The 67,576-nt window shown below is 60.7% G+C and overlaps 3 protein-coding genes and 1 long non-coding RNA gene across 7 annotated transcripts in view; 3 read left to right on the forward strand and 1 right to left on the reverse strand.

Annotated features, from left to right (window-relative positions):
• The first annotated feature begins 14,513 nt into the window (after positions 1–14,513).
• Positions 14,514–31,520, forward strand: CNDP2 (carnosine dipeptidase 2). Of its 2 annotated transcripts, none has more exons than XM_045850346.1 (12): positions 14,514–14,649; positions 17,218–17,306; positions 18,401–18,544; positions 21,888–22,050; positions 24,146–24,234; positions 24,999–25,199; positions 26,368–26,452; positions 27,202–27,362; positions 28,378–28,542; positions 29,639–29,780; positions 30,038–30,185; positions 31,006–31,520. In XM_045850346.1, the coding sequence occupies exons 2-12, from the start codon at positions 17,247–17,249 to the stop codon at positions 31,073–31,075; spliced, it is 1,428 nt and encodes a 475-aa protein (XP_045706302.1). In that variant the 5' UTR covers positions 14,514–14,649; positions 17,218–17,246; the 3' UTR covers positions 31,076–31,520. The 2 variants fall into 2 exon arrangements, with proteins under 2 accessions (XP_045706302.1, XP_045706303.1); XM_045850347.1 differs by lacking the exon at positions 14,514–14,649 and adding an exon at positions 15,062–15,085.
• A 2,059-nt stretch (positions 31,521–33,579) lies between these two features.
• Positions 33,580–50,309, forward strand: CNDP1 (carnosine dipeptidase 1). Of its 2 annotated transcripts, XM_045850325.1 has the most exons (12): positions 33,580–33,734; positions 37,756–37,888; positions 38,336–38,485; positions 39,156–39,318; positions 40,201–40,289; positions 41,439–41,636; positions 42,836–42,920; positions 44,038–44,198; positions 45,208–45,372; positions 46,644–46,785; positions 48,703–48,850; positions 49,034–50,309. In XM_045850325.1, exons 2-12 carry the CDS (start codon positions 37,805–37,807, stop codon positions 49,104–49,106), a joined length of 1,458 nt encoding a protein of 485 aa, XP_045706281.1. In that variant the 5' UTR covers positions 33,580–33,734; positions 37,756–37,804; the 3' UTR covers positions 49,107–50,309. The 2 variants fall into 2 exon arrangements, with proteins under 2 accessions (XP_045706281.1, XP_045706282.1); XM_045850326.1 differs by lacking the exon at positions 38,336–38,485.
• A 2,900-nt stretch (positions 50,310–53,209) lies between these two features.
• On the reverse strand, positions 53,210–61,815 carry LOC123825963. Its single transcript, XR_006786983.1, has 2 exons — positions 59,142–61,815; positions 53,210–53,446 (listed from the first exon to the last, which is right to left on the reverse strand). It is a non-coding gene; the product is annotated as an uncharacterized LOC123825963 (long non-coding RNA).
• ZNF407 (zinc finger protein 407) overlaps positions 57,186–67,576 on the forward strand; it is a 266,873-nt gene continuing 256,482 nt past the window's right edge. Inside the window, exons 1-2 of one of the 2 annotated variants that reach the window (XM_045849615.1) lie at positions 57,186–58,115; positions 58,607–58,762. The gene's annotated coding sequence lies outside the window, so the exon portion shown is untranslated. Of the gene's footprint in view, positions 58,763–67,576 lie in introns of both variants that reach the window. The other variant, XM_045849613.1, reaches the window with a different exon arrangement.

Consider the following 67,576-nt stretch of genomic DNA (forward strand, 5'->3'; position numbering starts at 1 on the left):
CGAAGGTGCTTCCTAGACCAGCTGGTACTGGAGGTATTTCCCTAGAGCAGCAACACGATACGCAAGTGAGTCCTTATGTTAACCCCCCGATGTGGAGCTTCGGCTTCATGAACGAGGAGGGAAGCAGGGGCTGGGTCTCATCTCCCTGGAGCCAACGGCAGCCCGCTGGGGCCTGGCAGGGGCTGCGGGTATGGGAGAGGGGTCTGGCCAGCCTCGAATCGGGTTGATTTTAATTGGCTTTGGCTCCTTAAAAATACCATGAAATCCGGGAGCTATACCCTGACCCAGACGTCAAAACCTGAAGTCACGCTCCCGGGAATGGCTGAGTGCCACGGTCCCTCCCGTCATGCTCAGGGTGCACAGAAACTCCCAAGGCAGCTCCCCTCTGTTTGGAAGGGGACAGAAGCCCGGGCAGATGTCCTGTGAGCAGGCGAGGGCACCCTGGGTCCGAGCCTGGGACCCACGCCCCACGCCCGGGTCTCAGGCCCCCACCCTCCTGACGGCAGAGCGGAGCCCTCACACCATGTAGCTGGGGTTCGCCTGCTTTAATTCAGCACGCAGCCCGAACTGTGTCGTCCTGGTCCCAGCATCCGACCTGCTGTCCGCTCCGGAGGACGCCCCTCAACACCCGCTGATGCAGTGAGAGGAAGAGGTGGTCTGGCCTTCCCCCCGAAAGATCAGAGAGCTTGGAGCACCCCCCGGGATTTTTCTCGAGCATTTTTCTTTTAACGCATAAATATTTCCCTCTGATTTCTCGAGGCTAAATCGCACAACGCAGACACATCACAGGGTGCCGAATACGTTGGAACAGACCCTTTGGGTTCTGAACTCCCGGATTGACAGTTGGACTTGTCTGTGAGAACAGAATATGAATGTTTGGCTTCCAGGCCATTACTGGAAGAAAAAGTGCAATTCTGGGGTTCTCTGATTCTACCAAACAAACAGCTTTATCGGTGCTCGCTTCTGCTACACTTCTGTGTCCTTGGAGCTCATAAAAACATTTGTCTTCCTACAAAGACTTGGACAACAGCAAACACACCTGTGCTTGTATGTACTTAATATGTTCACATGCATGAGCTCACTCAGTGTTCTCAGCACCCGGAGGGGCGACTGGGGGCATGTCATTATCTAATCACAGAGAAGGACACAACCTTTTGTACATGAGCTCTTAGTAGGAGGGATGGCACAGAAGCCTCTCTCCTGCTTCTCGGTTTGATGCTGTAACTCCTGTCTCGTGGTTGGGACCGCCCGCCCCAGGAGTGAGATCAGGGTCGTGACCTGCCGCACGCGCGCCACCATCCCTGATGGGAGTGATCTGCCACGGGCGGGAGAGCGTGTTGGCGCTGCCCACCGTTTGCAAAGGTCTCGGGAGCATGGGTTTCGCTCCGGCTTAGCTTTCCTGCCGCGGTCTCTGTCGCCCACCCCAGCGGCGGCGGCTGCACTTGGGGGACCATGGCAGGGCAGGAAAGGGGGGACCACCTTTCGGAGGGAGGTGTGTTTCTGTGTGCCCCCCCCAGAGTTATGGGGTGGGGGGCCGAGGGGGGGTAAGCCTGGAGAAAAGGAGGGAGGGCCAGACTTGCTGCCCCACTCCAAAAACAAAACAAAACAACAACAACAACGACAAAAACAGTCTCCCCGAAACTCAGGGCACACCTCAGAGAGGCTGGTCACATAGTCACTCGGGTTCCACTTCACCCAGGTGCTGGCCTCGCCCCCGCCGCCTCACCCGGGATCCGCCCTGCGGATGAAGGGAATGTGGTGGGGAGAGGAGGAAGTTGTTTCCTGGCCCGGGGCCAGCCCGGGGTGGGGGGGGTTGGCAGGTGTCCGAGGGCAGGTGCCTCTGGGAGCCCTTTGCCACCCCAGGCCCGGGTGTTCAAACCAAGAGCGCAGGAGATGGGAGTGTAGAGTGGTTCTCACACACACACACACACACACACACACACACACACACAAATAGACAAATAAATTAAGCCTGGCTTCCCCTGCAACCTTGCATCGAGGGCCCAAGTCCCCCGCGTGTGGAGTGCTGTCAGCAGCCCGCCCTGGTTTAGAGGAATTAAGCATCCCTGAAGGCCGTGGGTAGAGCTGAAGGTCAGGGTGTCTTCACAGCACGACCGATCGCAGCAACCAGCCGGATGGAAGCGACCTAAATGTGTGTGACCACGGAGACGGATCTGCTGCAGGAGGGGTCCTCGCCCCATCTCCTCGCTGCCGCCTCCTCTGAGTGTTCAGGTTGGCCAGACACCTTCGCACAAGAGGCACCACCGTGCTCCTCCAGGATTGGCCCCCAGACGCAACCCCCCCCCGGGGTCCCCGGGCCCTCCCCAGCCGCACGACGACTGCAGGAAAGGTCTGACCTCGTTGGGCCTCCCGGCTGGGGTTTTCGTTTCACCTCCAGACACAGCTGCCTGCCGGGCTGTCCCCCAGCGCCCTGGAGAGGTGGGCCCCCCACCCCATGCCGGTCAGTCCTGGTCCCTCTGCCCTGCGCCCTCTTTGTCCGGCGCCCACTCGACGCTCGCCAGCTCCATGCGCGCAGAGGTGAGGATGCCTCCTGAGCCCTTGCTGTTCCCAGGGAAACCCCTCGCAGGGGAACAGCGTATCATGAAAACATAGCAGCCCTTCGGAGAGGGTGACATTCCAGAATTTATTTCCCTTTTGGCGAATGTCGTAAAGAGTGCCTGAAACCGCCCACGGCCCCAGCTGCTCCCTCAGCGTGGCGCTCGGTCCGACCGTGGGGGCCTCTCCACCAACCGAGGGAGGAGGGGGCTCTCAGGGCCCCCCGTGGGTGTAGCCGGGCTGTAGGGTCCCAGAAGCCTCCGTGCCCCGGGCAGGGCCGCTGTGCCCAAAGACAGTCCTGAAACTACTCACAGCCCTGGAAGTAGGTTCTCGTAACCGAGGGTCATTAAATGTTGGCTCATGAGAAGAGGCCCCAGTGTCCAAGCCCCCCAGGCCCCCTCACCCCGTTAATCCTGGTCTCCAGCTGCTGGGGACACAGCAGGGGCCTGGCAAGTGGGAAGACTGAGCTGACATTGCACAGAAGAGGCCGCGCTGCCAGAGCCCTGCCCCTCCAGGGCGTCTCCCACGTCCCCAACCGCAGCTCACCCCCGGGAGCCCTTCACCACCCCCCAGGGCACCATCATCCACCGAGTGACCTCCTGGTCCAGAAGCCGGGGCCCGGCCCCGCGCCTGCCCCTCTCACAGCCCACACTGGATTTTTAGTTTTTTTGAAACTAGGCTTTATTTTTTTTTTTACAGCAATTTTAGATTCACAGCAACATTGGGGGGAAAGCACATCTATTTCCTGCACGTACCTCCGCCCACACAGGGACAGCCTCCCACACCCCAGACGCCCCCCACCGGCGTGCACGAAGGTCGTCACCGTGGTCACCCGAAGTCCGGGCGTGCCTCTGGCCGCACTCCCTGCCGGTGCTGTGCGTGGCGCGGGCTCGAACCCACGGACCCCCCTCAGAGCACAGGCAGCCCCAGGGCCCCGGACACCACTGTGCACCGTCCGACCGTCCGTCCATCCGTCCCTCGGTTCCCAAGCACTCGCACCCCGGCCCTTCCCAGGGTCACCCCAGTTCTGTCTCTCTCTGCGCGCGACGTTGGAGTGTGGCAGCCTGCGGCCTTTCAGACGGGCCGCTCTCACCGAGGCCCGTGGGTCCAGGTTCCCCCACGGCTCCCCGGGGGCCGGAGGGCTCGTCTCTTTCCGGTGCCGGCCGAGGTTCCGCCGTCTGGGGCGCCGCAGTTGACGCGCACATCGCCCCCTGGTGGCTCCTGAGTGTCAGCGATGATGAGCAAAGCTGACATCGACGTCCACGTGCAGAGTTTTGTGTGGATGGAACCCCTCTGGGCAGATACCAAGGGATGCGGTGACGGCATCACAGGGTCCGAGAATAGGTAGTTTGCAAGAAACCGCCTGGCAAAGCGGCTGCTCCGCGCTGCGTCCCCGCCGGCCGTGACCGAGAGCCCTCAGGTCATCACAGCCTCGCCGGCACTGGGTGTGGTCGGTGTTCTGGGCTTGGGCCATTGGAACAGGTGTGCAGTGACCCCTCGTCCTTGCTGTAATCTGCGGCCCCCCGACGACCGGCGATGTGGAGTGGCTTTCTCTCCGGGCATTGTCAGGACGCCTGGATGGCATGAAAACGGAAACTACGTGTCGGAAGTACTGAAAATCACTCTATTCTGGATATTCCACGGAAAGCAGTCACACATCGTCAGGTGGCGCAAACGGAATTTGCTGGGCCAGCGCGCAGTCAGTCTCTGCTTGGGGACCACTCCTGTGCTGACTCAGTCTGGGGGCAGCGCCCCCGTTCTGTTTGTGCTTTGGGCACCGAGGGTCTGGCCGCAGGCACTGTTAGCCAGTCCTGCCTGGGGCCGTGGGATGCCGTCCCTTCCTGCCCCCGAGGGCTGCCTCTGGTCCCGCCTCTCTGCAGCCTAGAGTTACTTTCTTTCTTTCTTTTTTATCTTTTTATGTATTTATTTTTAGAGAGAGAGGAAGGGAGGGAGAAAGAGAGGGAAAGAAACATCCATGTGTGGTTGCCTCTCACAGGGCTCCCACTGGGGACCTGGCCTGCAACCCAGGCCTGTGCCCTGACTGGGAATTGAACCTGCGACCCTTTGGTTTGCAGCCCGCGCTCAGTCCACTGAGCCACACCAGCCAGGGCTGAGTTGCTTTCTTAGACCAGGAAGCGGACGGATGTGCCCCAGCTCCGGGGCCATTTGGTGGCTCTGTGACGTGCTCCCTGCTGGTGTGACTCCCACCGTCTCCTGCCGGAGCAGGAGCCACCCATCTGCCCCTCGGTGCCTGTCCCCAGGAGCCCCTGAGTCCTCCTTCGTTCCTGGGGGCCCCGCTCCAGTGCCGCTCCTCGGGGGTCTCACCTGACCGCCTCCCTCGCCCTGCCCCCCACCATCTCGACACCCGCCCCCGGAGCTGACCCCGGCGTCTCTGTTTCACAAGTCGGGTCTCCCACCAGACTGGGGACTTCCTGAGGCACCAGCAGGGGCCCCCGCCTCCTGAATTTCGCGTCATTGACATGAGACCACCCTGAGCAGGTCTCATGTCACGGGAAGCGGGTCCTGCCAGCAACTCCACTCGCGCCAGCCTCGAGCTACACCCGCACAGAGCGCTGCCCGGGGCGGCCCTGCAGACGACGAGCCCGGGGAAGGCAGCGCCCCCACAGCGGGCGAGGGAAGGGGAGCCCGGCGGGAGCAGCGGGGGACAGAACCCCGGCCCTGCTCCTCCAGGGTCCCCACGCATCCCCCCGCTGCGCACAGGACAGAGACGCGAGGGGCCCGCCGCTCGGCACGACTTTCACGGAGAGAAACAGGGTGGTGCCAAGGGCGGGGAGGAGCCGCAGGACGGCTTCCAGAGCTGTTCGCGCTTTGGCACGTTTTCTGGGTCATTTTGCCCCTGGAACCGAGCAAAGGGAGAAAAGGAGATAAGGATAAACTATGAGAGCGGCTCGTAAAGAGATGGATGCGGCTCATGCCTCTTTTCTCTGTCATATTCCTTTTCAATGACCAAGTAAATGCCCGAAAGCTGTAGGACTCCCCATGCGACGACATTTTTATTGGGGTGAAACATGTATCGCATAGAATTTACTGTCTTACCCGTTTTAGGTGTATCGCTTAGTGGTGTTCACACTCGCGTTGCGTGCGACCATCACCACGCCCACCCGCAGAAGGACCTCCTTCCTGACCCGCCCTCTGTGCCCGTCCACCACACACGCTGCGCCCCCCATTCCCCAGACCCGGGCGCCCGCCCCTCTGCGCTCTGTGTCTGGGGGTTTGGCTCCTCCAGGCACCTCCTGTCAGCGAACCACGCAGCACGAAGCCCTCTGTCCACACCACCAAGCCTTCGTCCTCCAGGGTCGTCCCCGTTGTAGTGCACGTCAGCACGTCCCTCCTTTTTGAGGCTGAGCACCGCTCTGCCGCGCGTGCGGACCACAGAGTCCCCTGCCGGTGGGCGCCCGGGTCGGCCCAGGTCCTGGCTGCTGTGCACCGCGCTGCTGTGAACACAGAGGCACAAATACCTGCGCCGCTGCCTGAACACCTGACCACGAGAGAAACTCCGAAGCGACGAGGCCAGGCAGCCTTCTGACAAAGCGGGGCAGCCTCCGTGTCATCAGAAAGGGCGTTTTCTGCGACGCGGGGACAGTGGCTGTCCCGGTGGCAGCTAACACCTACCGGCGGCAGCGTCCTCTCAAAGTTACAGAAAGCGTGTCCCACCGGCGTGCCAAGGCGCAGGGTGACTCGGGGAGAAAACCTCACACCACCGATGCCAGCCAGCACGAGATACCGAGTAACTCTAGCCCAAACAAGACATTTAAAAACGTTGCCGTCCACCCCGCAGACCTGTACACTCAGCACCCTGGTCGCCAACTTCCCCCACCGCTACCTCCAGCCCCGGGTCCGCCTCTCCAGCCTCGCGGCCAAGTTCTCCCACTCGGTCGTTTCTCCCCCGTCCGCTCAGCCCTCCTGCCAAACGCACTTGGCCCCTTGCTTTCACGGGCTGCACTTCTGACGGGAAGAGGTGGCTCGGCCGTGCACAAGCCCGGCGTGCACCTGGGCGTCCCTGGGGGCGAGTTGCTCAGGGGGCCGGGCAGGCCCTGCCCCCTTCCCTTTGCCTCTGGAGCGTGCCCGCCCTTCCTGTCTCACTGGTGGAGGTGGGCGTGAGGCTGGCAGCAGGCGCCCCCCAGACCAGCACGGGCTCTGCGGCTGCTGTCCCACCAGAGGGCGAGCACCTCGTCGGCGAAGCGAGCTGGTCCTGTTGCAGCGCTGCCACCAGGAAGCAGATCTCGGGTGCGCTCCCCGCCCCTCCCCCAACAAGTAGCGTTTTCGGGACTCCTGGCTCCCTGCGTGATTCTGGCCGTGGTCGGGGCTCTGCCGCTCCCAGCGCTGAACAGCAGCCTCTCTTCCCGGTGGGACGGCGTCCAGCCCTGCTTCGCCTTCGGGCTCCAGGGTTCACTCACAAGTTCCCTGTGTCTTGGCTCGGGCCTGCGTCCGCCCGGAACATCTGCGCTGGGGCGGGGGTGCGGCCGCTTTCTCTCCGTTTCCTAGTCCCCTGCTTCCCTTCCTTGCACGTGCTGATGGATGGTTTCCCTCCCTCGCTCCCAGCCCCACGTCTTTGACTTTTCCAACCTCCCGTCAATACCGTTCGGAAGTCGGAGCAGCCAGCACCTCGTCCGGATGACTCCTCCCGGCACGACTCCCGTTTCCTGCGGCAGAAGCGGGCGTTCCCACCGTGACCCGAAGACGAGAGCGACTGGCGTTGGGAGCGCCAAGCAATCCCGCCCTCTCGAGGGCTTTGCTGACTGACAGCTGCCCATCACAGGGCAGGGCAACCGTCCACAAGCTTCTAACTGGTATTAGCTTCTGCAGTTTCACTTTTTAACGAGCGAGCAGTGGGATCGACTTCCGTGTGAGCCCGGGTGCTGTTCTATGAATGTTAACCCATGTGCCGGTTCACGGGACCATATCCACAGGATCGTTCTGTCACCCCAAAAACCCCCCCTCCTGCTGACCCTTCATGCTGGCTTTGCTCTACCCCCCGTCCCCCGACTCTCGCTGAGTTTAGTCCTTCCGAGGATCACCGAACCTAGCAATACAGATTCCTCCTGAGGCCTCCGCCCCCTTGAGAATGTCACAGACGTGGACTCACAGAATTCTGAGACCAGCCTCTTTCCCTCCACACGATGCCCTTGAGAGTCACGCAAGTCATTGCTGTGGTAGCATCACCTCTATTATTGAGTCCCACGGTTTGCGAATGCGGTGTGTGTTTCTCATTCGCCTGCTGAAGACACACTGGCGCTGTTTCCAGCCGGGGAGAACCTGAACAGAGCTGCTCTGAATGTTCCCGCCGGGTGTTTGAGTGCACGCACACTTTCCCCACCCCCCCAGGAATGCCCTACGTAGGAATGGGACTGTTTAACTTCACGAGGAAGTGCCAAGCCGTCTCCCAAAGTGGCCGGGCCGTGGCCACCCCCACCAGCAGCAGTGTCGGGAGTTCCGGTCTCTCTGCACCGGCTCCAGCAGCCGCTGTTTTAAACAGTCTGTTACTGTAGCCATTCCGTCGGCGAGCACGTTCCCTGACCTCCTGGAGCCCACAGCCTGAGCTAACCTCCACGCGAAGGGGCACCTACGGCTTATGGGCCACACGCTGAGGTTTAATTTGCATTTTCCTAACATCTAATGATGTTGAACACTTTTTTATGCTCTCACTGGCCCTCCATACGTCCTCTGTAGCCAAGTGTCTGTTCCAGGCGTTTGCCTATTTTTTAGACTGTTTTCTTATTGTTGAAGCTGAGAATTCTGGATAGAAGTCCCTTTTGGGTGTGTGGTGTGCAGACACTTGCTCCCAGCGAGGAGCTCGTCCTTGCATTCTCTTCTCCCGGTGGATGGTTTCACCTGGGAGTGGACTTTTAAACAAAGACTGAAGATGAGGGTCCCCTTTCTGCATGTGGGACATCCAGTCGCGCTAACCCCATTCGTTAAAGAAGACAGTCCTATCCTCCCTGAATCGCTTTTCTGCCCTTGTCAGAAACTCACTTGGCATATCTACGTGGGTCGGTTTCTAGACTCTGTTCTGTTCCGTTTCTACACACTTATTCCTTCGCCGGTATATGCTGTTGTGATTGCTGTTGTTTTATAATAAATGATAAAACAGGATACGTGATTCCTCCAACTTTAACCTTCTTTTTCACAATGGTCTTTTAAAAAATATTTTATTTATTTATTTTTAGAGAGGGAAGGGAGGGAGAAAGAGAGAGAGAGAGAGAGAGAGAGAGAAACATCAATGTGCGGTTGCTGGGGGGCGTGGCCTGCAACCCAGGCATGTGCCCTGACTGGGAATCGAACCTGCGATGCTTGGGTTCGCACACTGGTCTGGACTATTCCCACTCACTTGTCTTTCCATAAAGTGTTTGGTTAGATTGCCTGTGTCTGGAAAAGAGTCCTGCTGGGATCTGGTTTGCAACTGCATTAAGCCTGCAGGCCACTTGGGGAAGAACTGACCCCTTCACTGTGTCCAACAGCGATTATAATCCACGAACACGATCTAGTATTTTGGACGTTATCCGGGCGTTCTTTGACTTCTCGCTCACATTTTTAGTGTGCGCATGACAGCCTGCATTTCTGGCGGGTGAGCGGTAGGTGCCCTCCTGCACACACATTCTGTACAGGATGTTCCTTTGCATGGAAATCACTGGAAAACTCCACCTGCGGCGCTTTTCATCCTCGCAGGTGCTCCGGACCCGCTGATGGGCAGGGTGCGTCGATTCTTGCTCTCACCGCCAGGGGGCGGCGTTGCGCTGAGAGCCAGGCCGACGACCGTGGACTAGACTGTGCTCCCCTGGCCTCAGGGTCTCCCCTCCACCGGGTACTTCTTTTCCCCTCCTTCCCCCTATTTTTCTTCTTCTTTCTATTTCCCTTCTTCCTTGTGGAAGTACGGTAGACGCCTTAAACTGCTCCGGACCGTGGTTATTAGTGAGTGGCTCCCACGGTGGTGGGTGGTGTGACCGGCCGCAGAGACGGGAGCCCTGGGGCGTTTTCGGGCCCGGCGGGCTGGAGCGCCCGGCGGCAGGTGTGCGGTTCTGCGCGCGCCCGCCTCAGGTCGCTGTGAAATGCATGCTCACTGGGCCGAGTGGTGCGGCTCCTAACTCCGTCCGCCTGGATTCTCTGAGTGGCGCCTCATCTGCAGATGTAATTAACGAAGGTGAGGTCTTACTGAATTGGGGGCGGACCCAAGTTCACTGAGCAGAACAGGGGACACAGGGACCAGGCCACCTGGAGACAGAGGCAGAGGCTGGAGTGACACAGCTTTAAGCCAGGGCAGGAAAGGCACGCAGGGGATCGCCTGGAGTCCCCAGAAGCTGCAGGAGACAGGGGGTCAGCCCTGTCCCCCCTTCTCCTCCCCCCACCCCGTCAGCCTCCAGGACTCACAGTCCTAGGAGTCTAATGCACATGTCAATACGTTACTTACAAAAACGCAAACCCACAACAGTCTCAAGTGTGCATGAGTGTATATATGGTAGGGAGAGAAAAAACTTGTATTTGATGCCTGAAGTTTTTCAACACGGCCTTTGTTTCACAGTTGGATCTAAGACGTCGCAGTAAATGGGTCCAGCGGAGGTAACACACAGGTTCAACGCAGACTAACTGAAAACGGCACCGCGGAGCCCACCACCGCTTGCAGACCTCACTCGGGTCACGGAGGTGCCAGCCGTCTGAATGCAAACAGACAGCCCTGCCGCGTGAGTGGCCATTTCCCTGGGCATGGGGTTGTGTCGCCACCCCCAGAGGGGACACTGGGGGTTTCGGGGTGCGTTTGCAGATTCTGTGCGGGGAGTGCACAGCCCGCAGGCATCTGCGGTGCGCTTAGCCCGGTTCTCCTGGTCCCCCAGTTTTTTGGGTCAGATCACTGTCGCCTCCGACGCTTGGGCCTCTGACAATCGCTGGAACGTGAGACGGTTTCGGTTTCCCTTTGCTGAGCTGAGGGTTTGCGAGCCGTTCATGCTCTGAAGCAAGATACATGTTCTTCTTTGTTTCCTCTCGCAAGAAAAACAAGCTGGGAAAATAGTTTCAAACTGCCAGTGAAAGGTAAACAAACGATGAATTTTTCAGAATCTCCGCATATAGACTTCCCTTCTCAAATAAGAACATGAAAATAGCTAGGAAGTCCATCACAAAAGGAAAACTGACCCCTTGTTTTGTAACCATCCCAAAGTGTGTACCAATAAACTACACTGGTTCAGACAGAGGTGAAGATGCAAAAACCACAGACACTGAACACCACCGAGGGTTGTCAGGGCAGACATCCACCGTGAGCCACTGGGAGTGGGCATGCTTTGTGGTGAGCACACATCGTTTTGTTATATTTTGTACCCTTTCTTTTAAACCGGAGGTAGCCTGCCACAAGTGTAGCCCTTCCGTTCCTTTCCGAATAATCAGTGCAAGGGGCGGGGGGGACTGAAACATTATCAGGTTTTTTTCTTAATTCATTAATCCATACAATCCTTAAATATTTGGATATTTTTACACATGTTGAGAAACAAGTATTCTCCCAGGAAAAAGAGACGATCTAGACCCAGATCGCTGACGGCCAAGTCCTGCCACCCTGCCACCTTGTAGAAGATGACAAACCCCAATTAGCCTGACTGGGGGCAGAGCCCCGAGATCGGTTTGAAATTCTTACACCAGTGTGGAAGTTCACACAGGCCGTGACAGTGGACTAGATGCAAAAGCCTAATATGAAAGTTGAATCATTTTTACCCCAGTTACTGTGATAATAAAGGAAGGCATGCAAGTGAACTTGGTAGCCCATCCGCCCAGTCCCCTGTCCCAGCCTGGAGCCTGGGGTCCTCAGCGCCCCCTCCTGGGCTGGTGCTGGGCTAGACGGGCGCGGCTTAGCCCCTCGCCTGCGTCCCTGCGTGCTCTCGGAAGCTTGCTCCCACAGGCTGGGCCCCGCACGACTCCAAAGCTCTTGCTTTCTCAGATGCTGCTGCGCGTCCACAGGAGGCGCCACAGCTTCTGTCTCTTGAATAAGGAGCCCACGTTTTTCTCTGACATACCAAGAATGAAGGACTTCGTGACAGCTGTGCTTAAAAATACCAAGCCACCATGAAAATACCTTTGGGATTCTTTCCATACCTTGGCTGGTGGGTACCGGGCGGGGAGGGGAGGGGCGGATGTGGGCGGATGGTGTCAAGTTCCGGTTCTGCTAGCTGACCAGGGCCCTGAGCACTGCAGTGCCCCACCGGGCCCGCGGGTCACACCGAGGTCCTGCGTGGGGATGGGGGGGCGACTGGACGTCACAGGCCACTAGGGGCCGAAGACACAGGAGGCCGCCTGCCCTCGTTCCCTCCCAGCCAGATCTCTGCTTTCTTCCTGCTCGGCAGGCGCCGTCTCATCAGTCCCCTGGCCCGAGTCCCCCGTCCCATCTCTGCGCCTGGATCCCGGAGAGCTCTCCAAAGCGGCCGCTGTGCCCGGGGAAATCCTGTTTTCCGGGCTGACCGGGGCGCCCGTGGTGTGTGTGCCGAGTTAAGCTTGGTTAAACGGAACTGAGTCGGATTCTGGAGACCACACGCTCCGTGACTCCTGCGGGGGCTGAAAACGACGGGAGTTGGAGGCATGATCTAATGGTTTATGAGTGGAACGGTAATCAGTAGTAACTTCCCTGGTGCTTGCATTTCTTAAATCCTCAGCATAAGTCACATCACTTCTGTTTCTGAAGCAACCAACCTCAGATCAGCCAGTGTCGTGCCGCTTCCCCCTTTTTCTCTCAGAGCGCCCCTGTTCCCCAAATGTCCAGCAGGGAGGAAGAGAAACCTGTCGACTTAGCTCCTTAAAGCAAGATCAGATTGGCCGCTAGGGAGCGGAGGTCATTGTCCCTTACCCAAGAAAACGCGGATCGCAGCGCCACCTGCTGGACACCCTGAGCTGTGCACCGTCAGGGTTAAGCAGGAGCTCTTGGACTTAAGATCCGAGTGAGAAAAAAGCCTTGGGGGCGGGGGAAGACTTTCAGGGGTGGGCACCCTTTTGCAGCTGCTGAGGTTCCCTGGGTATTCTCTCCAGAGCCGAGAGGCCTGGGAGCATGCGGGCCGCCGAGCTACCTGCTGCCTTCCTTCCTGCCGTCCTTTCCAAGACCCACCCACCCCACCCCCGGTGCTGCGGAATGAAGGTTTGTTTCCCCCAAATTCCCGGGTGATCCCCCAAGATGATGATGGCACTCAGAGGTGAAGCCTTTGGGAGGTGATCAGGTCCCAGGGGTGGAGCCCACGGAATGGGATCGGCACCCTAATGGAACAGGCCCCAGCACAGCAGGGACCAGTGGTCGCCGGGGTCTGGTGTGTCCTGTTTCACAAGGTCCTGGCGCCTCGGCGCCTCCAGGGCGCTTCCAACAACTTTCTAGTCCTGAGGATGAAGTCTCACAAAACAATCGGGGTCAGTCCGGTTCTATGGGGTCCAGCCAGCTCTGGGAGAGAGGGCCTGAGAAAGTGGCCCTTGTCCTTTCAAACAGAACTGAGGCTTTTCCCTATCCAATTGGAGCTGTACAAGCATATCCTTATTAGCACCAATCAGAGCAGCTCCATTTTGACCAATCAGGAGAGTGGACTTTGGACCAACCAAAGTGCAAGGATTTGGAATCCTCATTTACATGAGAGCAGACCAATCAGGAAGTGGGGTGGGGACTTCTCTGCATATAAGTTAGTTCCGGAGGCTACAGGAGACGCTGTTCTGTCTGGGGGAGTAACTCTGGGTAGAGGGGAAATGGGCCGAGTGGAGTTATCTCCTCGCAGAAAAAAAAAAAACCCATGGGGCACTTCACAGCCTTGTTCTCCGGGCTGGGCTGTATTACAGTTGTCAACGCAAGAAACACCCAAACCTGTAACAATTTTTACCAGTTTGTTTGAGCCAAACTGACAACAATTGCTTGGAAACAAAATCTCAACGCACTTAGAAAATGCTCCAGAAAATGGCAGTTTTGCACCTTATTTCATACATTACAATCAAAAGGAAAGACATAGGCGGTTACGTAAAATCCATTGGTAATAGATTAGGAAGGTGGGAGAAAGCAAAGCGGTGGAGGGTAGGGATGGGGGCACCCCTGGGTTGGATAAAAAGTAAGCTGATAGACACATACTTCTTTTATGTGGGTGGGTCCAGGGTCATTAACAGTCAACAATTAACACAATGACGGTAACAATGGCAGACTTTGTGGTCTCTGCTCTGATCCGTTGCCTGTCCTTTGAGGGGTCCAGAAAAAAAGGGAAATTACTTTGTTGCTTTTGCAGGTATGCCATCCTGGATGCACAAAGACGACAGGCTCAGTTAAGGTAAAGATTGACCTTTGTTAGGGAAAAAAAAACAACACTGCCCTAGGACGTGGCTACCGGCCAGGAACCACTTGTAGTTGGAAAGCTTGTATTTCAGACCATGCTGCGTGGTTACTTTCCGTCTCTGAGTTTGCAGGCTCCGGAGCAGGCCTCCCCTGAGCTTGTCAGGGTCAGTGCGGGGCCCCTTTTCACGCACACGGTGGAGCTGTGGGCACTGAATAGCTTCCTGAAGCTTCCTTCCTCACTGCACCCCTACGCAGGGGTTTCTGTGGGCATGGAACTGGCCATCACGACCCTTGGTTGACAGTCTGCCTTCCTCCTTAACTTCCAGGATTATTGAGTCTAAATACTAAAACATTGGTGATGGTGCTGATTAAAGTTTTGTGAAAACAGTGCCAAAGCTACGTGAGATGGAAATGTGTGTGACTAGCAAGACGTGCACTGCTCAGGAGCTTTTTGGGGATGGGACATTCCCAAAGCTGGAGGGTCCAGGGGGTAAGGCGTGGGCGCCCCGACTTGGGACGCGGAACGTCATTAAAACCCAACAACCCTCAGGCGCCAAAACGGACGAGCGAGTCGGAGCCAGCACGGTGCACGAGGGCGACCACGCCCAGCCTTGCCCCTGACCCTCAGCCTCTCTGGGTCCTCCGCCCGGGGTCCGCGCCCTGGAGGGGCGGGGCCAGGGAGGCGCGGGGCGGGGCCAGCGAGGTCCCCGGAAGAGGCCGGGGTCGGAGGGCTGGGCAGGGCTCAGTGTGCACAGTGCGCTGCGGTGACCCAGACGCATCAGGCGGCCTCAGTGCAGCGGCTGTGGGAGGTGAGCGGCCTTCGCTGGCCCGGCAGGGGGCCCGGGCCGGAGTCGCGCCAGGCTCGGAGTGCGGAAGGGGCCGAGGCAGGGCGGAGGGCTGCAGCCTCAGCGGGGCTGGAGCCGCGGGGGCCCTGAGTGCGCGGCGCGCCGGCCGCCACGGGGTCGGCTGTAGAGTGGCCGCGCCCACCTCTGGGTCTCTCCCTCTCTCCGCCCGCGGTGACGGGAGAGCGGGTGTCTCGTTCAAACGGGGCCGGCGCGGAATCCGCGGCTCCGCAGGTCCAGGGCCGCAGCGCACAGACGCTTTTGTCCCGCGGAGGCTTTGCGGAGGCTCAGGTCGTGGCTGGGCGGCCCGGCCGGGGTCAGAGGGCCCGGGGTCAGGGGTTGCTAGCTTCCGGGGACATTCCAGGCCGGGGGTCTGAGCAGGCTGGTGGTCGCATCAGCTCCGGTAATTCTCACCTGTGCAATAGACGCGAGCCCTGGCCCCGGGTCGCGGCACCCACGCCCTCGTGCCCGTGGGCCCCGCGGACGGGGCCGCCAGCCCGCCCCTGCTGCTGCGATGGGGTCCGGGGCGTCATCCTGGAGCCGAGCCGGGGTGCGGGCGGGCGGGCGGGCGAACCTGCCCCAGCGGGCACCTTCCGTGCACCCCTTGGACGTCCCTGGTGTGGGCGCGGAGGAATGGGGACAGGGTTCGTGGGACCGTGTGTTCGGGAGCTCTGGACGGGGCTAATTGGGAGCCCCTGCCCCTGGTGCAGTGGCTTTTTGCAGAGACGCAGCCACGATTCAGGATTTACTTACTGTAACATACGCCGTTGAGTGCATGCGGACTGAGAAGCATTTGCAGGTGTTGTAGGCGGTCCCAGGAGCTCCATCCCTGTCCCCCCCACCCCGCCCCACTAGGTTCCCTGTTGAAGCCTTGTTGCTCCCCAGGAACCTCAGGGGTCAAGAGGGGCAGCGAGGGCGGGACCCATTTCCAGAGGATATGTACTCGTGTTCACACCAGTACCGCGCTTTTGCTTTAAAACATTGGTGGCAGGAGGCCCCAGGTAATGGGGGGCGAGAGAGGACCCCACAGCCCTGAAGCCCTGGTAGGAAGGAGGAGACCCGGGCGGGCTGCCCTACCGAGGAGCCAGAGTTGCTGTGCTTGGTCCGGCAGGCCGCCGGGGTCTGGTCCGTGGACTCTGCTCTGGGGGGCGGGGGGGGGGGCGGGAGGTGCGACGTTAGTGCTTCCGCCTGTGAGGGGCTCTGCGGGAGGCCGGGGCCTACACACCCCAGTGAGTCTGGGGTTTGTGGCTCTCAATGACCAGGAACCCAAATAAAGGTACCAGCCTAGCATACTGTTATAGACGCTTCCTGTTCACAGTTTTGCTGGTGGGCGGATGGATATTTGACTTGCTAACCATGAAGTCTGTAGTGTTTGTGGACTATGTGTGTGGGGGTGGGGGGGGTGGAGGTGCTCTTTCAGGGCTCAGCCCCCACAGGCACCACCTGTTGGCTGGTGGGTTGGTACTGGTGAGTAGGTCAGGCTCCGAGGCTGCTGTTTGCAGAGGAGGAAGGAGGCGCTGGGAATATGCAGTTTGACCTACGACCTTACTGACCTCTCACTGACCTCACACTGCGCTGCGCAGAGGTGACACCTCAGCCCCTGTGCAGCCGTCCCGCTTCTTGTCGCTGCGGGTGCAGTCACTTCTCCGTTCAAACACTACTTTGAGGTCCGACACCGAGCAAAACTTGTGCCTGTGCCCAGGCGTGAGCACCGCCGGACGTGGCCGGACCCGGCCGGACCCGGCCGGACCCGGGAGTCTGCCACCGCAGGCCTGAAACTCGGCGTGTCAGCGGGGTGTGGCCCAGCCCTTCCCACCACTGGAGGGGACCCGAGTTGTCGGCCGAAGCAGTTGTGAAAGTGGAAGCACCCGGATGGGTTTTGTCTCACGTGCACCTCGAATTGTAAAGGCGATCCGTCGGTCAAAGGACTTCTCTCCCTGTGCCTGTGGGGTGGAGCTGGGGGCGCTGGGTCGCGCGCACGGGAACCGGAGTGGGGCGCAGAGCGGTGGAGTCGCTTTCCCCCTAAGGTCTGTGTGCAGGTCGCACCTGGTGCTTTTGGCAGGCCCTGGACTCGGACTGTCCACTTCCTTGCGGAGTTCAGGGGCCTGGCCTTGGGCTTTTTGCATGTGTTGTGACGTTTTTGCTTAGGTTGGGGGGAGGGGTGATGATCGCCCCCGGTCACAGCAGGTGGGAAGTTCTCTGTGTGCCTCACGGGACTGAAGTCACACGTGTGCAGTGCTCTACGTCCGTGTCACTGGGAAGCACCTGCTTTCAATTTTCATCGGAATGTCTTCCACCAGGCCCTTCCTTCGTTACCTGCCGCTTTGACATGCTTTGGTCGCAGTTCCCTCTGTGGGGGGGGGGACCAAGCTAAGCCTCTAGCCAAAGCTTTCGTTTCTTGGGAACCCGGTCCCTTCCTGGAACCCACGTGGCTGGGAGGGCGGGGTCCGAGTCCGTGGCCCTGATCCAGACCCTGCCCTGAGTCAGCTGGGCATTGTCTACCGACAGGACTGACCAACCGCTTTTCCTCCCCAGAACCTCCAAGGGCTGCCCTCGGTGGAAAGATGTCGGCCCTCGCCGCCCTGTTCAAGTATGTGGACGACAATCAGGACCGCTACATCAAGGTGAGGGGACGGTCATTTACGCTGCTCACCCTGCAGTCCGGCTTGCTTCGGGGGGGCTTGGGGGGGGCGGGGGGAGAGTGTGAGGGACGCTGTTCCGGGGAAGTGTGACAGACAGACAGACAGACAGCGCCGGTTCTCTCCTGTGGGCCCCCTGAACGCGGCTGGGGAAGCAGAGTGGTGGCTGTGGCGGGGGGGGGAGGTGCTGGGCAAAGGGCGCTCACTCGGTTTTCGGGTGACTGAGTTCCGGAGGTTCGTGTGCAGCGTGGGGGCTGTGTGTCTGCTTGGAATTGGCCGCGAGAGTGGTTCTGAAGTGCTTGCACGTGAAAACAATGGCCACTAAAAATGTGTGTACGTGTGTGTGTGTGTGTGTATGTGTGTGTGTACAGTCTAGAGGTTTTTCTCCTTTATCTCCTCTGTGCCTTCAAATGTACGGAAGGTAACATTTCTTGGCTTTTGACAGAAAACCTTACGAGATTGTTACTCTCCATCTGTAACTCCTCGTGGTTGGTCTGGGTCAGAGACCTATTTTGCCCTTGGGGTGCTGTGAATGGTTCAGTAAGGTCACAGCGGGACCCGCTTCCGGAGGGTCACAAGGAGCACCATGCTCTGAGGTCGCTGCCGGGGACGCAGTTCAGGCGAGCGCTGCGGAGGAGTTCTCGCTCTGAGGGGCGCACCTTGGGGGGCTCAGCCCCTGTCGGGGTGGGAGCTGGGCTGGGCTGGGCTGGACTGAACGTCCTGGGTGTTTTCTCCGTCCCGCGGCTGCAGCTTTGTCAGATTCAGGTGTAAAGGTATTTACAGAACACGCAGGGCCTTCCACCTTCCCCTCCCGCTCCGTGGTTAAGAAAACACATCCTGACGTGCTCCTGTCGTGCTGCACTTCCCAGTACACGGTCAGTAAAGACACGATTTAAAACCTCAGGCGCAGCGGAGGCCTGGCGGATCTGTCCCCTACACCTGGTCAACAAGGTCAGAGTGCAGCGGCCGCAGGTCGCGCGGGCCAGTGCTGGGTGCCCAGAACACGGCCGGTGTGTGGGTGCCTTCCTGCCCAAGGAGCACCTCGTGAGAGTCCCCCTTTCCTTGCTGTCCATGAACAGAAGCTCGCGGAATGGGTGGCCATCCAGAGCGTGTCTGCCTGGCCCGAGAAGCGGGGGGAGATCAGGAAGATGCTGGAAGTAGCCGCGGCGGACATCAAGCAGCTGGGCGGCTCCGTGGAGCTGGTGGACATTGGAAAGCAGAAGGTACGGTGTGGGGGCCTGGTTCGCATACCGATCCCTGCGCGGTTCCTGCAGGTGGGTGGGCGGGGCAAAGGGTTCCTCATCCTCCTGGGCATCTCCGTCTCAGAGGGAGCGTTATGGGGGCTCACTGGAGCAGAGGTGAGCCTGGGGGCCGGTCTCAGAAAAGAGCTGAGACTTCCCAGAAATCAGCTGCCTTTCCAGCAGGGCGGGGCCATTCTGTCCACGAAGATGTCAACACACTCTGTCCCCAGGCCCTGATGACTAGGACGAGCACTTACCCTTGACGAAGGGGAAGTTTGTTGGGGGTGCACGCTGACAGATGGCCGTGGTCTGTTTCTTCGTGACCGACGTGAACAGCCCCTTTTTGCTAACCAGCCCCCCCTTAGTGTCGGACGAGGCCCAGCCCGCCTGGACCACACGTTTCCTGCCGCGTGTTTTTGGGGTGGCCGTGTGGTTTTACATTGCATGGTGTGGCACGGTTTGGTTTCTCTCCGGTCTCTTGCCCAGTGGTATAGGGGTCAGCGGAGGTCATTGTCCCCAGATTTTGCATGTGGATGTTCAGCCCAGTCTGCTCCTTTTTACCGCAGCTGGAAGCACCCAGAGGCCCAGCAGGGCTGGGTCTCCCCTGGCAGCCACTGCAGTTCGCGGCACCAGAGGGGGACCCGGCCTCCTAGCTCCAGGCCAGCCCTGTACATGTGTGTGTGTGTGTGTGTGTGTGTGTGTGTGTGTGTGCTTTCTCCCGACTGCACGGTTCATCGCTGCCTTAAGATTGTGCAATAGAATTTGCAGCTTCCCGGCACCACCCTCCGTTCATGAGAAAATAAACCAAGATTCTTTGTATCATCTTCTCTTGGGAGCGTGCCTAATGGGCTCCCACTTCCTGTTTTTTCCTGGTGTATTCAAAACAAACCTGGGGGGCAGGTTTGCTTCCTGCAGTTCTCGCTTTCCAGAGTTGGTTTACTGCCCTGAGCACAGACAGACAGCGCAATTTCTAAGAAAAGGCCCCCCACAGGGACTAGAATGACCGCCACAGCACCCTGAACTGCGCAGCGCCCACTTTCACCTGGGAGTCGACAGGTTTCACCGCTGTCCGCACGACCCAGGGCTGCCTGTGCGGCGAGGGTATGGAGTATCAGAGCCCCATCGGGGCACTGGGCAGCGGTGCTCTGGTCATCGGGGGGGCCAGGGCGACCTCGGACAGGTGTGGAGGGACAGTGGGTGTTGTTATCGGATGCATACACACACAGGCTTACGGGGGAAAGATGGCGTCACAGGGGTTCTGAGTCCTGGTGGCAGGCCCCAGGGTGCGGGGCCTAGTGGGTGAGGCCCCGGGGGCCGATGTGGGCTGTTTGACACCGGGCCTGCCTGCCCAGGCCCGTGCAGCGCAGGTCAGGTGGGGCCTGTCCGCCGCCACCGCCCCAGCTGGGACAGACAACGGCTGCCTGGCCGGCAGGTGCAGGACCCCTGCTCACCCTGGGCCCGGTCCCAGGCGGAGGGGCTCAGGGAACGGGGCAGCCCTGGCCCCGGGGCCCAGAAGGGGCGCGAGGGAAGCAGCTGACGATGCGCAGGACGGAGCGGGGCTCCCCGGGCGCTGCGTCCCCTTTGGGGCGTGGCCATGGGGATGGGACGGGGAGGAGGACAGAGGGGAGGAGGGCGAACACAGCCTGGTCCCCGGCTCCGCGCTGGCGGAGGACTGTCGGGCCAGAGCAGTCAGGGACGCCCGGGGAGGGGTGTGCGGTTTGCAGACTTGCCTGTGGGCCTGGACGGCTCCTTAGAAAATTCTAAAGGATGGCAGGGGAGCTGTTTTGAGCGGAAGTTTATTTAGAGAAAATGTGTTGTCGTTTGAACATCCTCCCCCCACCCCACACCCTGAGGCAAGAGGAGGACCTGCGGTGGCCCCAGTGCCGGTGACCTGTGAGATCAGGGCAGTGGGCACCAGGAGCGGTTCTTGGCCCCTGGTGGCTCTCGGAGGCCGTCCCCGTGGGGGCCGCACATGGGCACCTGTGGGGCTACCGAGAGCCACGCACGCCGAGGGTTTATGAGCAGCACTTGCGGGAGGCACACCCGCACTCCGCATGAGTCCTGGCGGCCTGGCGCGCTCCGGGGGGACGTGCACACCCAGCTGCGCCCAGGCCCCGGCGCCGTCACTGTCACCGGCCGCATGCCGATGGCTGGTGTCTCTCACCGGCGGCTCGCCTGCCTCTCGCTGGTGAATCGCAGCCTCTCGCTGGTGAATCGCAGCTTCAGCTTCGTCCCAGTTTAGCGGTGAGCAGTGTGTTTGTGAACGTGTTTCCACGGGGACTGCTTTCTGGTAACTGGACAGACACACGCGTGCGTGATGGTTCTGGCACGGGTGATCCTCGCCCAGCAGCCGGCACGCACGAAGGGGGAGTGTTTGCCCTCTGGCCCCCGCCCCCGCCCCCAGCGGTTTGCCGGTGGTACTCTGTGGTGGTGACAGGTGTCCCTGTTGGGATGCAGGAGCTGGGGGTGCAGGGCATCCAACGTGACAGCTGGAGGGTCCAGCCGACGTGCGTGTGGGAGGAGCCCCGGGCTTGCCGCTGCGTCCCCGCACCCTGTCCTAGATCACAAGCATGCTGTGGTTAACGCACTGACCCCGTTCCCACGGGACTCGGGGGGACCCGGCAGGCCCTCGGGGGGAGCCCAGGACCAGCTGCCAGTGCGTGAGCACACGGCTCCCTCTGCCCGGTCGCTGCACCCCGGGCTGTGGCCCCGTGTGTGCGGGACTGGGGTCCACGGGCAGGATTCCGGGCACCGGCCCTCTGCTTCAAGGTTGCAGTGGTTTCTGTCCATCATTGTAGGAAGCACTGGAATAAGTTGCATCCCAAACTCACCTTTCATGATGTGTTTTGTTACATAAAAGTTAAAAAAACACCGACTGGCGACTGGCATAGCTCAGTGGATTGAGTGCAGGCTGCGAACCAAAGCATCACAGGTTCGATTCCCAGTCAGGGCACATGCCTGGGTTGCAGGCCACGGCCCCCAGCAACCGCACATGGATGTTTCTCTCTCTCTCTCTTTCTCCCTCCCTTCCCTCTCTAAAAATAAATAAATAAATCTTTAAAAAAAAAAAGTTAAAAAAACAACCTGCCTTAAAAAACTCACCAAAGGGCCTGCGGTTGGTGCACACAACTGTGTCTTTGTTCTCTGGATTATAGGAAAGTAAATTCTCGTTAATTAACGATCCGGTCGAGCAATCTGACCTTAACTCTGCAACGAGGGTGATCGACGGGAAGGGCAAGAACGCTCCAGGTGTTTTAGTGATGTCGGCCGTGCATGGCAGGTTTCTAAACAAAGGCCGTGCTCACTCGCCCCTCTCCCCGCCCAGCTCCCCGACGGCTCGGAGATACCGCTGCCCCCCATTCTCCTCGGCACGCTGGGCTCCGACCCCCAGAAGAAGACCGTGTGTATCTACGGCCACCTGGACGTGCAGCCGGCGGCCCTGGAGGACGGCTGGGACAGCGAGCCCTTCACCTTGGTGGAGCGGGACGGTGAGGACCCTCTCCACGGGGGGGGCGGGGGGCTCCCAAGGCTGCTGCCTCGTCCAGGCAGGGTCCCCAGCGTGCCCTTGGCCATCTGCCCAGGACAAGCTGTTTCCCATGATGTAGATGTCACCTTCGGGAAGGAAGTCTCACGCGTGTGCAGTCACAGACCCCCCAGAGTGCCCCCGTCCCGTGGGACTGGGGTGTTGTGTCTGGGGTTCAGCTGGGCTCCCCCGGTTCTGGGTAGAGGCAGCGCAGCCCTCAGACACGGGTCCCCCAGGGACAGCCGGTTTCTAAATGCTTCCGGGGCACATCCCAGCAGCTCCCTCCGCCTGGGGACGGGAGGGGAGCCTTTGTCTTCCCCACCGCTGGCCGCCCTGGGCAGGGACGGTGATGGCTCGGTCAGTCACGGATGCCACTCGCCGGGCGGGCACAGGCAGAGGCGTTATCCTGGACCCCCTGCCCCCGGCCACTAGGCTGAGCTCTCCTTCTGCCCCAGCAGTAGAGCTCCGGCCTTGGCCTTGGCCCGAGGAGGAGCCTGGCCCCTCGCACCTCGCTCCCCCCGGGGCCACGTCTGGGCTGTGTTTACTGACGGTCCGTCCTCAGACGTGCTGATGCTGCGCACAGTCTGGTCTCTGTCCTCGGGTGGCGTCTTTGAGGAAGGTCGGCCCCATGCCGCGGGGTCACCGCGGTGCGGGGAGCTGGGGCACGGACCTCGCTGCAGGACAGGCTCCTCCCCCGCCGCTGTCGGGACCCGCGCTTCGCTCTCCAGCCTGTCCGCCCCTCCTCCCGTCCCCTCCCACCATGTCCCCCGCCCTGCCTGCAGGCCCTCCGGTGGCTGTGGAAGCCTTGAGCCCCCTCCGTCCCGCCCACAGTGACAGGACCTGCTGGGTCTCCGCCTGCCGCCTCTGCAGCCTCAGTCCCACTGGCTACCCCCCCCCCCCGGCCCCCACCTGTGCCTTGTGCACACCTGGAGGCGCAGCCCCTCACCGATCACACCGGGCAGACAGCTCCCTCGGTGGCTCGGCGTCCACCCCGGGACAGGGGAGGGGTGCACCCCCGCCCTGCCGCACACCCCTGTGCAGCGTGGTCCGCACACTTCGGCCACCTCGTCAGCGCTCGTCCCGGGAGCTGGGGTGCTTTTCGGGAGAGCTCTTCAGCTTTCGTGAGAAGCCGGGTTTGACGTGAAAAGAAACGCCCGGAAAGGACGGCGTCCAGCCCCCGGCCACCTCGGGCTGGGCCCTGCCACAGCCGCCAGGCGTAGGAAAGCGGCCTTGGGGGTGGGGACGCCGGAGGGCCGGGCTGGCCTGGGCCGCGGTGCGGTGCCGTGGCCGCCCTCGGGTGCCCCGCACCCCGTGACAGAGGGCCAGGAGGAGGGCCTGGCCTTGCTCCCCCCTGCCCAGACACCTGGTCTCGGGGGGCCCAGAGGCCAGTGTGGGGGGACAGACTGCGACCCCGTCCCCATCCACTGGGGAGCAGCAGGACCGTGCCGGCCGTTCTCAGAGGCGGCCCAGAGACTCGATGACAACCCTCCGTCCCGTCCCCTGAGCACACGGGATGGGGGGCTGGAGGTGCGGCTGGGGCTCGCGGCTGTCTCGGGAAGGGCACTCCGGCTCCGTGCCTCCTGCCCGTGCCAGCGCAGCTTCCTCGCCCTGATCTCCGCCAGCTGGTCGCGGCACGAGATTGTAGCACGCTCCCCGCTGATACCATGTTCCCGGGCGGGGGCCAGGCGGGGGCCGGGCGGGGGGCCGGGCGGGGGGCCGGGCGGGGGGCCGGGCCGGGGGCTGGGCCGGGGCCAGGGCCGGAGTTTGCGCCCTGAGTCAGCAGGAACCCAGCCAGCGCTGGCTAATCGCTGTGTCCTCGGGGTGGGGGGGGGCCTGGGAGCACCCACGTGGCGGCAGCCTCTGGGGATTCTCGCCGCAGTGCCACGAGCGGGCTCCGGCTCCGGCAGCCTGAGCACGGGCTCCTGCCGTGCAGAGGGGCTCAGGCCCTCAGGACGCGAGTGGTTCTGCCGAGACGTTAGCAGACGCTCTCGGCGGGGGGGCTCTCTCCTGTGTGTCTCCCCACTGCCCTAACGTGAGGACTTTGGTCGCTGCTCTTCCAGGCAAACTGTACGGGAGAGGCGCCACCGATGACAAGGGGCCCGTGGCCGGCTGGCTGAACGCCCTGGAAGCCTTCCAGAAGACGGGTCAGGTGCGCCTGGCTCACGCGGTTCCGACTCGGGGACAGGGCGGGGCCGGTCCTGATCAAAGGTCAGGTCAAAGGTCACCGGGACAGGAGGCAGCAAGCTCCCCCCAGGGCGTCAGCCAGCGACTCAGCTTAGAGGACCGGTGGAGTTCCGGCTCAGGAAGCCTGCAGGTGTAATCGCTTTACGGTGTTCCAGGTGCTCCCCCCTACACACCTGCTGGCTCAGCAGGCCCCAGGCCGGCGGGGGAGGGCAGGCCTCACGCCTGAGGGCCGTGTCTGTGAGCAGACCCTCCCTTTCTCTGCAGGCCTCACGGCCTCTGAAGATGCACTTGGTGGTTAAAGTCTGTCCCTTAACTGTGTGCACTCCGCATTGCAAGTTTGCAAAGTACTGAGAAGTAGAGAGAGAAGGTAGCCTAGAAGCTCAGCCCTAAGAGACCCAGGGTTTCGTTGAGAGACCCCCACCCGCTCTGGGCCAGCGTGGGGACCCCTGTGACGAGGAGCCGCGTCGCACTGAGCCGTGGCTAGTGAGGTGCACTCAGTGAGGACGTGACCGTGGCTGGAGCCAGGCTCGTCCCTGACGGCCTGGGGCCCGGGGCCAAGGGCGCCCCTTGGGGATGGGCACAGCCAGCCCAGCCCCAGTGCTCAGCCCGGGTTGGGGGGAGCTGGGTCCTGGAAACTGGAGGCTTGAAAATGCTTGGTGGCTTCCCGTGGGCCGTCTCTGAGACGGACCACCGAGTGCCTGCCGACACCCTCCCCATCCCCCACCGCAGGAGATCCCCGTCAACCTCCGGTTCTGCCTGGAGGGCATGGAGGAGTCGGGCTCCGAGGGCCTGGACGAGCTGATCTTCTCCCGGAAGGACACCTTCTTCAAGGGCGTGGACTTCGTCTGCATTTCCGACAACTACTGGCTGGGCAAGAGCAAGCCCTGCATCACCTACGGCCTGCGGGGCATCTGCTACTTCTACATCGAGGTGCGTGCTGCACTCACTCCCCGAGGTCCGCGCCGGTCCCCCGACCCACGGCCAGCTGGCCCCGAGATCGCGGTAGCAGGGAGTGGGCCTCAGGCTCGGGGTGCCCCCTCCTCTGTGGCAGGGACCACGCTGGTGCTCCAGGCCCGGTGCGGTCAGAACCGGCGCCGTCACCTGTAAGCCGGGTGCATTCCTCGCCGCGGGGTCGCACAGCAGAAGTCAGATGCTGGTCCACCAGGGAGGCCGAGCCTCAGGGCATTTTAGACAGACTTCCTTTGAACAGGGAGATGTTCCGCCCTGACTGGTGAGGCTCGGTTGGTTGGGGCGTCGTCCCCTGACTGAAAGGTTGCAGGTTCAATTCCCAGCCAGGGATGTTTCTCTCTCGCATTGCTGTTCCTCTCCCTCTCTTCCCCCTTCTGAAAACAGCAGTGGAAAAACGTCCTCGGGTGAGGATGGTAAAAAGTGGAAGTGTTGGTGTTTCAGCCCTGGGCTCTTACCCCTGACCAAGTGACCTTGAGGAGCCTGGGACCAGGGAGGACGGACCTGCCACTCACTGTGTGGCAGCCTGAGCCCCCGCTCCCGCTCTGCAGAGAGGGTGGTGGGGTTCCTCCGGCCCAGGTGATGACGATGACGTTAGCTCCTGCCCGCGAGGGTGGTTTGTAGGTGCACGAGTGCCGGGAGTGGTCCCAGCTGCCACCCTGCACTCTCGGCGTGCGCAAGGCCCCTGTCTGCCCGCCGCGGAGGAGACGGGGCCCAGAGCCGTCGCTGCCCTACCCTGGTCACGCCGCGAGGCAGCCGAGGGTGGGATCCGACCCCAGGTCCTCGGGCTCCAGGCGCCGGCTGGCTCTCGGCACTCCTCGCTCACCTGTGCTCAGCACGCCTCCCTCACCTGTGCGCAGTGCTCCTGCTTTCCCTCTGGCCAGCACTCCTAATTTACCTGTGGTCAGTGTTCCCGGTTCACCTGTGGCTAGCATTTCCAAATTTATTTCTTGTTGTTGCTTCCAAGTTTTATAATTTAGGAAACGCCTTGCTTAGCTCATCGAGGGAGCAAATTTTGAGTTTTTAAAACTGCTTGTCGGGACTTGTGGGTGTCCTTGGTTGCAACTGCTGTCGCATGAGGACAGCAAGCTCCCCCCGAGCAGCCCGGCAGCGCAGCCTTTGTCCCCTGCAGGTGGAGAGCAGCGACAGGGACCTGCACTCCGGCGTGTACGGGGGCTCGGTGCACGAGGCCATGACCGACCTCATCGCGCTGATGGGTAGGCACGCGCGTCCGCCAGCACCTGGGGATTGGGAGGAGGGGGCGGGCGTTTCCCAGCTGTCACCAGCGCCCAGTGCATTGGGCTTTCTGCGCGACCCATGTCCGTGTCACTCTGAGGCTCCCTGCCTCCCTCCCTCCGCTCACCGTCCCCTTTAAAGGACGGGGGAACCAAGCCTTCATTTCTGCCTCCGCCCCCTGCCTCCCCAGGCCCCTGGGCCCTGCCTTGCCTCCGGGAGGCCGCTTTGCACCCCTGCCCAGCCTGTGCCCTAGAACCACACGACCGCCCTTCCTGTGGACACACTGTGTGCCACGTCTCTCAGAGAGCACCTGCTTGGGTCTCTTTACACTGTATCTGGCCACAGCGAGGCTGCAGGCCCCGCCCACCCTTCCTGGCACCTGCTTCCTCCCCCGGCGGACGCCGGCTGCGGGCTGTGCAGCCGGCACTGTTCCTGGGACTGCAGTCTCCTCTGCGCCCCTCGCCAGTGCCCGCAGCTCGGGAAGGCGCTCTGCTCGGGGTGACCCGGTCTGTGACTGGGGACAGCTCACCTACCCTTTCGAGTGTCAGTCTCTGCCCTAACCTAGGGCGCTGGCGCCACTCGCTCGCCTGCCCGGGGTGTTGCGGGCCCGAGTGCGCCCGTGTGCCCAGGAAGGGTCTCCTCAGGGCCCTCGTGCCCACACTCCCGGCCCCGCTCGGCCTCGGGCTCCCTGCTGCCTGCCTGCTGAGCGCGCCCCCCTGCCCCCCTGCAGGCTCCCTGATGGACAGGAAGGGGAAGATCCTGGTGCCCGGCATCCACGAGGCTGTGGCCCCTGTGACGGAGGAGGAGCTGGAGCTCTACGACAAGATCGACTTTGAGCTGACGGAGCACGCCAAGGACGCAGGGGTGCAGACTTTGCGGCACAGCTGCAAGGTGCGACCCCGGCTGTGCCCGCCACTGCCGGACCCTGCGGGGAGGGGCGGGGGGCTGGCACGGTCGGCCGTGGCCGTGGGCCCCCGGGCCAGCAGGTGGTGCAGCCCCCACAAGGAGGCAGGCCCCTCCCAGCTGGGTGCCCAGAGGTGGCTGGAAAGGTCACTTGGTGCCCGGTGCCACTGGAGGGCCCGAGCAGAGCAGACCAAGATGGGGGCAGGAGGCTGTCGCCTGCTTGCGTGTGTGGGATGCCCCCCCGGCCCCACCCTGGGCAGAGGTGGCGTGAGGCCCCTCGCGGGGCCCGGGTTCAGTTGCCAACCGCACAGGACGTCCCTTCAGCCGGGGTGGGGGAAGCTGTGTTGTCCCTAGTAGTTAGTTTAGCTCCTGGTCTAGGAGGAGGACGCAGGCTCACGTTCCATCCACGCAGCGATCACTGAGCCCAGTGACAGGCCTGGGGTCTGGGGGGGCAGCAGGGCCGGGCCCTGGCTTTCATCTCTTCAGAGACGGGCGGGCCAAGGCATGTAAAACCACCTGCAGAGGGCACTCGGGGCCTGGGGTGCAGCGGGCAGTCCTGGTTTCCCTGCCCCTGCGGGGACAACACCCACGCTCTGTGCCCCGTGGGTCTCAGGGGTTAGCACACGGCCCGAGCTGTGCCCCCTCTCTCTCCCGGTGCCTGCGGCCCTGCCGGGGCTCCGCTGTCCGCGGGCCCGTGACCTCCCCTGCGTTCCACTGAGCCGGCGGGAGCCCGTGGCTCTGGTCGTCCGTTTTGTTAAACCGAGCGGTCCAGAGCCGCACTGAGGCACGGACGGGGCACACCCGGGGCCGCTGGGAGTGCAGAGCCCCCTTTCTGGGGCCGCCCCTCTGCCAGCCCCGGCGGGGTCCGCCCCTCCTTCCCGTGCCGGTGCCGGCCGGCGCTGGGCCGGCGGTGACTAGGAAGGACCTGCCGGACAACACTGCCGGCTCCTGGAAGGCGGACAGCGTGGCCCCTGACCCCCCCCCCCCCCACTGCTCTCCGCAGAAAGACGTCCTGATGCACAGGTGGCGGTTCCCGTCGCTGTCCCTCCACGGCATCGAGGGCGCCTTCTCCGGCTCCGGGGCCAAGACCGTGATTCCCAGGAAAGTGGTCGGCAAGTTCTCCATCAGGCTCGTGCCCAACATGACCCCCGAGGCCGTCGGCAAGCAGGCACGTGGGGTGCCGGGAGGGCTGCCGCATGGCGGCTCGGGTCGGGGGAGGACAGGAGAGCTCCCGCAGGGCCCGCCCGCCTGGGGACCCACACCCACGCCCACAGGGCCGCGGGGCCCCGGCCAGCTGGGTCACTGCTGGAAGCCGCAGTTCAAGGGCTGGTCAGAGATAAAGGCCATATAAAAAAGCATCCCAGGGAAGAAGTGGCCTTTGTCACTGCTGAGGCATGCCAAAACCTGCCCTCTGACCTCAACCTAAGACTTCAGCTCTGACAGTCACTTTGGGTGGAGTGCGTTACAGTGAGCCCCCTCCGGGCCGTGGTGAGGGACGGAGGGCAGGACCCAGGAAGGGAAGGCTTGGGTAGGGGGGGTGAGTTCCTGCAGCTGCAGGCCCGGCGGGCTTCCCGGGAGCGGTCGCCCTGGATGGGAAGGTTTGCGGGGTGGAGGCGAGGGCCTCCCTGTTGGGAGAGGACCCCGCGGACTGGCCTGCGTCATCTGGAGGTGTCCCTGGGCCGGCACCTGGCTCCGCTTTTGGCCTGGATGCGATCGTTTTTATGAAGACGCAGATCAAAAAACATTTTTAAAAATGTGACTTAGAGATTATAGTTATATGGAGACGTCTGCATAAAGGGTGAATTGCTTGTTAGTAAAACATTACCTCTCACCTTCAAGTAGCCGGGTTTTGATTCCCGACACAATCCCTTCTTCTGTCGCCACGGCCGTGCAGACCGGAGGTGGGCAGCAGGAAACGGGGCCACCGGAGACTCGAGGCAGACTCGCAGCAGACGGGTCAGAGAGCCCCGCGCTCTCACTGTGCGCTCGCTGCGGACCCGCCGCAGCCTCTGTAGCCCTACTGTGGACGCTTGGTCGACGCGGGCAGACTGCCTGCGGGCCAGGCGTGAGCCCTGTGCTCTCACTGCAGACTCAGCGCAGACCCACTGTAGACCTACTGTGGGCGCTCAGTCAACACGGACAGACACTCTGTGGGCCAGGCTGAGCCCTGTGCGCGCACTCAGACTAGCCATGGGATGGACCACTGGCAGCGGAGGCCGTGCCCAGCTCTCTGACACGCTGTGTCTCTTCTGCCCGTGGCTCAGGTTACAAAGTACTTGACGGAGAAGTTTGCTGAACTGCACAGCCCCAACAAGTTCAAGGTGTACCTGAACCATGGTGGGAAGCCCTGGGTGTCCGACTTCAACCACCCTCACTACATGGCTGGGAGAAGAGCCCTGAAAACAGGTCAGACTCCCCCCCTGGGGACGATGCCCAGGCCCTCGGCGCGCCTGTGCGGCTGTGTGCACCATGTGGGTGCACAGCTGCGTGGGGAGGCGCTGGGGAGCGGCGGTGCCCAGGCCGGGCTGCACCGTCGGCTGCGGGGAGGGGGGCCGCCGTCCCAGGCCTCACGCGGGGTCTGGTCTTGGGGGTGGGGGGGCAGGAAGTAGGCCTGCAGGGGCCCGGCCCCAAGGCTCACCGTGTCTTCTGTGTCATCCCCCCAGTTTTTGGTGTGGAGCCGGACTTGACCAGGGAAGGTGGCAGCATTCCCGTGACTCTGACTTTTCAGGAGGCCACGGGCAAGAATGTCATGCTGCTGCCCATGGGGTCGGCTGATGACGGCGCCCACTCCCAGAACGAGAAGCTCAACAGGTGGGACTCCAGTCCTCGTCCTGGCGGCCTGGGCCTGTCTCCTCAGGGGGCTGGGGGGGGTGCCCGTGGGGGAGATACCACCATGGGAGCCAGGCCCCCCCCTGCCCTGCCACCAAGGGGCTGTTTCTGGGCCCCTCCCCCGAGCTCTGCCCCGTCTGCCCTTGGGGGGGGGGAGGGGGGGGAGGGGGTTGGCGCTCCTGGTGGGCGGCAGGGAAGGAGGCCTGTGGGCCAGTCTCCAGGGTTCGCCCGGTGGTCTGTGTCTCCGTGCTTCCCCTTTGGCCGGGACGCCGGTGGGGGCTTCTCAGGCTGCCTTTGTGCGGCCCTGGCTCCCACAGGTGCCGCGGGGCTCTGCTGGGCAGCGGGGACGGAGCTGGCCTCTGAGCTGGCAGTGAGGGAGGGGCCCGCACAGGTAGGGAGCACCTGAGGCTGTGAGGAAGGGCTGAGGAGGACAGGAAGCAGGGCCACCTTGGGGTCGGGGACTGAGCCGGCTGAGACCCTGCCTGGAGGGCAGCGGGGGCGGGGGGACAGAGACCTGGGTCCTAGGATGGGAGCTGGAGGCTCCGGCCCACAGAAACAAAGGGAGGCCGTGGCACAGGCAAGGCCTTTCGTAGTCGGGGCCCCGTGCGACCCCGAGGACCCGGGGCCAGGACAGGTTCCTGGTGGGACGCTCGGGCTGAACCTGTGCTGGGGACCAGGTGCCCAAACTCTGAAGTCAGGCAGCACTCGCGGCCGCCCGGCCGGGACGGCGGGCGCTCCCAGACCGCCAGTGTGCCTGGGCCGCAGGACACCGGCCGCCGCGCTGACTCTCCCTCTCCGCCAGGTACAACTACATCGAGGGAACCAAGATGATGGCTGCCTACCTGCACGAGGTGTCGCAGCTCAAGGACTGAGGGCCCTCAGCCCTGCACCCCCACCCTCTTCCGACCGCTCGCGCAAGCAGCCTGTCCTCCTCCTCCTCCTCGTCCGCGAGGGGGCGCGAGAGCCCCAGCCTGCCCCCGAGTTTTCAGGGGTGCTCAGCGTGACTCGGTCCCCGGCTCCAGTGGCACGAGTTCTTCCGCAGACACTTCTGGCCGGCGTCCAGGTGGCTGAACAGGGGCCGCAGCGCTTCCTGGCTCCGCCTCTGCCTCTGCTCCAGGGTCGGCCCCGGGGAGAATCTGGTCTGGTCGGGGCACCACCCGTTGTCCCCTTCCCGGCCTCTCGGTGCCCCGCCCTTCTCCGAACGCTGCTGGAACCGTGGCGAGGCCTCTCCTGTCTCCTCGCGGACCCTCCATCCGGACCCGCCTGGGCGGGTCACGGGGTCTCAGGCTGTGTGGATAAATAAAGAGTGCGAAGGGGCCCTGGACGCGTCACTGCCCGCGGACAAATAGCACACGGGGCGGGGGCGGGGCCAGGAGGGGCGGGCTCTCCTCTCCTAGCCCCTCCCTGCCGTCAGGGAGGTGTCTGTCCCCGCCCCCTTGTCTTAGGCTACCCAGGCACCAAAAACCCAATCAAGTCGGTTTAAACAGAGTGGAGACTTGATTGGCCAGCGGATGCACAGCCCAGAGTAAGCGGGAAGCAGGGCCTCGTGCATTGGAAAGCCCACTCTGCTTACCACCCTGACTCGCAGGTCAGAGCGCGGGTGGGAATAGGGCTGCTGCTACTGGGCCTTCTGCCTTCAATGGCCCAGCCGAACGGTGGCCCTGGAAGTGGTTCTTTCGGCCCCACGGCCTCTCGCCACCTCCACTCCCTGGGTCCGCCCCGCCCCGGGGGTCGCCCGCACAGCGCCCTGAAGCCTCAGGCTCTGCCCTCTCCGCATCTCCGCCCAACCTCCCGACCTCCTTCCGGCCCCGGGGAGGCTCGTCCTGGGAGGAGAGCCTGCTGCTGCGGGTCACCCTGCCCTCAGGGGACCCAGTCCTCCGGGCTGTGTGCCCCGGGGGTCCTTGCACTTCACCCGGAGTCCTGCTCAGAGATGAGGGGCTTTGCCTGCTGCGGGGGTGGCCGAATCCCAGGCCTGCTGTGTTGTTTTCCCGTCACTGCGCAGGGGGGCCGGCCACCCACAACGCAGCTGCCCGGCCTCACGGGGAAAAAGGCAGAACCCAGTGGGGTGCACTCCTGGCCCAGGAGAGCCGGGCACAGAGGGGCCCTCCCGACCACTGGGGAAGTCAGGTTCACTCTGCTCTTGTGGCTTCGGGGTGTCTGGGTCGGAACGCTGCTTGAGCCCGACCCGTGCGGGGTCTGCAACCGCCACGTGCTGGTTAGTGAGGACACGGGCCCGGCTGCGGTGGCCGACCAACCAGGGCTTCCCCTCGAGGGCAGTTCAGACGTGTCTCAGTGACACCAGGTCTGCACGGCCAGGCCGGTGTGGACGCCCCCGGTGCCATCTCATGGCCGTGACCTCTGCCCCTCGGCCTGTAACCCCAGCTGCACGTAGCATGGGGACAGGGAGGGGCGACCCAGAGGTCGCAGACTCTCCTGCCCTTGGCAGCCTGCGCCCAGCAGGGACTCCGGGCCAAGGCTGAGGGCACCAGAGGGGGGAGCAGGCCTGGCCGAAGAAGTTCCTATCGCCGGGCAGGGGTGGGGGAACAGATGGGGGAGGGGCAGCCGACATGCGTGCCTGTTACACCACAATGCGGTGGCACCCGTCCCAAGGAAACCCGGGAAAAAAACAGGAAACGGGAACATCTGCATCCGCCCTGAGGGTTCAGGAGTCCCGGGAGCCGTGAGGGCAGGCAGTCTCGGCCCAGATCGGCCTTTTGTGCAATGCGATTTTAAGCTGGTTATCTTTAAGAAGCCAAAGACCCAGGAAGAACCTTTGTCCTTCCCCCGCCTGCCTCTAAGGTTCACATCCCGGCCTGCCCCAGGGAGGGAGGGAGCTGGCATCGTGGGTAACTAGCAGGGAGGAGCTTCTCAAGGCCTTGACCCAAGTCCTCTCCGGGGTCCCTTGTTCAAGACAGCCCGGCAAACCTGTGCTGCGTCCAGCCTGGGCCGCTTGCCCGTGCCAGCAGTCAGCACCCGCTGGAACCTGACTCTGAGCCCTCCCTGCTCCCCCACCTGCACCGGGCTGCTCCTGTACCCCTCTATCTGGTGATCCCTGCTTCCAAGCACTGCCGTGTCCTCCCTGGGCCTTCCCGCCAGCGGCACGTGGGGGCGGGCATCGCCTCGGGGTCGGGACTGAGCCTGAGCTGAGCTCGCCCATCATCCCCGAGACTGGGGGGTGATGGAGACGCTTGTAGCTCTTAGGGCTTTCGGCGGAATTCTGTTTCTGTACACGGCTTCCTCCACCCCAAGGGTGTCCAGGCTGCTCTCCAAAAGCCACGCCCTGACCAACTCGCTCCTCGGGGCTTGCTGCCAGAGTCCACCTGGGCAGAATGCCTGCCTCCAGCTCCGTGGGGAATTAACAGAGTCCAGAAGGGCCTGTGGGGGGAGGGGGAGGTTTGGCTTTTATTTCTAATCCCGTGGCGGTGAGAGAGACCAATAAGGCGTTTTTTCCTGTATTGTTGCAAAGCCATCGGCTCAGTCGCGGGCAGAGCCACCTGCGTAAAGCCACCACAGGGGACCGTCAGCGACGTGGTAGGTGGGGTTCTTGGCGTCCGCGCTGACCGGCACGGAGTTTCTGACGGGACAGGGTTCGGCTGGTGGGCCCTGAGTGTTCGGGGAGGAACCAGGCCAGGTGCAGGCCCTGTGCAGGGAGAGGCCAGGCTGCTTCCACTTCGACTCTGTCCTTGGCTCGGTGGCAGCGGACCGCGCGCCTCCCTCCCAGCCTCCGCTGGGGCTGCCGGCTGTCTTCCCGGCAGGAGACGGAAGCGCCCCGAGTGTCCTTGGATAACGCAGCCTGTGGCAATTTTGAAGTCGCCCAGGCTGCTGGCAGCTCAGCGCACAGAGACCAGGGGAGGAGAGGGAACCCAGGGCCGCCGGCTCCGTGGGAAGAGGGGCTCTGAGGACAGGAGCGGAGCTGATGGGAGAGGATGGCGTGGGGTGGGTCCCCCGCAGAGGACGCGGGCACCACCGCAGAGAGTCTGCAGAGTGCGGGCATTTAAAGTGGGGCCCAGTGCGGGGGCCCTGAGGACTCCACCTCGAAGAACCCGGAGCTGGAGTTAGTAGGGGCTCAGGGAGCATGTGGGGTTCCCTCCGAGAGAGTGTCCTGCAGGGGGGGGCGTCTCCGGCTGCGCCTGCGCTACCTGCCCCACCAAGAAAACTCTGAGACCCAGCCTCTGGCTCCGCTCCCTGGCCCCGCCCCGGGCCCCTGCCTGCCCTCCAGCACAGGTGGAAGCCCGGAGTAGCCCCGGCCCTTCAGGTCCAAAGCCAAGTGTGACTGGAACCCAAGGACACAGACAGAGAGGGCCCCGGGCGGACCCTACACAGGCTGTCACAGCCCGTCTCCACAGCCACAGCCCGTGGCCCGGGGCGCTCCATGGGGCACTGCAGACCCGGGGGCAGCACCGCCACCAGGGACAGCCCTTCCGGGGGCCAGTCCGAGCTCCCCCTTCCTGTTGGGAAGGTGGGGCCCCTCCTGAGATCCCTACCCTTCTCAGCCCTCACCACCCCAGCTTCTTCCTTTCCTTTAAAGGCCCCGTTTCATTTTTTACCGAGAGGAGCACCACCCAGTTTTTCAATGGAAACGGAATGGATCGGCTGCAAAAGAGCAGCCCACCGCATTTCAGAGAGCCTTTCCCGGCGCCCAGCACGTCCTTTCCCGCCGCTGCCGGTCCCCAGGAGTCCTGTCCCCCTGATTCACGTGCGGCCCCCCGGGTCTTGGCTCTGCCCCCAGGAGCTTGGCTGGACCCAGCCCCGCTCCCACTGGGAGGAGGCAGAGGATGCTCCGGGGCGGCTCGCTGGCGCCATCTATGGCCCAAGCTCTTAATCTGCTTGTGCATGAGCCTGCCTCAGGTGGACCTTGAATGTTCCCACTCCTCAGCTTCCCTTAAAGACATTTCTCATGCTGGGCAACATGTTTATACTGCAGAGCGAGTGTTTATATCTGCGGTTGTTATTTTCATTGCAGCTGTATTGCAATGTAACTCACACAGCTTACAATCCACGTATGTAAAGTGTCCAGTTTGGTGGGTTTTAGCATGCTCCGAATCACACCGTCATTGCCAAAACCTGCTTCAGAACTTGCCGTCACCCCAGAGAGAACCCCCTACTCGTCACCAGCAGCCCCTCCCCATCCCCCCCAGAGCTACCAGCCCAGGCCGCCACCAGTCTGCTCCGCGTCTCAGGGTCTGACTGTTTTCCTGGGCGCTTCCTGTCGGTGGGGCGGGGGCCCGGCACCGTGTGGTTTTCTGGGCCGGGTGCCTCGCTCCGAGCACGGTATCCGGGGCTCCCCCACGCTGCGGCGTGCACCGGCACCTCCCTCCTTCCCGTGGCCGAGCAGCGTTCCGGTGTGCGAGCACGCACCCCACGCCCTGCTGACCCGCTCACCCACTGACGGACACTCGGGTCGTGGCTATTGTGCATGAGGTTACCGCGGACACCACGCACGAGCTTCTGCGTGGGCGCCCATCTTCGTCTCCCTCGAGGACGTGACTAAGGGTGGGGCTGCCGGGCAGACGTTTGATCACCTGAGGATGGACGGACAGACAGACAGACGGACAGTTTTCCAGGGAGGCTGCGCCACTCGGCGCCCCCAGCAACCGTGTCCCCGGGCTGCGGGGTCTCCACACTGTCTCAGACGCTTGTCCACCTCTGACATGTGACTGTCACCTGAGAGCAGGTGTGAGGCCGCATCTCCTTGCTGTCTGACTCGGGCCTCTCTGGCGGCCAGCAATGTTGAGCCTCTTTCTGCACGCTTAAACAGTCACTGGCACATTGTCTGTGGAGAAACGTCTATTCGAGTCGGGTTGACTTGTCCCGTATTCGTGACTGGCAGTGGCTCTGGGTGGTCTGGACACACGTCCCCTGCTTGGCTCTGCCAATGCCCGGAGCTGGAGGCCGAGGAGAGAAGCCCTCCGCACCTGACAGGGCTCTCAGAAATAAAGTCCGTTTTCAAAATGCGCAAAAGCCCACCAGGAGGAGACGGCTTGGGTGAAGGAAATGAGTCAGTTCCGAGCTCGGAGGTCCTGCCGTCTGGTTCTCCGCTCTGCGGCCTGGGGCCACCACCGAGGGAAGGGCAGCGACCCGGACAGGGCCCACGTCGGTCGGGAGGGAAGGAAGGAAGGGACCTGTTAGGGGCAGAAGCAGAGAGCGGGCAGCTCCCGGGTGGGCTGGGCGGCCAGCAGCTGTGAATTATCTCCGGTTCTCCTGTGTCGCTCATCACGGCGCGGCGGTATGGTGGTCCTCTGTGGAGTACCCCAGCTTCAGGAGCGGACAGAAAGGAGCCCCCATGCCAGCTCTGCACAGGAGTTGGCACAGTCCTTACAAAACGCATTTTCTAATAAAGTGATGGATCAGACATAGAGATTTTTGTAAACCGATCACACTTCTTGTTGGGAACCGCCCTGCCTGGTATCAGAAGCTGTAACCCCTGCCTAGGCTACAGCTAAGGGAACGCCCTTGGAACCGTAAACCAGCAAGGAGATAAGCTTATCTCCAGGGCAGGGGCGCTGCTTCTGCTCCTTCATACCTTACCCTGCCTGGCCCCCAGTGCTTGGTTGGTTAGCCAATGATGGGTAAGATTCCCCAAGGGGGGAACGACCTAAGACAGGCACGATCACGTGGGAGGCCCCCAAAAGAAGGACTTGGGGGGCTACAGCAAAAGGAGGTGATGGACTCTCGCCCTTTGGCTTTGACAAAGCCAGAGTCCTCATTGTCTGCGAGAAAATCTCCTAATCTCTTGGCTGCCTTACTTCCCTTGCTCTACCTAATCCTAAAACAATGACAGGGTGGTGTCGCCCTGTGCTGGAAAGGGTGGATTCCCCGGGTGATCAGGCCTAAGAAAGAACATGAAAATTCCTGTGAAAACTGCTTTGTTTAGAATGCTCTCAGTTGAATGAGAAGGGTCCAAGGAGGAAGTTAGTTTGTTCCTTAAAGTCTTACAGCTCTTTGACCCTGACTCAAAATAGACCCTCAGAGTTCCTTGTTACCTATCGTTTTATCCTTACTTCCTCGCAATGAGTAATGAGCTTTACCTGAATTCTTATGCAAAACGAACCCAATAAAAGCAGGTTTGGATGGTACGGTAAATCGGCGCACTCCCCACTAGAGGGGGTGGCCGTTCCGTCCCTGCTTCTCCACAGAAACTGGTCTGTCTCTGTGCATGTTTTTTCTCGCGTTTCCACGAGCCATCCGCAGCGTTCCGTGCTGACTGCTGGCCGGTGACCCACGCATCAACTCCTCCCCCTCACAAACAGTGCCCCCCACACCACGTGTGCTGGGTCAGGACGCAGAGGGACGTGACCGGCAGGCCAGACTGTCACGGGAACAATGTGACGAAGGTCTGTTTCTGTCCCACTGCAGTGCTTGGGGGTCGAGAACGGAGCGTCTGGGGAAAGAGCGCACCAGAGAGATGTCCGGGTCCGATGCCGTTTGTCATTTCGGCCGAGTGGCTGTTGGAGAACCGCCTTCCTCCGGCTTTCTCCGAGTCTTGGCAGGATCGGGGTCCACCCCCACCGTTCACTCTGACTCTGCCCCTGTTGCTTGCTCCACGTCACAGGCCGCCCCTCTCTCTCCTGGCTCTGCGGCCGCCGCTGCTCCAGGGAGCCATGTCCTCGCCGCCCCCGCCGCCCGCCGGGCTGGTCCAGAAGCTCTTCGGGTACATCGACCGCCACCAGGACGAGTTTGTGCAGGTCGGGGCGTCGGCACGCGGGGTGCTGGCGTGTGATCCCTTCGGGGTCGGGGTGGACGGCCGGTCGCTGGGAGACGTGGGGTTTTGCCTGATGACTGAATTCCACGTCACCTGCCTGTGATTCCTCGTTGGATTAAAACAGGCACTGTTCATTAGGTTTAGGGGCGAGAGCCTTCCCAGCCATCCCTCCTGAAAGGGGCGCCCGGGTCCTTTCCAGCACCCCTGACCTGGGGATGTCCTTTGAGTGGCAGCCGGTACAGGGCTCTCGCTGAGGTCCCCTCCACCCCCAAACGCAGCCGAAACCCCCGTCCCCCACAGACGCCACCCCAGAGCGGTGCCTCCCAGGAGGGCAGCTTTAGGCCCAGGGCTCCGCCACACCCGGGGTCAAAATGGCTTGTCCTGGTGACCTGTGCCTGTCTGCTCAGCGCCCTGTCCCCTCGCCTCGCAGACACTCAAGGAGTGGGTGGCCGTTGAGAGTGACTCGGTCCAGCCTGTGCCCCGCCTCAGACGAGAGCTGGTCAGAATGACGGCCCTGGCCGCGGCGGCGCTCCGGCGCCTGGGCGCCCGCGTGGACCTCGTGGACGTGGGCTCTCAGCAGGTGCTGGCGGCCCCCTCGCTCCCGGCACCTCCCTGCGCACGGGCCGCTTTGCCCCCTGCTGGCAGAGGCAGGAAACACCCCTAGTGGCCTTGGTCCCCGATCAGACGCAGAGCTAGCTCCTCCCGGTCCCACAGGAGGCCCTGGTGCTGACCTCCCCTCCCGTCAGGACTTGGGGGACCAGCACACGGGGAGGGGGTGAGCGAGGGCGACTCATTCCAGAGAGGCCCATGCGGTTCACACCCCACACGCAGTTCACACGGCTCCCAAGCTGCTTTTCCCCGAAGCCCCAGTGGGCCTCTCTCCACCGACCCAGCCCCTCATCGGGTCGCTGCTACTCGGCCACACGGGGCGACCTTGAACCCTGGCGCCCTGCGCCACCTGGATCAGCGGTGAGGAGTCTCCCGGTGGTTCCCAGCTGTGCCCGCCCCGTTTGGGCTCCTCCCACCTGTGTCTACCCAGGTGCTTCTTTCTGGCCGTGTGTCCTGTTTTAACTGTCGGGGTCTCAGGTGCCCCCCCCGGGAGCCCACTAAAGCATGGTCGGAAAGCTAGGTGGGCCCTACGGGGACTCGGGGTAGAAACAGGCCTCCTGGGATCATGGCTTTGAGGTTTCCGGAAGAACTAAAAGCAGCATTTATGGGGGAAAAAAAAGGGACCTGTTTTCCCTCCACAGCTGCCCGACGGTCAGACTCTGCCGATGCCGCCTGTCATCCTGGCCGAGCTGGGGGACGAGCCGCGGAAGCCCACCGTGTGCTTCTACGGCCACCTGGACGTGCAGCCCGCAGCGCAGGCCGACGGCTGGCTCACCGCCCCGTTCGCGCTGACGGAGGTGGACGGTCAGTAGCGGCCGCTGCCCGGGGCCGGGTGCTCCTGTGCATGTGGGGTCGGTCGGTCGTGGGGCCCACGGGCTCCGGAGGTGCCTCCTGCCCCCGCCTCCGGTCTTGACCTGTCGTCAGGAATGAACAAGATGCACCCTGACCGCTGTGGCCCGGTTGGCGGGGCAGCGACCTGCAAACCGAAAGGTCGCCCATTCGGTTCCACGTGCCTGGGCTGGGGGTTCAGTCCGTGGTCGGATCGGGGTGCATGTGAGAGGCAACCAATGGGTGTTTCTCTCCCTCTCTTTCTCCCTCCCTTCCCTAACACCCTCCCCCCAAAAAAGAGGCCATTCTCAGGGTCTCCATCTTGTCCACGCTTGCCCGCCGAGGCCGGTTTTCTCGCCTCTGTGACAGAACCCCAGCCCCGCGGGCCCCTGGGTGAAGCAGCACCCCGGGCCGGAGCCCGGGCCGTGAAGAGCACAGGCATCTTGGTCACACGTTTTCTTTCTGAAAACACCAAACGTGCTGCTTTTTTAGGAAAAGCAGGAGACAGGTTCGTGGGGGCGATACAGGCGCCCTTTTTCGTCCTCTTGCGAGCTGTGGTGTCCCGAGTGAAGGGCTCGGTCCCGTGACACTCGGTGACAGACCCTCTGATCGTGTCCCATGAACTTGGAGAAAGCAGCTACTCGCTCTTCAGGCCAAACGGCTCGTGCGGTTTCTGACCGGCTGGCGGCCGAGCCGTTCGTGCTGGAGAGACCGTGCTGCAGGACTCCAGAGCCAGAGCCGCACCCGGGGGGAGAGGGGGTGTCAGAGTGCTGACCTGTAGGACGACCTTTGATTTGAAGTCACCCGACTGGGCAGAGGTCTCCCCGCGGCTCTGAAAACGCTCCCCCTGTTTTCCAGGGAAGCTGTACGGACGAGGAGCGACAGACAACAAAGGCCCTGTCTTGGCGTGGATTCACGCTGTGAGCGCCTTCCGGGCCCTGGGGGAAGTAGGTACCCGGTGCTGTCTGCAGGGGAGGGTGCTGACCGTGACAGTGGCAGTGGTGGCCTGCCTGCTGGTCTCTCTTCCTCTTCCAGCACTCAGCAGCCGCTGGCTTGTATTTTATGAATCGCATTTTTGCCAGAAAAATTCTTAGGCTTTCCAACTACTTCTCGGCCATTGTTGGCTAGTTAAATAAATGTGAATGGAGAACTTCCAACTATGAAGATTTCCGAACTGTAGCTGGACTTCCTAAGACACGTAGAAATGGAGACACACTGGAGCAAGCCATTGTCCCCGCACACGCCCAAGGTCACACTGTCTGATACTTAATCCCCCGCTCAGCCTGCCTCTGTTAATCTTCGGCATTTGGATCCCGCTCATTAGCCCTAATTAGCATGTCTGGGCTGTCGTTTGCCGGCATGTCATCACTGCTAAAGTCTCCTCCGCATCTTCTGCTCCAGGAAGAGGGCCTTGGCCTCCCCCCTCTCACGTGCCTTGCAGAGATACAAAGTTATAAATTATAGAGATACGATAAGATCAAAACCAAATGGGGGAAGGGGCGCACCGTGGACATTTTAAAGGCGCTACTCCGTGCCCTAATATTAACCGGAGAAAAGTCCCATTTTTGCCGCACGATCAAAGCCTTTGAATAAGTTAAAAGGCCGACTGAGCTCGTAGTTGAAAAATAACAGATACTTGAAATAAAAATCCCGAGGCTTAAACATTAGACAGTCTTTCAAAGGAAAGAGTTCTCATTTATCATGCTCTGAATTATGAGGACAGAAGAGAGATTAGTAATTGAGTAACCTTTCTCGGGAAATTCCTTTTGGGGAGAAGGGGGAAAGGGTGTCTGTTCTGTGGCGTGGATGTTGCTTTTTTCAGGAACTCCTTCCCCAAATCCTGTGTCGACATTCACTGTCTGGAGTGAATACATCGTGCATTACCTTGAATTCTCCTTCTCGATCTGCATTGAAACGCCTTTGCCACGCGCAGAGGGGTTGGGAATGTGAATGACCCTCACACTGAATGCGTATAAAAACCGACTGTATTTACGTCAGACACATGGTAGTCCCGGGTCTCGCAAGGTGCGCGGGGCGAGCTGTGCCGTGCTTTGTCGGAACAAACAGTTTGTTCCCTTGTTACTTTGTCAACCCAGGACCTCCCCGTGAACGTCAAGTTCGTCCTTGAAGGGATGGAAGAAGCCGGGTCTGTGGGCCTGGAGGAACTTGTCCGGAGAGAGAAGGACGGGTTCTTCGCCTGCGTGGACTGCATCGTGATTTCCGACAACCTGTGGCTCAGCCAGAGGCCGGCGCTCGTTTACGGGACGCGAGGGAACAGCTACTTCACGGTGGAGGTATCCGCCGCAGGCCCGGGTGGTGGGGCGCAGGCGGGAACCCACCTGGACGCCCGCAGGGGCAGGGACGCAGGGCTCGGGGAGAGCGGGAAGTTCCCCCGGGTGCGCGGCCTGGGGTCCCGAGGAGGTTTTGGGAGCGGGGGTGTGCGTGCAGCTCCCACGCTGGGAGTGGTTCGCCTCACACGTGCTTCTGCAGACGGGATTCCGCCGGCTTGTGCGTGAGTCTCAGGCCGGGTTTAGGGCCGCAGCGGTGACGCCTGAGGCAGGGGCTGCAGCCCTGGGGCTGAGGGGCTGCTCCCAGCGGCGTGGCATTAGTGAGGGGAACGGTCTCGGCTCCACGGGGCTGCCTGGGGTCTGGGGTGGATGACCAGGGGCCTGCTCACCCGGCCGCACTTGAACATGGGTGGGGCCGGGAAAGACCAGCGGGGCCAGAAAGACGGGAGGCGATGACCGGCCTTGTGGGACCCGGGCAGCAGATTGGATGGGGTGCCTGGGAGGGGTCCGAGGTCACCATGAGGTGACAGATGAGCAGGATGGGGGGCGGGGGGGGCCCTCCGTGTTTGGGAAAGGAGCAGGCTGGTAGGAAGCCAGCACCAGAGAGGATGTTGAGTTGACCTCGAGGTGTGGATTCGGGAGGGGGCGGGGCACACCAGGAAGGCCGGGCCCTCAGGGGTGCGTGGCGGGGGCGGGGGGGCGGGGGGAGCTTGGGCTGAGCAGGGAACCCGGGGAGCAGCTCTCGGAGCTCCGAGCGCAGAGGGAGGGCGCGTCCGAACCAACGAGCTGTGGGCCGGGAGACGGAGAAGCAGCTTTTCGAGGGCACCGTCACAGACTTGTCCTGCCAGCAAGCAAAGCATGCAGAGGAGGAGCGTTCTGGAGGGAGAATTTTTTTTCCGGAAGGAGGGGGAGCAGCAGGCGGGGGTGAAACCAGGAGTGACCTGGGATGGGGCCGTGCTCGTGTGGAGGAGGCGGCGACTGGGGATTCCGGGGACTCGGGACGCACGGGGACTGGGGACTGGAGGCCTGGCTGCTCCAAGCCGTGCGGCCGCACAGCGGGGGCGGGGACCTCGGGCTGAGTCCTGAGAGATGCTGCCGGGGTGGGGGCGGGGGGGGGGTGCGGTTCCCACCGGGCGAAAGCTGTCAGCGGTCACCGCGGCAACGCCGGCGCTGAGCACCCGTGTTCCCGTTCACCCGTCTTCCAGGTGAGGTGCAGAGATCAGGATTTTCACTCGGGAACCTTCGGCGGCATCCTCAACGAGCCGATGGCCGACCTGGCGGCTCTCCTGGGTAACGTGCTGCCCCCTTTCACGTCCCAAACGTCTGGGGCCACGGACACAGAGTCCTGTCCGCCGCCGCGCATCTCTCCCCCCTCGGTGTCCAGCCCGCCCGGGGTGGGGGTGGGTGGGAGAGAAGGCGTGTCCTCAGCCCTGCCCCTTGGCTAAACGTTGCCTGGGCGTCTGAAGGCCACGTCGCTTCTTTCGTGGGCTGAAGCGCTCCCTGACTTGCCCCTTCCGCCCCTGCCCCCACGGTGGCACACCCGGCCGCACGCAGACAATGACACGGCCCCGAGAGGGTTCTGGAGAGGCACTCAGAGATGGCACCAAATGGGCCGGCACCACGGGGCTTCCTTTCCACATGGTGCCGTGGCCCCAGCTGGCGCAGAGGCTCTGGGGAGCTGCCCTTGCCTCTGAGCTGCTGCAGAGTGCTGGCTGTGCATGAGTGTGCATGCGCGTGTGTGTGTGTGCGTGTATATGTGTGTGTGTGTGTTTGTCCGGGAGGCAGGACTGCCCGGCGGCTGGGGGGGGTGGGTCCCTGGGAATGGACGGAGGCTTCGTGTCCGGGGGCCTCGCTGGCAGGAGCCCCTCCTGCGGTTGCAGCAGGGACATCACACTTGCATCTTTGTAGTTTGGTTTCTTTTTAAGACAGAGGTTCTTGGGCCACATGAACTCAGACCCCACAATACCTGTGTCTGTCTCTTCACCTGGCACAGAGGGCAGCTTTCTACAAAGTTTACAGCCTGTTTGACAATTTAAGACAATACGAGAAGCTGTTTTCCTTTGAAGTGTTTACACTGCTTCCAGAAGACCACAGATAGCATGCAACTTTACGCATACACAGTTCTGCATGGCACCGGAGCTGACCTCCTCTCCCCTGGGGACGGCGTCTTCGTGCCCTTCCCTGGGCACATCTCAGTGCCCAGCAGGGTTGCTGCATGGTGCCCCTAGGGCAGGGGGCCCCAGTGAACCCCACAAGGGCCCGGGATTCTGCTAGGAACGTCAGGGTGGGATCCCCAATGGAAGGCAGAGCACGGGGTTTCACTGTCTTCACTTTGAAGCAAATCAAAGAGCCGGTCTGAAACGCAGGGTCCGCCAGCATGGCTTCCCTCCCCGCGTGTGCCCTGCAGGGAGCCTCACGGACGCCTCCGGCCGCATCCTGGTCCCCGGCATCTACGACCCCGTGGCTCCCGTCACGGAGGAGGAGAGAGAGCTGTACGCAGCCACCGACCTGGACCTGGCCGAGTTCCGGCGCAGCGCCCAGGTTGAGAGGTTCCTGTATGACACCAAGGTAGGGCGCGGGGTGGTGGTGCGAGAAAGGGGCGACATGGAAGTCGCTGCCCCCAGCGCCCGGATTTCTGTGAGCAGCAGACCCCACAGCGCAGAGCCGCCGAGGCTGCTGGGAGCCCACGGGAGGCCGGTTCCCACCTCAGGGCCTCGCCCCCGGGGTCTAGACCCACGGGCCCCTCGAGCCCCCTGACCACAGGGCGGCCCCTGAGCTCAAAGCCCTGCCCGCCCTCCTCAGCTTGTCAGGCTCCGCCCCACGTCAGCCGGGCTCCCGTCTGGTTAAAGAACGAGGCTCGTCTGCAGTGGTTCCAGCTCCCAGACCCCCCCCAGACCCTGCCGCCCCCCCACCCCACCACACTGTCTCTTTTCCCAGACAAAACCACGAGCCTCCGGGCCACTCTGTGAACGGCAGCATCGCATTGCGGCCCCAGTGCAGTTAGCGACCCCAGAGCCGCAAGTGTGGTTAAAAGAAATCCAGACTTTCTCCTCTTCCCTTTGATGTTGCCGCGTCCCTCTTTGTGTCCACTGAGGCCGCTCCTGGGGAAGTGTGGGGGTGGGGTGGGGTGGGCGGTGTGTGCTGGACCCAGAGGTGGCGTCTCCTGCTTCCCCAGACGGGCTCTGCGCGGCCCCAGCTGGGGGGAACCGGCTCGGGCGTCTGCGGCATGTTCACACGCCTTCTGAGTCCGACCCGCGGGTGGCACAGCGCGGAACTCTGTCACTGAACTCCAGCTTCTGGAAGGGCCCCTGCCAGCTGTTAAATGGAAACTGCACAGCTGGGGTGACAAGGGCCCTTGTCCATGGCCGTGACCTGGGCAGGTGACAGCACCCAGGACCTCACGTCCCGAGGGAAAAGGTCCCTTTTGTGATTAGTCCAGACCGTGCCACGCAGGGTGATAATTAACTGGTTGGGAACGGTGTTGCAGACGCACAGACATCGGTGATGTAAACATTGCGATTGAGTACTTTCGATCGACCGTTTCTGTATATAATCAAATAACTTCATTTTGACTCAGGAGGAGATTCTAATGCACCTGTGGAGGTACCCATCTCTCTCCATCCACGGGATCGAGGGTGCGTTTGCTGAGCCCGGGACGAAGACCGTCGTCCCTGGCCGAGTCACAGGCAAGTTCTCCATCCGGCTGGTGCCCCACATGGAGACGCCGGTGGTGGAGGGACAGGTAAGCGGGCTGCCTAGTGGCCCAGCAGCACCTTTCTGAGGGCCGCCGCCCACGGCGGAGTGAGCAGCTCCCTGCTGCCATCGAAGGGCCATTCTTTCCAGGACAAAAGGGACTGGGCCAAATGTCAAAAGCCCGGCGTAGTTTTTGTTCTGTCAAAATCTCTCCTCGGTGATATGCGGTTACAGTGGTTGGATAACCACGTGGAGGAGGGGTGGTGGAAATTTTAAAAAGTGAAAGCGTAGCCACACCTGGTCTCGCACAGACACAGATGGAGACGCTGCCAGTCTGTGCTGGAGCGAGCCAGGCGGTGCCAGGTGCCGCCTGTCCGTTTGTCCACACGTCCGTCCGAAGTGGGCCCGGCCAGGAGCCACCAGTGCGAGTGTTGTCCGGAGGAGCTACACGTCCAAACCCCCCGCCCCCCGTGCCAGTCGTCAGGGTGCCCCAAGGTCCACACGGAGGAAACTCTGGATGAATGAACTGAAGAGACACCCCGTCCCAACCCTCTCGGCCCCGCTGTCCTGTGACCGTCTTTGAAGCCGCAACTACATCCTGACACACCCTCCCCCTTCCCCACGTCCTGTCCCCCCTTTCTCACCCCACGCAGTCCCCAAGGGCGGGGCCTCGCCCCCCTGCTCACAGCTATCCCCCCCGGCCCCCCCGCCCCGCAGCCAAGCCTGGAACAGGTCTTGCCACAGGACTGGTGTTCCATAGACGCTTGTGGAAGGAGTGAAGGGAAGAAACATCTCGGAGTCTGGAGTTCTTCCGGGGGTGGGGGTGGTTTCCACAGTGGCCGGGGGCGGAGCCAGGGGCCAAGGGGGGGACCCTGACCACCAGGCCCCTTCCCAGCTCAGTGTGGGACTGCCCCCCCCATCCAAAAGGGCCGGTGCGGGCGCAGAGGGGTGTTCTCAGTGAGAAGCTGTGCTTGTGTCAGGGTTCACGGCCCCCAACGTGCAGGCTGGCTGCGCGAGTCCCGTGATCCCCGAGGTCGTTCAAGTTGCGCGGTCGCCCAAATCCCCAACCAGCGGCGTTGACAGTGGGACACCGTGGGTGGTGGTGGGGGTGGGGCCGGCGATGGGGGGGGGAGTGACAGCGCGTGCCCATCCCACGGGGCGGAGCTCCACCCCAGCCCCACCCACCCTGGGCCTGCCTCTGGCAGAACCGCGGCCCAACCCTCGGACCTGCCGGGGTGTGCTCCCCGGTGGGACACCACGGTCGTCAGCGGGGGGCGTGACTCGAAGTGTCCCCTGAGGGCGGAAAACGCTGCCTTCCAGGTGAAGCGGCATCTCCAGCGCGTCTTCTCGGAGAGAAATAGTCCCAACCAGCTGGCCGTCTCCATGGTGCTGGGGCTGCGCCCCTGGATCGCAGACGTGAAGGACAGTCAGTACCTCGCGGCCAGACGAGCCATCGAAACAGGTGGGACGTGGGGGATCCCGAGTCGCCCGTCCACGGGGGACGGAGGGCTGGCCCCCCAGGGCGGGGGTGGGGGCGGGGAGTGGAGCACACGCGCTGCGACTTGGCCACTTTGCCGAGGGCAGCCTGAGCGGGGCTCTGCACACGCCCTCTCGTGAGCGTGTCTGCCCGCCGTCCGACATCGCACGCCGTGTCACCCTGGTTGCGAGTGGGGAGTGACGGACGCCTCTGTGACTCCATGAAGTGAGCTGAAGGGTGCAGGCTCCGCTCCTTCCCGGAATTCCCCGCTCAGCGGTTTCAGACCGCGGTTGACCACGGGCGACTGAAGCCACGGGGAGTGGAACCGCGGAAAGTGGAACCGCGGATACGGAGGGGCTCCTGCGCTAGAGATGCGGCCACAGGCCACAGCCCCGGGGCCGGCAGGGCTGGGGTCTGAGCCCCAGACCTCTCCGTCCGAGGGGCACACGCGAGAAACTGGAGGACGAGCCCCCAGACTGGGAGCCACGCTCTGGGCCGCACTCGCGCGGCCCCGCGGTGCGGCGGCGTTTCACCCGTGGGGCGCGGGGCGGGAGGGAAGAGGAGCAGCGGCGAGGAGGCCCCCGTGCTGCCCGCGCAGGAGAGGCACGTGGTGGAACCGCCCAGGTCGGCGGGAGAGGTTGGACGCGCTCTCGCAGGGCGCACAGCAGCGCCGCGTCTGTCTGTGCTGTGGACCACGAGGTGCTTGGGCCTCGTCCACGCGCACACCCGGCTCTGGGCGAAGACCACGCGGCGTGTCCCCTTTCCCGTCCTCGTCTGGGTTTCCTCCCCCACATCGCCGGCGACTTGTCCTCTGGCCCGGGAGGATCGAATGTGCCCCCATCCGGACCCGAGGACGTCCATTAAACTGTCCACGGGGCGCACCGGAATCCGAGCGCGGACATGGAGACTCTCAGGAGGTCGTGGACCGCAGCTGTTTATGTATATGTTCGTTACAGAACCCAAAAGCATCCCATGCCCACTTGGCTAACATTTAATTCACGAGACAGCCAGGAAAGTAGGTGTGTCATCGGGGGTATTGCCAAAAGTGCGTGACCTCTTCCAGTTGTGAGGAAACAGGCAAACCCAACCGGAGGGACATTTTACAGAACAGCCCATCGGTACCCCTCAAAGAGGGTCAAAGGTCATGAAGGACAGGGACTGGAAAACCGTCCCCGACTAGAGGGCGGGGGTGGGGGAGGGCAATGAACGGCGAACCGTGGGGTGGGACTCTGGGAAGGGAAAGAGGCATGGCTCTCGTACAAGGTCAGAGTGCAGTTGATACTGTGTCTTCAACTTTTTTTTTTAGAGATACGTTTTTATTAAAATCAGTTTAATTGCTCCATTCATTATATATCCAAGGTATTTTTAAAAAATATTATGCTATTTTTATTTACCTTTTTAGATTTTATTTGTTTTTAGTGAGGGAAGGGAGGGAGAGAGAAACATCAATGTGCGGTTGCTGGGGGCCGTGGCCTGCAACCCAGGCATGTGCCCTGACTGGGAATCGAACCTGCGACGCTTTGGTTCGCAGCACCCGCTCCATCCACGGAGCTACGCCAGCCAGGACCTTGTTTCTTCAAGTGTAATGTCCTAGTCATGGTGACTGTCCAACAGTTACGTGAGATGTCAACATTGGGGAAGTGGAGTGAGGGGCACATGGGAACTCCTCTCTTTTTGCAACTTTTCTGTGAGTCTGAAATTAGTTCGAAACAAACATTTTATTTAAGAAAAACTTTTTAGAAGTAGGCAGTGGTAGAGAAGGCGGCTGCTGTGTTCCTCTGGCCTCTCCTGTGTCCTGCTTCAGAACACAGACCGCAGGACAGCGAGGAGCTGCTCCCCGGCACCTGGCGCGGTGCGGTCTTGTCCCTCCGCCGTCCAGACGCCTTTCTCTCCCGGTTGCAGTGTTTGGCACGGAGCCGGACATGATCCGGGATGGGTCGACCATACCAGTTGCCCGGATATTCCAGGACGCTCTCCAGAAGAGGGTGCTGATGCTGCCGCTGGGCGCCGTGGACGACGGCGAGCACTCGCAGAACGAGAAGATCAACAGGTGGGGTCCCCATGGGGCCGAGACCCCGCTGCCCACCCCCAGGGCCCCCCCGGGAGAGCCTGGGGCGTGCCCCGTACTTCAGATTACACCTACACCCTCAGATCTTCCCGTTTCCGTTGTAGACTGGTTGTCCTCCACCATCGGAATGGAAATGACCGTGTTTCTCTTTACTCCTTTCGTTAGGCGGAACTACATAGAGGGATCCAAACTATTTGCTGCCTTTTTCCTGGAGATGGCTCAGCTGCACGGACAGTGACAGGACTGTCCAGCTTAGCTCTGACCGACGGTTGGCCAGATCCCCCCTCCCACGACCCGGACAGGAGTGGAATAGAAATGCCCAGAACATTTTGGACCAGTAGATAATGTTTCCCCTCCCATCTAAAATGTCTCTGGGTGTTCGGACCAATGCTGTAAAACCTTAAAGGCACAGACACTGGGAATGGTTTAATGTCCGCGTTGTGGGTCCTTCCACAGTCACAGCTGCCTGCACGAACTTGACCTCCCGAGTTCAGCCGCAGCGGCCCAGGACGGACTCTGTCTGCCCTTCCAGCTCCGGGGCGGTCTTTTGACTGGACTCTCCCCTCCCAATGGCTGGCCCGGTCACCGCGGCTTGTGTTCTGGGCCAGCAGGACGCACAGCGCATGGTCACTCCATCCAGGGGCGGTCAGTGGTCAGTGCTCGCCCCAGCCTTGCGTGTGCCACCCCCTCCTTTCACCTTGAACGTGAAAACGCTGGCCCCCACCGCTGGCCACCATCACTTCCCTGTGGGGGCGCTTTTAGAGGAGCCACTGGAGCCTGAGACCATCTTCGCCTCTTGCTTCCCCTTCGTTCAGTTTTTCCTGTTCCAGAAAGTTCTGAACCAGAAATGATCGATATCCACCATATCCTCAGACCGCTTGGCATTCCTTGGGTGAAGATGAGCATATTTTACCCGAAGCCTCTTTACCTTAGTTGGGATGGATGCCGCCCGACCACCCCACCCCTCCCGGTTTCTGTTCTTCCTTCCTCTCCACCCGTGAAGGCCCGCGCTCGCTTGCTTGATCTCCCACCCCCCACCCCCAAGGTCTGTGCAGGGGTGAGTCCCCCACAGCAGAGGCAACCCCGGGAGAAGTTCGCTCAGCCCGCCCGCCGGCATCTGACTCTCTGGCTTCATCTCCGTTGCCCAAAGCTTTTAACAGCACCCAAGTGAGGCAGACCTAATCAACCCCGACGCCAGCGGCACGGTCTCTATTTACAGCCATCAGCTGGCGAGCGCTCATTCATCACTGCAGCTCACCGTCTGGTTGGGCTTGATTGGCTTTGACGGTGTAAACACACACACAAACAGGAACGTAATTTTCCTAAGGCTGAGTGTATGTAAACAAATCAATTCAGCCTCTGTGACTTCGTTATCTAAATCACATTAATGGGAAGGAATTGAAGGGTTTATTAAAAATGTTTCTCTGGTGATTCCCAATAACAACAAAGCGTGACTCGTCCCTGGGTTACCTGCTCGGCCCTCACCTGTTGATCTTCTGTCAGCTCACCCCGACTCCACTCCCGGAGAGGGCCCCCCCCCCCGCCCCGCAAACCCCAGCCTGGTGGGCACGCACGGAGGCCCACTTCTCCGACGGGAGCACCCAGTCCTGGTGGCTGAGCATGGGCAGGTGTGTGACGTTCTTTGCTATTGAGCTTGCTCGTGCGCGGCGGACTGCACTGGATCGTGTGACGTTCTGGATTCCCTGGGACCCACCTGACGCACTCGGCAGAGTTCCCAGGACCTACCTGTGCCGGGGCTCTGTGATGCGAATGCGTGTTTTTAACAGGGCGTTCAGGTAAGTCAGGGAGCGGAGGCCGGTTGTAAAGTACATCGCGACCCCTCCTGAGCCAGGCGCTGGCTAGTGTGAGGTCCCAGTCGCTGGGACGACCCAGCGACTCGTCGCTGGCCGGGGCGACGTCCTCCTGGACCTTCGCTCCCGCTGGCCCGAGGCCCGCAGTGTCTTGGTTATTTATTCAGACCGATCAGGTCATCGGACCTAGCAGCTTCCAGCCCAGGGGATGCCCGAGAGGGCCCGGAGCCCGTGCTTTCTGCCTCCCCGTCGCCAGCTCTCTTGGGTCGCCCTGGGTTACCTGCTCGGCCTCCAGCCCTGGAGCTGCCGGGGTCGTGATGCACCGGAACACAGGTGCCTTCCAGGCAGGTCTGCTCAGAGAGGTGGGAGAAACCTACCCAGTCTCCGGCCAGGGGACCAACTGATCAGTTGCGAGAAGGTGGAGAGGTTGAGGAGAGAGGAATGTAAACAATTGCTTTAAGAGTTTTATAGAAGAAACGCATGCACATGGATAAAAACGACCGCCCCGTGTGCCTGGGCGTGCACGCGTGGGGACAGCCCGGTCGGAGGGAGCTGCAGTGTGTGTGTGTGGGGGCACGCGTCCGGCTCAGGGGTTAGGACGCTCAGCTGGATTTGGTGACGCCCTCACGGGAAGCATGGAGGGCCCGGGTGTCTTGGCTTCATGCTCTCTTCATAAAACGAAGCGTGCTGGCCGGGAACCCCGGGAGGGGGGTGTGCACGGGGGTGCAGGCCTGTCCGGGACACGTGCCGTCTGCACGGGCAGCCTGAGGGGGACCGGGGACGCGCAGAGGGCCTGCTCCTCCAGCCTCTCCTCACTCCACAGCTCGTTCTGGTGCACACCGGCCCCCGGCCTTTCTGTCCGCCAGAGGCCGCGTCGCCCAGCCAGCCCCCCTTGGGAGAACCAGCCCCCAGTCCTTCTAGTATTTCATGTTTAAAGCTCGGTTCTTCCCAAACAGAAACTTTCCTCCATCCTCCCAAACCTGTCCCCGCGCCCCCTGCCCCCCTGCCCCCCTGCCCCCCCAGGGGTTCCTTGACCTGGTAAACGGACCTTTGGAATTCTGGGACACTTTCCTCTTTCAAATCCATTTCAATATCAAGACCCGCCGCCTCCATTGCTCAAAAGCCACCACGTCCTTCCGTTCCGTCACCTCCCAGAGCCTGCAGGTCCAATCCTCGCCCTTTCGGTGGGTCCTTGCAAAAGCCCCGGCCTAACCTCTCCGCCTACCCGGCAGACCCCTCCGGAGTCCCGTGGCCCTGCAGGCAGCCCGCGTGCCCCTCCCGCCTGCCCGCCACCCTGGGGCGGCCTGCTGGTCACAGCGCGAGGTCCCTGTCACGAGTGTCCGAGGAACGGCCCACGCTGCTCTCCGCTTTCTCCCCTGGCCTCCCCCGGCCTTGCTCCTCACAGCCTGGCAGCCCCACCCTTCCAGTCCGCGGGTCTCTCAAACCCAAGGCTGGTCTGTCCCGGGGGCGGGGCCTTCTGTCCCTCCCGGCGCGGCGCGGCCCGGCCCCGCCCCACCAGCCTGGGCTCCACGTGGCTCCCCGGATCACCGCTCAGTTGTGCGTCCTCGGAGAAGCCTTTCCAGTTCCCTGGAGCGGGTCAGGTGTCCCTGCTCGCCTTCGGTCTCCGAGGTTCTGTCGTGCCATTTATTATAATAGCTTTTTTTTATAATCCTCACCCCAGGACATGTTTCTTGATTTTTAAAGACAGCGAGAGGGAGAGAGAGACATTGCTGTGAGAGAGAAACATTGATCAGTCCCCTCCCCAGTGTGCCCCGCCCAGGGATCCACCTGCAAGGTAGGCTTGTGCCCTGCCCGGGGTTTGAACCTGCGACCTTTTTGGTGTACAGGGACGACGCTCCCACCACCTGAGCCATCGGGCCAGGACAATGATATACCATTTTAAGTATCAAGTTTTAAATGTACTCAATGTCATCTAACTATTATTTTTAATGCTATTTTTTATGCATTTGAATACTAACTGTACATATGGTAGCAAAAAAAAATATTAAATAAGGACCTGAAATCCTGATTATACCAGATGGAACGAGGTGTGTGTTTGTGGGGTCGTGCGCGTGCGGTGAGAGGTGTCCGCACTGCCACTCGTGACCCGCGATGGAGGTGAAGCCGAGGACGCGGGCGCCCCTTTGTCTTCCACGGCTCCCCCGACCGGAGCCCCGTAGCATCTACCTGGTGCAGCCTTCCCCAGGTGAGAAAGAACCTTCCCCCACCCCGTGTGCAGAAGAACTTCCCTCTCCAGGGGGCACGCGGGGCGGGCAGGGGCTGTGTGTGTGGGGGCGGAACCTTCTGCGCTTTGCTCGGCCCCTCCGGTCGCTCCGCGGACTGATGGAGCACGAACTCAGAGATACAGAGTCTCCCAGGCAAGGATCTCTCCTCCCCCCACCCCCGCCCGCCCCTAGCGAGACGTGAAAGAGGGCGGATGGCGGGGCGAGGACTGTCACTCCCTAGCTGCCACGGGAAGTAAATAAACGCTCTGAGCCTTTGGAATTCGCGTAGATTGCGGAGAGCAAGATGTCGTCACGTGCAACAATTATATTTAAAAGCTCCATGCCTGGGTGATTTCTTATTCAGGATGAGAAGAGATGTCATCGAAATTATGCCTTTGACTGTAACGGAAAATGCGAAGTTTTAAATCGTTTCACCGCCCACGTGGAAATTCACCAAACGGCGTTCAGGAAGAACTCGGACCTGAAACTCCGGTGTAGGTGGCTGTGTTCGTGGCACGCGGTCACCGTAGGCAGGCGTGGGACTGCAATGACAGGAAGTTCCAATTTAAAGGACATTAGCGCTTCATTAAAGGACGCTGTTAAAGCAAATTAGTCAGCAAAAGTGAGTCATCCGAAATGACCCAGGTTCCCTTTCGAGTTTTATGTAATTATGACCGAAAAGAGGAGGCGGTCTACACCTGCAAACCTGCCCTGGAGAACTGGATGGCAAGGCGCAGGCCTCCTGCGTCAGCACAGGGCTTCCGGAGAGTCACGGGGGGACACGCCAGACCCTGCAGGTGCTGCCTCAGGCTCCCGACGACCAGGTGGGCGGGGGCGGAGGGGGCGTGAGTGCAGCCCAGAGAACCGTCTGCTGAGACCAGGCCCCCCCCCCCCAGCCCCTCTCAGCAGGGGAACGCGGCCGCCGGATCCGGACTCGCTGCGTCCTGGCACTCCCGTGTCTGGGATGCACATCAGAATGACTTGGCATTTCAGAAGGAGGGGCACAGGACTCACAATCAAGAGAAAGTGTAGCTTAACCAAGAGAAATAAGGGAAAAATCTCTAGCTGCTTTTGACGGGGGACTGAGGAGACGGAAGGAAGAGTCGGGGAACCGCTCCAACAGATCAACCAGAATGGGCCGACCTGCGGGTCTGAGAGGGAGAGAAGCATGAGAACAAACAACAAAGAACTCCAGGGAGCTGCACAGAACGGGCAGAGGAGTCGCATGTGTGTTTCTGGCCTTCCAGAGGAGGCGGAAGGGAGACGGGAGCCACTCCGAAGGGGACTCCTCACTGGGACTGCGCCCCGGCCACCGGGCCACGTCAGAGGCGGGGTGACCTCTGTGTGCCAGTGAGTTTGGGGTGGCGGAGAGGAGGGAGGGGGGGACAGTCCCCGCCGTCACCCAGCAGGGACTGAATCAGAGAACACGGCATCACCTCTCCTCTGTAAGATGAAAATACCACCGCACTTAGAGAGGTTATTGGATTATATGAGATAGTGCGTCTAAGGTTTTATTTAGCACAGTGCCTGGCATGTATGGAGTTGGTATGTCTTCTGTCGTACATTTCCCTTTTATTTTTCCAACCTGCTATTATAAAAGTGTTTATTATTATTATTCATTATCTAATGGAAAAGATGACAAATACCTAGAAAAAAACATATAAATCTACTGATCGCTTTATTTCCTTCAGTATGGGAGTATACACATCTTAATCAGCTTGGCAATGGCCCACAACCTTGGGACCAATTGCGAGTATGCGCATTTTTATTTATGACGTGTGAAAACTTCTGCTCTGAGTGTTTCTTTTATTACACACTTAGACTGCGACAGCGGTAGCTTTGGTTGGTGATAACCCTTCTGGAGCGTTTACGCTGCTTCTCGATGCAGGTACGAGAGAACCTGGCCAACAGCAGAGGGGCTTTTCCCGGGCTGACACGAGTGGAATGTTCCCAGTGGAGTGTTTCCCGGGGGGCTGGCTTTGCCTGCGGCCCCGCCGGGCTGCTGGGCACACTGACAGCCCCGGGCCCTCACCAGGCAGGTGTCTGCGCACCGTTCACCGCGCACTGTTCACGTTGGACGCGGCTCAGAGGAATCCTTCGCTAGATTTCGCCCTTAGAATCAGAAGCTTGTCCTTAGCCAGGCCAGTGGAAGCCCCCGGGGGGGGGGGGCTGGGACTACGTGACAGATCCGAGCGGGGTCTCTGACCAGTGAACAGGGACCACTGCTCCGTCCTGTGTTTCCTTTTGTCAAAGACCAGCAGCTGAACACGGAACGCGATGCAGGCGGTGACCTATCGGTTTGTATTAGGGAATCTGAGTTCTTCATAATGCCGACGTGCACTTTCATTTTTGATGGTAGAAGGGTCGGGACAAATGTGACAGTTTGAATGGCTTAAACCATCTCTCCCACCACTAACTGTGGGCGGCTGTCATCTTCCCTCAAAATTCCACGCGGTTCCCCGGTCCGAATGTCAGCGTTACCAACTCATTGGCCACTTCTCTCCCCTTCCCCAGAACTGTTGACAGGCAGGGCGGCTGCGCAAAAAGAAGCGGGGGTGGGGGGCACTGCACACACTGACCTCACCCCGATAAATGCACACACTTGGACTGACCGGGTCTGAGTGTCAAAATTCTGCACCTTTCTTTAGGTTAAAGAAAGAACTACAGCCTAGACCTTCTTATCCTGTGGCAGAGGGGTTTGAGGGTAGTCCTCCGTCCAGGGGGCGCCACCCCCGCCCCTTGGTAAGGGCTCCGGCTCGGGTTTGAGTGCTGTGGAGATGTTTACGAAAACAGATCACCGTGTGCAAAACTGTAACAGAGAGCTATTTGTATTGCCAGATAAAAACCCTCCCCTCCCAGAGCAAAGGGGGAGGGGGACGCGCTAGCTACAGGCATGAGGATAACGAGTGCTTTAACAAAACTCATCTGCAGCACCCAGAGTAGCGGCCGAAGCAGAGGGCGCAGCTGGAAGGTGACAGTGGGTAGAGGTGGGGTGGGAGGAGCTGCACAGTGGAAGAGGTGGCAAGGGGCCCATCAGCCTGTCCAGTCACTGGAAGGAAGAAAACCGTGGAGGTGGCCACCCCACGGGCTCACGAGTTTTGCGCAAACACCCGACACCTGGCTGGTCTGCCGTCTCGGCCCAGAAAAGTCGCCTGGCCTCCCACCTGTGGGGCCTCCTGCCACCCCTTCAGATGCAGACACGGGTTAGAGAAGCGTTGCACTACTCTTGCTCTCCAGTCCCCGGTGAAAATAAACTAAAGATGCTTGTCCTGTGGCTACATACGGGTGTGGGGTTAGTTTTTAAAAAGCCCCAAGGCTTTATGCATATAAAGTTATATGTAATATAAATATAATAAATATATGAATTTTATGTTTTATAAATTAATAACCCTGGGTTTTTTACATGTATATTTATATACAGGGTCTGCAGAAGTCCTGCTTGAGTGTGGCTGGTAGGGTAATAATATGGGTGTGATCATCTGTAGTTCTCATTTGAACGTTTCACGTAAAATGTCATGGGGTATACCTGAGTGTGATATTGTGATGTTACAGAGTCACATGCTTATGATTTTGTAATAAAAAGGGAAAATTGTTATTTGTGCCGGACCTTGTATATATATTTCCCTAGTAAGATACAGAACATTATCAAAATTTCCCTATATTCTTGGGTTTTTCTACAGCAATGCATGAAATATAGTAGGTGCTTAATAAACAAGAGCTATTAGTATTATCTAATGGAACAAAGTCCTTCATATTAGACCTTGTTACTAGGATTTAGAAAGGTTATTATTTTATTGGGTTTACAGACATCGATGTGGTGCTCCCCTTGCTTGTGCATTCACTCGTTTCCTGCGTGTGCCGTGGCTGTGGACAGAACCCCCAACCTCGGGGCACCTGGCGTCGCTCTGGCCCATGGAGCGTCCAGCCTGGCCTGCTTCACACATTGTGGAACCTCTTAATACAACTTCAAAAGGGAATGTCACCTTAAATGACAAATTTTACATGAAGGAGGATGAAGTTCAATCGACTTCCTTAAGGTCAGGGTTTGATGTAAATGGTCCTGTCTCAGCAAAACAATGGGTGATGGAACTGAAAAATAAACCCCGATCTCATTTCACTGCTCCAAGAAGACAAAATTGTTAACTACGACCCCCGAGGTGAAGCGGCGGCAGGACGCGTCACCGGGAGACCCACGGACACCGCATCCCCGTGGAGAGCGGTGCTGGCTGCTGGGGCTGCTGAGAACTGCATCGCCGGCCACAGGAGAGAAACACTGCCGTAGGAGACATCAGAGGATTATAGTAAGCACCACGTTTTCAAGTATATTTTAAGCACCTTCCAAAGGAACCCTGAAGACAGTATCTAGTTTTACTTCTCTTTTATCCAGTGGGCACCCAGTAAAAGCTGGCTAATTAAATAAATACACCGACGCGCTGGCCGCCCGCTGGAAAAGCCTTTTCCCTACGTTCCTCTCCAACTGTAGGGCCCACTGCGCCGGCTGGTAGAGCGGGAAAGGCCGCAGTGGATTCACAGCCAAGCCCCGTTCTCTAGCTGTGCGATCGTGGGGCGGGGGATGCTGCTGAGTTGCATCTCCTACCGTGGAAGAGCCGGGAATGCGTTTAGGGTTCAGGGAAAATGCAGTCCGATAAGGTCATGCTCACTGCTCGGATTTAAACCGCCCTAAGCTGAAACTGGCCTTGCGAGCTGGTTTGGGTAGGAAGTCTATCCTTACCATTCTAAGGCCATTATTTCAAAATCCCATGGACTTTTACCTTCCTAAACACAGTTCTGATTTCTTAACAGAGGCCCCTAAGCCTACAAGGTATGGACCCCCCGTGGGCCACCGCGGCCGTCTCCGGGACAGCGTCACCTTCCGAGCTGGGTCTGGGTTTCCCAAGCCCAGGCTCGGCCCCGAGGCCCGCGGCTGTGCGGCACAGGGCGCCCAGGGGCCGCCTTTCCTTCCTCCCATCTACCCTGCGCCGTTAACGTTCACGAACAGTCCACGCAGGAACGTTTTAAACACCCACTGCGTTTTCAGCTTTTGCTGCCCAGCTGAACCACCCCATTGAGCTCCTCCGCTCCAGAACTCGGCCCGTGGCTCCCTTTGGACTGTGACGGCAAGGACCCCAATTTGCTGTCACGGGCGAGACTTCTCTGAAGCTGGAGGTGCGCACGCGCCTGGCTCAGCAGAAAGATCTCGATCCCGAACATGTGAGGGCCCCCAAAGCGCCCACATCCCTCGGGCAGCGTCCAGGCCAAGGGCAGCGGCCGGGTGCCCGGCAGGCCTCCGCGGCCCTCGCCCCCCCGCGAGCGCGTCCGCTTCTCCGGCATTGCCCTCGGGATTCTCTACGGAGAGCGGGCGAAGGGATGGAGTGATGAGGGACGGGCGGCGACGGTGGGACGGCCGGGAGGAACTCGCTCGGGGACCCTCTGTAAACCTCCGGTAGCCCTGCCGGGTCGGACACCGCCAGCCCTGAAGCCCGACGCCTATTCCCCCTTCTTTAAATTGATTCCCTCGGCCTTCCGTTTTCCTCTCGGGGAGGGGTGGGACTTCCGGCTTCGTGTCCGAGGCACTTCCGGCAAGTGCTGATGTACCGAAAACAAGACGGCACCCGGGCCCGTTGGCCATTCGGGGAAAAATAAAAGGGAACTGGAGGTGGGTTTTACTAAACCAGTCCCGAGGTCTGTTCTTTTGGTTTTAGTGTCTCGCGAGCGGTCCACAACGGAGACAACCTGGGAGCTGCCGGAAGTCGCTCAAAGGAAAGACGGGAAGTCCCGCCCCTTCCTCCCAGAGGGAAGACGGTGAGCCGGAGGAGTCAGTCGTAGGGGCTAGCAGGGGCGATCCTGTCGGCAAACAGGTAAGTTACTGTCTGGCCGGGGCGGGGGGTTTGGAGGCGGGGACCGTCCAGCGTCAGCGCGGGGCCTGGGGGCGGTGGCTTGAGGGCCGGGGCGCCCGCGGCTGGACGCCGGGAGCCCCGCCAGGGCCCTTCGCTCTTCCTCCTCCCCCTTCCCCCCGCCTCCGCCCCTCCCCGCTCGCCGGTCCCTCCCGGCGCCGCCCAGACTCGCCCCTTTCGCGCCCGCCGGTCCTCGCCACCGCCGGCCTCCGCGCCCGCCCTCCCCTGCCAGCTCCGCGCAGGCCGCACGCACCCGCGGGGCTTCGGTTTCCCGGCAGCGACGGGCTGTCAACGCCGCAGCGGCGCCCCACGCGCCCTTGCCCGCGGCCGGGGCGCTTCTTACCGCCCGGTCGCTCCGAGAGTGACACAAATACGCCCCAGCGCGGGGCCGCCCAGGTGTCGGTCGCAGTCTGGGTGGCGGTTTCCTTAGCCGCCGCCCACTCGGTCTCCCTGCCGCACGTACTGTGCCGCCGCCGCCCTTGTCTACTTCCGCGACGGAGGCCGGGTGGGCCGCGGCCTCTCGGGGCTCGCCGCCCCCAGCCTGGAGGGGCAGTGCGGGCTGCCGCGCGCCTCTGTCCCGGCGGTGCTGCCGGTCCCTGCGTGCGCGCGCCACGGCCCCTCCCGCCAGCTGGTCCTGAGCGCCGGCCGCGTTCGGGACTGCAGTCTAGGGGAGCCGGGTGCCTGCGCTGCTGACCCCTGTCGGCTGCGTGCAGCTTGGAACAGCCCGTTTATTCCATTGGGAGCTCTGGGATAGGACATGTTGGCGGGTGGACGTCCATAAACACACGTGGGATTTTTCTGCTTTGTAGGTGATCACAGCCCTACGCAGTGATTGAGGTGTGACTTGACGCCCTTGTCGGCGGGTCCCCTTACTGTGTGCACGTGGTCGACGGTGGGGCGTTATCCCGTCGGAACGCAGTCTCTACAGGGAAGGGCACTCACGTGTGTGGGTTAGAGCACCATTAGAAGAGCTCATCAGACACACACTATGTATTTCAGTTAGCACATCAGCCTTGGAGCGATTGCTGTTCATTTTTTTGCCGAATGAGAACCAGATCAAATAATTTGACCAAAATTAACGCCACGTTTCAAGTCTCAGGTGTCATTCTTTTCAAGTTTTCTCCAAGTGAAGTTACAAAGTCCTGCTGGCACGTCTGAACGTTACTGAGGCAGGGCTCTCTAGTAGTTAGTGTCTTCTGGCGCGCCATGTGAGACAGTTGTGTTTATTGCTGTTTATTGCGGTTAATTGCTACTGATGCCTTTAAAAAAACATTTTCAGATGATTTAAGATTTACAGAAAAGCTGCAAGATTGGACAGAGACTGTCACTGGTACTCAGCACGGTGGCTCCACTTCAACACACACTGGTTCCTGCTTTAAGCCTGCGCCCTTCTAGGTGCAGGGGAGAGGAGCGCCCTGCCCTCCCGGATTGCCAGGGCTGGGTGACGAGACAGGCACAGAAACGACACTGGTGCTGAGCCTGAGACTTTGGGACGCAGACAGCAGTATGCCTGGCCGCTGGGGAAGGGGGCCGAGAGCCTGCTGGAGACCTGTCTGGTTGGGTCAGCCTGAGCAGTGGAGGCCCCTAACCCGTATAAAACACCCTTCTGATGTGACCCCCCCATCTCCTCTGCCATATCACAGGTGGTGAGAACAATCCCAGGTTCTAAATCTATTAATAGGAGATTAAATGAAGCCGTGTTCCTTAGGTAGTGATGGAAATGTCTAGATCCATACATTTTTAAATTCTTAATTTTCACACTTGTCCACTCCTTTCTGTGCTCTGGCCACACATGTTCTTTCTGTGAGGCCAGGAACGGCATTCTGAACGCGGGTCCGGGTGGGGTTCCCACAGCAGAGGGGACGTGTGAGCGAGCACCTTCGTCTCCTGGGCCTGCTGGAAGGAAACACCGTCGCCTGGCTGGCTGGAGAAACAGACGTTTCTTCCTCCTCACGGTTCTGGAGGTGGAGGAGTCCAGGACCAAGGCGCGGGTTTCCGGTCAGGGCTCTCCCTGGCCGGCGCACGACTGCCTCTGGCTGTGTGCTCACGGGGCGGAGAACGAGAGGACTCGGCATCGCCTTCCTCTGTGAGGGTTCTGACCCCGTCTTCGGAGCCAGCCCTCCTGAAGGCCCCACCTGCAGACCCCACCACGCTGGGGCTCGGGCCCCCCACGTGTGCATTTGGAGGGGGACCCTGCGGTCACCGGGGCTTGTGGGCTGGGGCCGAGAGTTTGCCTTTCTGACAGTTCCTGGGTTCCGCTGAAGCAACTGGCTGACACCACACTTTGAGAAATGTGGCCTTATATGATGGTGCCTTCCATATCTTACAAGAAGAGTAAATAAACCTCTGTGGGTTTATGCTGGCTGCACCTTCTTCCTGGCACACAGAGAGAGAATCGGGTTTTCGTCAAACAGCAGTAATGCACCAACAGCAGAGTGCTTAGATGACAAAAGGGGTGGAAGTGGAGTGTTCCTCAGCGTTGTTGTGACCTTTGTGAGGATGACTTCTGGGGATCATTCCGGAGGTCAGACGCATGTCCCCTGTGGAAGGGACATGCTCGCACTGTGAGGGTCCTCAGTCCCACCGACGCAGATGCTGAAAAGGACGTCCGGATCAGTTGCTGGATCGAGTAGCAGTGAAAAATTGCTTCCAGCTTTGTTACTTGGCACGTTTCTGTATTCTGTGTGCTGACGTTATCTTTCCTTATGTATCAGAATCTTACGAGGCCCTAGCACAGGTGCCTGCCCATTGGAGGTGTTAGATGTAGGTTGAATTGGAAAAGAGCAAGGGGGAAAATAAGCTAAGTTATTTATCTGGAGAGACTTCAGTGCCCTAGGGAAGTTACCCTACTCTCTAGATTATCTCAACTGTAGATTTTTATTGAGTAATTACAGTTTATTCTAGCTTAAGCCTTGTTTGTAATTATTGGGATTTTTTTTAGTAGAAATGCTAGAGGAGAAAGTGTATTTTTATGTTAATGAGTGGTATGTTACACCTTTTTATCATTCATCTGAAATTATTTAAAAAAATTTTTACTTTGGCCCTGGCTGGTGTCGCTCAGTTGGTTGGAACATTGTCCCATAGCCAAAAGGCTGTGGGTTCAATTCTCAGTTAGGGCATGTGCCTAGGTTGTGGGTTTGGCCCCCAGTCAAGGTTTGTACTAGAGGCAACCGATTGATGTTTCTTCCTCTCGCTCCCTTTCTTCCTCTCTCCCTAGAAGCAATGAAAAATGCCCTCAGGTGTTGGGAACCACCCTGCCTGGTTTCAGAAGCTGTAACCCCCATGGCTAGGGCGGAGGGAGCTACCTTGGGACTATAAGCCATTAAGGAGACAAAGCTTATCTCCCTGGCAGGGGTGCCGCCTCTTCCCCTTTTACTGCACCCTGCCTGGCCCCCAGTGGTCGGTTAGCCAATGACGGGTAAGATTCCTCAAGGGAGGGATGATCTAAGACAGGCACGATCATGGGGGCCCCGAGGGAAGGACTTGGGGGCCTATAGCAAAAGGGGGTGATGGATCCTCGCCCTTTGGCTTTGACATAGCCTGAGTCCTCATTCTGTCTGCAAGAAGTCTCCTAATCTCTTGGCTGCTTTACTTCCCCCACCTGACTTAAGCCTGAAACAATGCTGGTGGTGGGTGCCGCCCTGTGCTGGAAAGGGCTGGTTCCTAGGGTGATCAGGCCTGAGAAAGAATGCATAAAATTCTGTGAAACCTGCTTTGCTAAGAATATCCTCAATTAAGTGATAAGGGTCCCAGCAGGAAATGAGTTAGTTTCCCAAAGTTTTATAGCCCTTTAGCAAGTAGACCTTAACTCAGAATAAGCCTTTGTAGTTCTTTGTATGTTATCTGTGGTTTGATCCGTTCTGCCGGACAATGGCTGATGAGCTTTACCTGTGTTCCTGTGGAAACTGAACCCAGTAAAAGCCCACTGAGGAACAGGCTCCTGGCCCTTCTCCTGTGGGAGATCGGCCACCTTTCCTCCCCCAGCCAATCATGTCTTGGTAGACTTATTCTCATCTGTGGCAGCCGGTGAGTGGGGGGTCCTTGCGGGCGGAGCCCCACCACACTCAGGTGAGGATTAAAAAGAGATATTAAAAAAAACCCTTTTAAGTGTGAAGTAGTTTTAGAGTTACAGGGAAGTTGCACAAGCAGCCTGGGGAGTTCAGTGCACGCAGCCACGCGCCCAGCCCCTGTGCGAGCCTCTCCCGTGGCCACAGCGCCGTCGCTGTGGCCGGGTGGTGGGCGGAAGGACCCTCAGTCTGCAGGGGCGTTTCGCTGCCGAGTCCCTTCCTGCGGCCAGAGAGCTGGTGCAGCGCCCCGCTGTGCACTTCGTCACCAGGTCTCATTGGTGTCTCCCCGCCTGCGACACTGCCTTTCAGACTTCTCTCCGATGACCTTTCCAGGAGTCCTGCTCGGGGCTTTTGTGGACTCTCCCTCGGTCTGGGCCTGTCTGGACCTCCCCGCAGCTACGTGGAGGCTGAGCATCGTTGGGCAGGCGCACCACGGCGGTGGGGCTGTCCCTGTCTGGGTTGGGCCGGTGCCCGTGTGCCACTGGTGCCTGTTACCCTGGAGCTCGCGGCTGGGGCGGTGTCTGGGCCCGCTCTGTGCTCCAGAGCGACCATTCCTCCCACTGGAGTGAGTCCGCCTCCTAGGTTCACTGGTTTCGGAGCAGACGTTAAAGAAGAAAGGAACATAGAACTTCAGAGTTCCCCGAGCCCGACCCCGACCGCGAGCTGCTCCTTACCTGGGGAGGCTCCCTCATCACTTGTCGGCCCCAGCGTGGCGGGTGGGTCCCGGAGTAGGCGCTGGGAGAACAGTTCTTTGCCTGGGACCTTGGCCCCGTGCCCAGTCAGTGTTGGCTCTGAAGGGGCCGCCGTGGGAGCGGTGGTTGGGCAGCCTGTCTCACGCCTGCCTTCCCCGGCACGGCGCTCCGTGACCGTGACCTCCTCAGACTCTCCCTGGAGCGTTTCCGCAGCAGGTGAGGCCTCGTCAGTGCTCACGAGGCAGTGGCAGGAGGAGCTGCTCACCCACGCGCTAGCCCACGGGCCTGCTGTGTTCTCTTCGTGGGCCACGCTGATGAACTGTGGGGTTACTACACACACACGCGTATGAATTGCCTCTATTTTCAAAATGTTTGTGCCTTTACTGTCCCACCCGAGTAAATTGGAAGATACTCCTCCAGTCTCTCTCCCGCCCAGAACTCGTAGGCTCCTTCGAGGCAGGAAGCAGGTGTCTCCTTGTTCACCAGTGACTGGCTGGTACCTGCACACACCAGGCACTCAGCACACGTGTGTGAACACGTGCACATCGTGTGTTATGTGTGCACTTTGCTAGCTGCTTTTGTGCGTTCCCTGGGCATCGTGCACATCCTCACACGGGGGCCCCGCAGTGCTGCCTGCGGGCGCCCCGGGGGTCCCTCTGCAGGGCCGGCCGCCGGCCGGTCCGCACCCTTTCCGGGAGAAGGAGCGCCTCAGCGAGTATCCTGGGGTGCGTTGTGTCCAGTCGCTTCCTGAGGACGGCCACGGCGGCGAGCCCCTGGCGGCTCCGAGCACACGCGTGGTGGGGCCTCGGACGCAGGCCCTGCAGGGCCACGGGGTCAGAAAGGCTCCTCCGTGCCTTCGCGGCCGCGCCGGTGCAGCGGGGGGCGCCCGTCCCCACGCTCCTTCAACGCCTCGCTGTTTCTGGGAATGAGACCAAGTCTCGGGTGTGCCTTCTTTTGGATGTTCCTACGCACTCCAGGAGGGCAGTGGACTGGGGATCCTAGTCTGACTAATTTTCCAATAACCTGCCACATTTCCACGTTGAAAATTTCCAGTTTTTTTGTTTGCCTCAGAGAACAGAGCAGAGCAAAGCTCAGTGAACTGAACGTCGACTCAGTGTTTACTTGGGGCACTGTTCGTTTCCTCCTCGAGTCACAGCTGGTGGTGTCTGTCTGTGGCCCCAAACACACAGGGAGCCTTTTGATGGTGGGGCACGTTTCTGATTCACATCCTCACAGGGGTCAACGGTTGAAGGCTCCAGCGCGACAGGCAAAACGATGACAGTTCGGGGAGACTGAGTAGGACGGAGGCGGCGTGGCCGATGGAAGGGGAGGTCTTTAAACACCTCTGGGCAGGGGGCAGCAGCCGGAAAGGAAGAGAGCGGCGTGTCATCGGCGTCCATGAGCGCCGACTGTGCTCACGGGACGAGGCCAGGGCCGCGGGCAGACGGTCACGGGTGAGAACCGGGCGCTTCCGGTGCTCACCGCTGACGGCAGAGAAGTGTCCGGAAGGGCGAGCGCCAGCCCGTCAACGGGAACAACGCAAGTGGGCAAATGGCCCGGACCGGCGTCCCGCCCAACAGGACACCCGGGTGCCCAGGTTCTCGGGCGGTCAGTTACCAGGGAAGGGCAGCCTGGGGCCAGGACGGCGGCTGGTGGCACACACGCTGGCTGGCAACAGTGGGGAAGTCTGCTGGGGGTCGGAAACAGCTGGAATGCCCCCGCAGCAGGCGGGGGTGTGAATTGGTGCAGTAGCTTTGGAAGTAACTAGTCCAGCTCGAGACGCACGTGCCGTTTGACCCAGTGATTCCCCCTCCCCCCAAGTCTGTATCTTAGAGCAGTGCTTCTAAAGCCCGTTCCCAGCATCTCCAGGGAGCTTGTTAGAAATGTAGATTCTAGAGTCCCACCCCAGACCAGCTAAATGGGAAGCTTGGGGAACGAAGGGTCAGCTTCCACCCAGCAAGCTGTCCAGGTGACTCGGTGCCGAAACTGGCCAACCGCCGCCCTGAGGAAGTTCTGGTGCCGCCCGAGTGTGGTGCTGCCCGAGTGCGCGCTCGGAGCGGCCCGTCTGGGAGCGGAGGCCCTGGGAGCAGGGTGGCCCCGGTGGGTGTTGTGCGCCCGTGGTTACCTGTGCTGCGGCTGTGCGACTGGGTGGGTCGAGCTGCAGGCAGCGCTGAGGGGTGTGGCGGGGACATTGTCTGTTGTCAGGGGGAAAGCTTGTCCCAGAAGATCGCATGCGGTCGGTCCTTTTCCATTTGTTTGTTTAAAGTTTAGGGAAATGCAAAACAGAATTGCGGATTGTTTGGAACACAGATGTGGAATAAAGAAAACGGGCACGTTACAAACCAAAGTCAGGTGAGTGGGCAGCCCTGGGAGAGGAGGGAAGGTGACACGCCCCCAAGGGGGACTTTGAGGGTACGGACTTACTCCACGGAACTGTGATCCACAGTCAGGTTTGCCCTATTATGCAGTGCCTTGCACGTGTTACAGCTGATTTTTTAAATCTACCCAACGTTTAAAAAACTGGAGGAAAAGCGATTCCACAGAAACCTCATGGGATTGTCTGATCGTAAATTCCCCACCGGCCAGGTCAGGGTGGGTGGGCACGCCTCGGGCACTGCAGCTTCTTTACTCAAGGTTCCCCTTCGCCTTGAGCAGCTTCTGTGCGTCAGGTGAGCACACCTGGAATTGCCTGGGGAACCCCCGGAGGGCGTGGCCACCCCCCCCCCCCCCAAGAGAGCAGATAATCCTTCTGCTTCGCTTTTCTCCCACCTCCACGTAATCTTCCTTAATTTCGGGTGCATAAAAGACATGGCCGACTGTCACTCTCCAGAGCATCTGAGGTCTTGCTTTGAGGCCATTGTCCTCGGTTTGGCTCAGAGAAACATTTTTTTAAGCCATCATGGTAGGGCAGTCACTGCTGGAAGCTTAGCACGTGTAGGAAAATAGTAACGTGGGTCCGGAAGTTCTCAGTCAAATTGCATGTCTGGTGGGGCCAAACAGCACCCCCATTTTTGTTTGCATTCAGAGAGCTGAGGTTGTCTGACCGTGAGAACCGTCGCGCATCTAACTGTGTGCCTGCCTCGGACTTTGCAGTGAAGTCAGCGCCTGCCCCAGCAGCCGGCAGGCGTCCCTGCAGAGCGGGGGTGTCTGCCTGCCTTTCGGGTGCAGGGAGCGCCCGTCCCAGGCCCCTCACGGGCAGCTGGGGGACCAGGTCTCCAGAAGCAGACTGCGGGCGTGTCCGCTCGTCCAGTTTCAGCTGCTTCTGCTGAAGCCGGGCAGTCCATCTCCGTTCTGAGTCCTTTCCAGTGTGTTCGATGTTCACACTCTTCCTTTAACACCCAGCTAGTTTTAAGTAAGAGCAGGCCGGGCACCGGGGAGCCTGGCAGGGAACAGACGTCGTGTGACGCAGTGGGCGTGGTAGCAGTCCAGTACCCAGTGCGGCCGCAGCCCAGCGTGGCGGTCACTCGCTCGCGGGACCCAGCGGGAGCTGCGTTTTGGAGCTGGAGCAAGCCACAGACCCCTTGTTTCAAAGCGCGCAGGGCACCTGCGGTCTGTGCTGAGCGTGAGTTATGGATCAGAGTTTGATATGCAGTCACTGGACCAGTTATTATAGAATGAGGAATCACAGTTGTAGGAGTGCATATAATTATAAAGCCATTAGAATTTAAACTAAGGTGGTAATGTACTTTTAAAAATAGCCTAGCAAATTTAGATCATTCAAGGAGAGGTAGTAGAAATCACAGTCTTTTTAAAAACGAGAGCTGACGGTTTTCACGAAGAGCCTCCGTAGTCCATAACCAGGCTGTCCACGAGGGTGGTGTGGGAGGGCCGCCCCGGGAGCGCAGGGGGCAGGTTCAGGCAGCGTGCGTTCCGGTGACGTCCAGCGTGGTTGTGCGTGGGGACCCGGGACGCAGGCGAGCGGGTTTGGGGTCCTGTGTGGGAGCCCTGCCCCGCGGACCCTAGCCACTCTCCTTCCTGGCCCCCCCTCCCCCGGGTTCCGTCTCCTGTGCTCCTCCGCT

This window comes from Phyllostomus hastatus, unplaced genomic scaffold, assembly GCF_019186645.2.
Source record: "Phyllostomus hastatus isolate PE091 unplaced genomic scaffold, TTU_PhHast_1.1 phas_contig_80, whole genome shotgun sequence".
Classification (NCBI taxonomy): domain Eukaryota; kingdom Metazoa; phylum Chordata; class Mammalia; order Chiroptera; family Phyllostomidae; genus Phyllostomus; species Phyllostomus hastatus.

Bases quoted from the DNA above. Each gene is read 5' to 3' on its own strand.
- CNDP2 (XM_045850346.1), top strand. From the start codon at position 17,247: ATGTCGGCCCTCGCCGCCCTGTTCAAGTATGTGGACGACAATCAGGAC. The intron at 29,781-30,037 runs GTCAGACTCCCC...TCATCCCCCCAG, and splicing joins GAGAAGAGCCCTGAAAACAG to TTTTTGGTGTGGAGCCGGAC. The intron at 30,186-31,005 runs GTGGGACTCCAG...CCTCTCCGCCAG, and splicing joins CAGAACGAGAAGCTCAACAG to GTACAACTACATCGAGGGAA.
- CNDP1 (XM_045850325.1), top strand. From the start codon at position 37,805: ATGTCCTCGCCGCCCCCGCCGCCCGCCGGGCTGGTCCAGAAGCTCTTC. The intron at 37,889-38,335 runs GTCGGGGCGTCG...CTCGCCTCGCAG, and splicing joins ACCAGGACGAGTTTGTGCAG to ACACTCAAGGAGTGGGTGGC. The intron at 42,921-44,037 runs GTAACGTGCTGC...TGTGCCCTGCAG, and splicing joins CGACCTGGCGGCTCTCCTGG to GGAGCCTCACGGACGCCTCC.